General features: G+C 28.8%; 4 protein-coding genes across 4 annotated transcripts; 1 reads left to right on the forward strand and 3 right to left on the reverse strand.

The window, feature by feature from the left end:
- Nucleotides 1-4,170: 4,170 nt before the first annotated feature.
- Nucleotides 4,171-19,093, forward strand: LOC129989083 (uncharacterized). Its single transcript, XM_056097407.1, has 5 exons — nucleotides 4,171-4,253; nucleotides 12,165-12,549; nucleotides 12,965-13,074; nucleotides 13,549-14,333; nucleotides 18,890-19,093. The coding sequence occupies exons 2-5, from the start codon at nucleotides 12,186-12,188 to the stop codon at nucleotides 19,011-19,013; spliced, it is 1,383 nt and encodes a 460-aa protein (XP_055953382.1). The 5' UTR covers nucleotides 4,171-4,253; nucleotides 12,165-12,185; the 3' UTR covers nucleotides 19,014-19,093.
- A 6,525-nt stretch (nucleotides 19,094-25,618) lies between these two features.
- On the reverse strand, nucleotides 25,619-31,838 carry LOC129989158 (insulin-like). The gene is made up of 3 exons (XM_056097507.1): nucleotides 31,685-31,838; nucleotides 30,310-30,505; nucleotides 25,619-25,872 (listed from the first exon to the last, which is right to left on the reverse strand). Exons 1-3 carry the CDS (start codon nucleotides 31,691-31,693, stop codon nucleotides 25,688-25,690), a joined length of 390 nt encoding a protein of 129 aa, XP_055953482.1. The 5' UTR covers nucleotides 31,694-31,838; the 3' UTR covers nucleotides 25,619-25,687.
- Nucleotides 31,839-41,827: 9,989 nt separating this feature from the next.
- On the reverse strand, nucleotides 41,828-47,965 carry LOC129989475 (bombyxin F-1-like). Its single transcript, XM_056098038.1, has 3 exons — nucleotides 47,904-47,965; nucleotides 46,376-46,586; nucleotides 41,828-42,203 (listed from the first exon to the last, which is right to left on the reverse strand). The coding sequence occupies exons 1-3, from the start codon at nucleotides 47,910-47,912 to the stop codon at nucleotides 42,010-42,012; spliced, it is 414 nt and encodes a 137-aa protein (XP_055954013.1). The 5' UTR covers nucleotides 47,913-47,965; the 3' UTR covers nucleotides 41,828-42,009.
- Nucleotides 47,966-56,247: 8,282 nt separating this feature from the next.
- On the reverse strand, nucleotides 56,248-62,190 carry LOC129989469 (insulin-like). Its single transcript, XM_056098028.1, has 2 exons — nucleotides 61,993-62,190; nucleotides 56,248-56,610 (listed from the first exon to the last, which is right to left on the reverse strand). Exons 1-2 carry the CDS (start codon nucleotides 62,144-62,146, stop codon nucleotides 56,420-56,422), a joined length of 345 nt encoding a protein of 114 aa, XP_055954003.1. The 5' UTR covers nucleotides 62,147-62,190; the 3' UTR covers nucleotides 56,248-56,419.
- Nucleotides 62,191-72,089: the final 9,899 nt, after the last annotated feature.

Raw genomic sequence — 72,089 nt, forward strand, 5'->3', positions numbered from 1 at the left:
TGATTCAATAGGGGAACACCCGAAATAGCACTGAAATGATAACTTGGTACTCCTTTTTAATTCAAGTAACAACGTTATTTAAAAAAAAAACAGTATTGATTATCACTTTTTAAAATTTTTCATGCACTTGGGTAAACAGGAGATAAATTTAGCTGCATTTCATAATCTTAAACAATTTCTGATTACACATAAAGTAGTAGTCTAGTCCTATTAGTGACTGATTCATCACTGACTGGTCACATGACTAGCTATTCCCATTGCTTGTAGATACTTGATTGACTGACTTCAAAGATGATATTGGATGTATGCATAATGTATACAAAAAATATCATTAAATTGATTTAGCTTTTTTCTTATAGGATACTTAACAAAACACAGTCTTAATTTGGGTATTTTATATTGCCAACATACTTTTTAATTAAAAATGCATTCTCAATTTATTTTATAGAATATTTTATCATATTAAGTTAATAAATGATTTTCAGAAATTTTAAACATAGGAAGGAAAGAAAAATCTTTTCACAACAGAAGCATTGAGATGAAGAATTTTTTAAAAATAAAAATATGGTTTCTTTTTAGAATTTACTAGACTTCTTTGAAATCATACAAAGCCATAGACTTCACACGCGTGTAATATATGCCATAAAATCAACTATGGAATAAAAGAACTCTCGGTCGTGGTTTTATGTGCATAACAACATTTCCAGCCAATATTTTAATGTCTTCTTGACTTCTGAGTTAATAAATAATTTGCATGCATACCGGAAGCAAACCGTATCTACGCCATCTTTGACCACTTGGAATAGCAAAATCTTGCTAAAAATGATAGTTATTTGATCACTGAGAAATATGATTTCTCAATTAAATTTTTAATGAAATTCTTTCGTAAAAAGATAAGATTTTTATCAAAACTAGCTCCTAATTTGAGGAAATGAATAACAGTTCACGAGTTGAACAAAAATAAGTACAAGAAAAAAAATGTTTACTTTTTTAAAGGAGGAATTTAGATTTTTCTTATTGAAAATGTTGGAAGAACTTTAATTTGAAAATTTTTAGGCAGAATATGATGTAACATAGGAAAAAATTTCTGCCTAAAATATAAATAACCATATTCAAAATATAAATCTCTAGTACAATTTTAAGTATTTATTGTTGGAAAAAGAGTTGAAATATAAGCAAAGATAAATAAATTCTACCTATCTTTTGGCATCCGAGTGTGAATTGAATGATACAACTATATAAAAGTAATTTCGGACTCTTATGTCCGGTACATAACAATTCCCATTACAAGTAACACAGGTAACGATCCGTCAGACAAGGGCTACCCACCAACGATGGTAAACAAGTTAATCAAGTAACACCCATATTTTCATAACTTTAAAAAAATGGAAATTTGGATCTTTTTTTTGAAAATATCGGTTATGTATCTGATACACTCTTTAAAAAAAATGGAAAGAATTCGTTTGTAAGTCTTCGGATATACACTCATGAAATCTCTAAGTTATAAGTACTTCTGCTTTTGAAAATAATTATTTATTAGAAATAGTTTGAATAAAAAGAAATAATGATTTTTTTCCCTTTCTAAATTTTATTTTCACAAATTTAAGAAAATACCTTACTTGATTCTCAGAAGAAATTTCGTTATAGTATTTTCAAGTACTCATCCATTAAATTTCGTGAAAGACGAGCATGACAAACATTATATGTTATTATTTTTTGAAAATATTTGGCAGAAGTAAGAAATCAGCAAAAATATATATAATTTTCCAAAAAGAAAAAAAAAACAATCTGAAGAAAGAATTGCTGTTTGAATATTAAATGTGATTAAAATAAGGTAACTGTGTACATCTTTTCATAAGATGCACTTTTCTTTTATTTTTAGAGAAAAATTTCTCTTTCTAACCTGTCACAACATTATGCCCTTTCTAAATAAAATAGCATTCCAAAATTCATTTCGATATGGTGATAGGGAAATTTCTTTATAAAAAAATTGTCATGCATTTCCTTAAAGAAATGCTTTAAAAACCATCTGTTTCTGGTTACATCTTTTATATTTCTGAGACCATTCGAAATCATCACAATTATGTAATATACAAGAAATAATAGGAATAAGCCGAATGAATTTTTTTGTATCTTAATTATATAATCTTAAACAGTCTAACTATAGTACAATGGCACTACATTATCTATATGCATTGAATTATCTAAGATAATTATTCTTCTAGTTGTAAAAGGTAATAAAAGATCCACACAATAAGCGTTTCAAATAAAACATAATTGCTACATCTGAGAACAAATTTTTGTTTTCGAAAATAATTATATTAAGTGTGTGTGTGTGTGTGTGTGTGTGTGTGTGTGTGTGTGTGTGTGTGTGTGTGTGTGTGTGTGTGTGTGTGTGTGTGTGTGTGTGTGTGTGTGTGTGTGTGTGTGTGTGTGTGTGTGTGTGTGTGTGTGTGTGTGTGTGTGTGTGTGTGTGTGTGTTATTTTTATTTTTTGGTGTGTTTGCTTTGTATCCATTACTTGTGTCCGAAGCATAAATTTTGGGATAGTTAAAAAATCATGTGGTAAAGATTACACTATGAAAAAAAATTTTTTCGTCATTTTTCAAAGCAAAATATATACCTAGATGAATATCGATAAACATAAAAAAAACGCTTTCTATTCAAAAATTGTTCTAGGTTCCAATGAAATAATGTTAATATATCTTGTTTTTCCAGGTACGGAATCATCATTTAGAACCATTTCTAAAAAATTATTATCATTGAATTACCTGCAAATTTATTAATTTGTACACTTCTATTAACTCAGTAGAGAACGATTCATGCCCTTAGGTCATATAACATTAGGTGAAGCTGGCGAATCGAAGACAGCTGAAGCAAAATTATTGTTTAATTTTTATTCAACTATTAATTTTATACCAACAAATCACTTAGAAGCAATGTAAGGATTTTGGGAGAAGGATTTCTGCTTTTTCTGTTACGATTAAATGAAAAGAACGGTTACCTCCCCTTCTCAGGCATCCATCTCATGTCAGGATAGCACCTTTTACTCACGACATTATGGATGGGCCAAACCAACACACATGCGGTTCTTTTGCGGAATTGTTTTAAATTTTGTCGTTAAAGCATTATTAACATTGAAATTTTCATTAAAAAATAATATTTTTAGTTGAGGGTCTTAACTTCAGATTTGGAGGATTAAAATCTGGTTCGTTGAATATCCATCTAATATCCTGGACATTTTTACGCTAAAACATTCTTTGTCAAATGTCTCTTTATTTGTGCCGATTGTTTAGAGCGATGAAGAATTACTATCTCAGAGTCATCATCTTCATCTGAACGAACGTAAAAACAATGAGATCATTCCCAGAATTCATTTTAAATCTTCAAAATAAGGTGTTTTCTAATTAAAAATAAATCCTAAAAGCTTTTATATACAATAATAATGCTGTACAGCATCCAATATTATTAGAAAAGCTTAATTTATATCTAATTAGCAGCCTTCTGACTGACAGTGTTAGTTTAATAGATTAACATCTGTTCTGATCTTTGCATATGTGAACCTTCTTAATAGAATCATCTATTAACATTGTAATTCTATTAATTATGTTTCTGGAAATATCTCAGAAAACAATCAAATTTTTGCTTAATTTTTAATTAATTAAAATTTGGATAAACATTTCAAAATATTCTTTCAGAGATACATATTTCAATCTTTTAAATTATATCTGTGTCAAATTTATTCCAAGTTTAAATTAATCTTATGGACTGTCTTAAACAGCGTCAACACACACTGAGAAACACATTTCCCTTTATTAACAATACAGATAAATATTATCCTAAAATTTTATTCACCATTTTTTTAGTAGTACGTCTGAAATTCTTCAGATTGGTGACCAAACATGGTACCTGCATGAAGTTCCCCAATTTTTTTTTTCACTTCCTTTTGGTTTCTTTTTTATTAAATGTTTTTATCCCTGAACTTGAGAATAATAGACACGATTCCTTTTTCTGTAAGTGTTAGTGAAGAAAAAGGCGCAGTGAATACGTTTCCTCGCTCTGGTGAACGTTCAGCTTTCAGGCAGTTTATATCTGCATGCGATCCCCGACCCTCCGTTTGGATGGGAAGCTGTGAAATTCCAGTCAGAATTTTCTGCAAGGCACACCACTAAGTGAATATTAGAAGTGTTAGTTTAACCAAGCTGAAATTGATTTTCCAAGAGACATTTTGAGTAGCTTTCTGTATTATTATAGGTAAGTGATGCATTTTAATGCTTATTTCAAATTTATTGATAGAAATATTCTAAAGCAGATACATGATAGTTAATAAAATGAAGTTAATTTGAGGAAAGATTCTCGCTCAAACCTATAGCAAATAAATTATCATGAATTAAAAGTATTATTTTATGATATGCACTAATTTTCTGAATGCACATAGGTTGCAACTGAGTGCCTTGGAAAGCTAATCATTATACAAGCAATTTTTAAAGTAAGATTTTTAAAGAATTAAAAAGGATTTAAGTGATTCACAAAAGTGATTTAAGTGATTAAGTGATTCACAAAATCAATACAGAATGAAGCATTTAATAATGAATTTTACTATATGGTTTTCTTGAAACGTAGTTCATTTAAGAATTTCCAACCCTATTGATAACAATGCATATAAATAACTACCAATTTGTCATTTGAAATGAAGAAAATAAATTGAAGTATAATACTCATACTTGGAAAAATTTTAAATATTTCGAAGATGAACAATTTTATTGATTTTAAAGAATTAATAATAGATTCAGAATTATAAATGCTTGATTAAAATGTGAAAATGTAGCCAATATACATATATGATATATCATTGGAATTCGATCATAATTAGGTAGATTCCTATAGAAAGACTACCTGCTGCAATGGTTCTCATGGTAAGACTTTGGGAAAATTTCTTCATTTATTCACCGATCATGGTCACTAGAACCGTAAACTCTCCTAAACCATCCTTCATTCAAAATTGTATATATGTATATATGCGTATAACGTTTTCCCCATATTATCTTGTGAATAGAGTAACTAGAGTAATTTTTTTTTTTTCGAATTTCAACTGGCTGGAATATGTTGTTAGAAAAGTTAAGAATCTCGAACGAGTTCGTAAATGGTCCATCTAGTTCAAAGGGGACGGAAATGATAGGTTGAAATTTTCATTTCGCTGTAACTTTCTTAATATTGTAGACAGAAATAAAAATATAAATAGCCAAATTAGTGCCTCATTAAGACGAACAACTATTGCATTTTAAAGGTTTTCTAAAACTTCAATGTCTGAGGAGTTAGGGGGTGAAAAATAATTTTCACACCCTAATTTGCCTGTTTCTAACATCAACAATTGATGTCACCAGATAGAAACTCAGATGTAAAGGAATAAAGGAATATCTATCTACCTTTGCCTACCAGCTTGCCGAGAGGAATTTTTTTCTTCATTCAATCAGTCAATTTGATTCTAATTTCTCTGCTCTGTTTTATACTTGAATAACTGTAAAATGAAATGCATTAGAATGCTTACTAAATCGATAAAATTAACACCAAGAATTTTTTATCATTCAAAAGAAATATAAACCAGCTTTTCTGTTTTTCATTTCTTTTTTCTTAGTTTAAAATACGAAAAAGCAGCTCTGAAATTATGATGAGCACCTTTAAGCTTATCTCAACCTGTCTCACACTCATTTTTGTGTTATTATATATATATATATATATATATATATATATATATATATATATATATATATATATAAATATATATATATATATATATATATAAATTTATTTCGTGTATCTCGGAAACGGCTCTAACGATTTGGATCAAATTTTATATTTAGATACGGTTTTTCATTTTAAGTTAATCTATATAGGTGTCTTTCCTAAAAAACGCGATTTTAAACAAAATAAAAATATTTTTTATATATAAACATCTTTTTTCTATCTGCTCTATGGTCATAGAACGCAATTCCGTAAATTTTTGTGATACTTGCATTGTTGCCATAGGATGATAACTTATTGGTACCTCAAAATTTTGCGAGATGGTACTATATGGAATTTCTGAATACGAATATGTTCGACTCACATCCAGTAGTGACAATGCAATTACTGTGTTAACCAATCAACTTGTCGAACAAGTAGCATTGCTGTATCTAAATATTTTCTCTGTAAAAACTGGATTTAAAAAAAAAAAAAACCTGCCGACATAAGCTTGGTTTCCCGGGTACTATGATTTATATTCATTTATACAAATTTTGGTTGAATTTCAATCATCGACATCAGTGTAAAATCATTCCTAAATGTTTAACTTAAATCAATGTAAAATCAATAAAAAAGTTTGAAAGTGTATTCTGGAATTCAGTAACAAAATTAGCATATTTCATTCTTTTTTATTTTAACTGTCAGAAAAGAAATTTACTTTGCTGCAAATATTTATACAATTGCTCTGCCCCCCCCCTCCCCATCGTTATCCGTAAATATGATTTTATTCAAATACTCGAATTTTGTGTACAATTTTGCAATCCCATAAGTCTCTATCATTAGGCAATTATGGAATTCCTTTCGTTTATCAATAAGCGAATTTCAGAAGAATGAACTTTCTCAGAAATATAATTACATACTTCTTTTATGAATATCTATTTAACTGTTTTAATACAGAATTAATTCTGGAATGTAATTACATAATAATGAATTCTAATATTATTATTCTAATATGCGATTATTCTCATTGTAGAATTAATTCTGGAATAAACCAAACTTAATTCTGTGTTAGTAAAACGCGATTTGTATATAGATGATCTTTAGGTTTAATTATTTTTTTAGTTAAAATCCTTTTTTTTTGTGGCAACATAGTAAATGTTTTAGTGTTTGAGGTTGCGTTTTGGAATCGCAATTTTTCCGTACAATACTCTTTCCTCGTTGTCAATTTGTATATATCTTAATCAATGGGTTTAAAATTGAGATTGCATACGGATACTAAACTGTTAGAGAAAACGAATTCCAAAATGGACATCTTAAAAGTAGCTTTTATAGAAAACTGAAATATTTTAAAGTTTCAATTCTATTGATTGAGTGACACGTTTTTTCAATTATATTCAGACAATATTTTCATTCATTCTGAGGATGTATATCTACAAACAATAAAGAAAATGCATAGTTGAATTTCATTTTTTTAGAGAGCCAGTGTTCCTTAGAAAAAGAGTAGATGGATGATTGGCAGACTTTCTTCGAGGCGCCCTTTGAAGCTATCTAAAATAGTAATACTGAAAGTTTCATAAATTAGTTAGCTTTAGTTGCTGAAAGGTGGATAGTTATTTAACTTTTTCTTATACGTAGCACAGAGAAAGCATAGTTATCGTCAAAAGATTTGAACTCGAGATTTTGACATATCTCAACGTTTCAGACTTCCCGGAGTTCCAAAAACACATTTTTGGAAAATGTAGATGGTTCAAATTTGATAAACTGTCTTTAAATCAAATTTGCATATTTCTTTCAAATTTTGTGTAAACTCTGTTCAGAAGAAGTCTGTTTGTCCAGCTGTTTGAATATAAGTTAATGCGATAACTACAAAAACGAAAAGAGGTAGATAGATAAAATTCGGTACTAATATCTATATTATGGACACCTGTCAAATTTGGAACCAGATCTAACTATTTTTTGACTATCTGTCGGTCTGAGGTTTTAGAAACATGTAAATGAGATAATTCAAAAACACAATGACTCAAATATGTCAAATTTGTTATGATATTTTGGAACTACAAATGCAGTTTTTTTACAATCGGTTGAGGAAGAACGTGTCTAAAACTCAAATTCGATTTTATTATACGATTAATACATTTCGGGAATTTATCGCCAAATACTCGCCAAAGATGACAAGATAGATTCAGTAAAAATCTTGAATTCACGCCAAAAGTTCATATTTCGTAATTATTGTACACCTATGCTATGTAAGGCGTTCCTTGGCATGACAAGTATATTAGAGATTATGCGAGAAAGTGTTAGGGAAATTCACACCTTCTGGTTTATTTGTATCGTCAGAGAGTCAGGAATATTTTATATATAAATTACATATTAGTCATATTTTACTAAATATGACTTAATCCTTGCAAAGAATAAAAACTGAAAAACTGTTTATAAAGCTAAGAAATACATACATACATACATATACATATATATATATATATATATATATATATATATATATATATATATATATATATATATATATATATATATATATATATATATATTGATTTTAAGCAAATATGGCCATATTCGTAGCCAGTTAATTCAGCAGCTATAGTCATTTAAAAAGTAAGTCATTTTATTTGTATTTAAAATCTCTATTATAATCAGTATCATTCCATTACTATTCAGTTCCATTATTATTCCATTTTCATTCCATTATTGTCAACATCGTTCCCATATTATGTCACAGAAATTAAGTCAAATTCCGTCCCCATATTATTCCGTTCCATTTTTATTTCATTATTATAATCAGTATCAGTATTCGATGAATGTGATATATATATATATATATATATATACCATGATAATGGGATCATTTATGACTTCAAATCTCTTGTTTAAATTTAATTAAATAAACTCTACAGTAGTAATAAATAATGATAAAAATATTTTGTGATGGTCTTTGATTAAAGCATCCTTTGAAGAAAAAAAAATCCTTTTTAAGTCTTAATCATTATAAACAGTTTATAACCTTTAGCAATAATTGCTTTAATCAAATTTTCTAATGTTTTGCAATATGGAAACTATGTTATTAGATATTAGAAATAATAACATATCATATCATGTTCTACCATCGTCTTTTTCATTCTTTTCCACATTAATACTATAATTTCCTAAACTATTTTTAGTATGTCACTGTGAAAGTTTGTAATTAAAATTAATTTTACGTATTTGTCATGCAGCTCAGACACTCGAATAGAGCAAAAAAAAAAAAAAAAAAAAAAAAAACAATAAAATTATTGAAAATTACTGCAATTACTAATAATTTGTGAATTTGTAATCAGTTATCAGAAAATAACAAAAATATCTATACTAGTTTGATTGTTTGTTTTTATGTCTATATATTTTTAAACAATTTATGATTAATCCTTGCCAAGGAAACTTACTTGAAAATAAATGTATTCATTATTATCTCGGGACTCTTAAGCACTTCAGGTTATATCATCATGCCTTGGTGCGAGGCCTTCAATACGTATATATATGACCGGCTACCTAGAATAATAATGCATAATGGCAAATTCATTTCCAAAATAGTCATTATTGTACCGTGCACAAATCCTTCCAGTAAGAGATATGATGCATCATCAAATATGATCAATGCAATCGCATCACTATTGCTGTGTCAAGGAACCGAGAACCTGCTTGCTTAACTGGTGACTTTTCGGTCAATAATTAACGGCGATTCCACAATTAATGTATCCCCTTATGGAGTGGTTAAGAGCATGTATACAAACATGGCAATCACAGTATATGAATATCTATATAATATTTTCAACACACGAGAATTCAAACGTTTATGTAAGATCCTGCAATAATTAAAATTATCTAAAATGCTCTCTTTTGATGTGAATAATAAAACGTGTTCTGAAATGAACTTTGTAAATATGATGTTTATTTTGCCCCGTTTCAAAGTATAGAAAAAAAAAATACTTCATGAGCTTTAGAAAAAGTATCGATTGCTTTGTGCGGATGTATACAGAGATTCAAAATTTGGGAATAAAGGTTATTTTTTAAAATTTCTTTTATTTAAACTATAGATTTTAGTAAATTTCTTTAAAATTATGTTAGAACCACGAAGATTAAAATAATTTTGAATTATAATCAATTCTGAAAATAATCTGTTATTTTAATTTTTATATGTTTTTTTAGAAAAAGATTCTTTAAAAAATGAATAAATAGTCTTTAAAAAATCTCTTTTTCACATATGTATTAAAATATAGTAAAATATTGTATAATAAAGATTACTTTTGATGCTCGCGCATTGTCTAAAAATTAAATCTTGCAAAATCTCAAAATTAGTTATACTTTGACTTCAAAATCTGACTAATCGGTATTATATGTCGGTAGAAGCTTGATTAGGAGTATATATCAACTTCTTAGATAAGAAAAAATACAATAAAATGTGCTCGGTTTAGCAAGGGAAATAAAAATGGAACTATCCTATAAATAGGTCGCTGGGTGCTATCGGTTTATCTGATGGAATTTGAGTGATAGATCACGTTCATATCCACGCAGGAAGACAGATGGATATGCGGATGTAATGCCAAAAAATATCTCTTTTTTCTGACCAATATATTAGCTTGGATCAAAGGTTTATCAATATACTAAAGTAGTGTTTTAAATTAAAAGCTAGTCTCCCTTCCCAAATATAAATAGTTGCAAAGCAAAAAGCAAAAGTTGAAACGATGCAGCTTCTCAACATTGCATTTTCATTCACTCTATTGTGATTGAAATCATTCATTTCTGTCACATGAATAAAATGAGATCTGTCACCTTCATGTGTTCTGATACAATGCTCGAAGATGCATGAAACTAGCGATTAGCAATTTTACGAAGCGTTTCTTCCCTTCCTTCCCTCATTCAGATTGTTAACTGACCTTTGACGTCCGGACATCGGATATGATGCACGGGGAGAGATTTGCATTTTGAGACAGCTTTCAACCAAAGGGCCAGAAACTGTCTTTTTTTCTTTTTTTTTCGTTCGTTCTCCTTATTAAAGCGTTTTTGTTTTTTTGTTTTTTTTGTATAGTTTTCGTTTTATTATCTTACCTTCTTACATATTTATGCATTAAATTTATCGAATCACTTTACGAATACTTTTCTTACGATTATTTCATTATATTTTTATTAACATAAAGATATATATGTTTGCAAATATGACTTTTTATATTTTTTATCAAATTAACAGTTTTTCATCCGATCTTGATGAAGTTCAGCACATGTGCTCCTCAAAAGAGAAAATCACTGCCAATTTTTTTGAAGTCAAAAGTTAATTAAAGAATATAATTAATTAAAAAATGAAACTTTTTTTGCTACTATTATGAATTACTATTTTAGTTACTCTTATGAACTGTAAGATATAATCTCACGAAAATAATTTTACATACTCTTAAACTTTTATAAATGATATTTTTAACTTTATTTTTGCAATTTTTTTCTAATTTTACTAAATTATTTTGATTAAATTTAATACATAATCTACAGCGATGCTTTTCTTGTTGTGGTGAAATTCAGAAAAATTTAATTGTTCCATCAAAAAATTCAATAACAAGATTTATAGTTATAACACAGATAAGGAATAAGGATATTTTGACACATCTCTACATTTTAAGCTCCTCGAGTTCACCCCCGCCCCTATTTTTTTTAAATCAACTGTTAGTTTGTGAGCATAATAATACAAATATACGTCAAGCTAGCCTGATAGATTTCTGACAGAAATCTTAATCACACCATAATTGTAGATTACGAGGCGATTATGGTGTGGTAAGGTTATTTACACCATAGTTGTAGATTTATGAATCAATGATTGATGATGGTTTAAATTCAGGTGATTAAGTAAATCTATATTTTGTCTGTTCTTCCAAGTGAACATATATACAATTACTGAAAAAAGAAACAAGCCATATTACTGAAATGTTACGTATGATTTCATCAACCGAATCATAGTGGTGTATCAGTTTTGCATTAAATCCGTCATTGAATTGCTTATCCATCAATTGGTGTGAATAAATTTAGAAAGCTCTTAAAAGTAATAAGTTAAGTGAATGAATTTCAATATGGATTTTTACAACAAATTGTTGATAAATGTTAAATTTTATACCAAATCAGAAAAAGTAAGATATACTATTCTAAAATACATAATCAATTCTTTATTTTGTACGATAAAGCTAAAAGCCGAACACGCGCTATACTGTGGATGTATAAAGAACTCGCCTGATAGCACAAGTGATCTCATATAACAAAACTTCCTTCAAAAATTCAGTCTTGAATTATTAGAACAGAACTCTAAGAATCGGTCAAATTAAAAATATGTCTTCTCAATGATGGTAAAATCTATATACGTAATCTTAAAGCGGCACGATTGATTAATGGAATGTGTAATATTTCCATTTTCAGGTTTCCAATCCACATTCTGCAATGTTCAAAATCACCATCAGCACTCTTTTCATCATTATCATCGCAATTTCCTTTTCTCATTCTGCGGAGTACTCTAAATTAATTTCAGAGACTAAGGATTCATCCTTCAAACCCATGAAGCCAACACAAGAAAGTGAGCCCCAGGTCATCACAGAAAAGATGTCAGGATCGATTGAAACTTTAGACAGAGGAATCTATGCCCCAGTAAGTGATGAAAAGGGTGTTTCAATGCAAGAAGTGACAGTCGGTTCATTTGACAAGAATCCAACTAATCTGAGACTTCTGAACGATGATGTTTCTATGCCGAAACCACCTCGCGCAAGGATACTCAGAGGAAGAAAAGTTTATCCTGGACAGTTTGCTGGTAAGTGCAAACGGCTGGCTTGTTTGGATCTTTCCCACATAAATCATAAGGCTGCATTAGTTAATAGTGTTTTAATTAAAATAGCTTATTCTAATTTCTAAATTAAAAACAGGTATATAATTATAATGTTTAAAGGTACATTTTTTTAACATTAAATACACACATACATTTTATTTCATATTTTAACAATAAAGCAAACTTTACTACATGATGTTTCTTGTCATTTTTGTTTATCTTGATGTCTAATAAACAAAAATGACAAGAGACATATTCAGACAGTATAAGTGTCTGAATTTGCAAATGCGTTAACTGAATAATCTGTATATGTAAAGAATAATATTTAGGCAACATTCTTTTCGGCAGTGTGATGAATTATTCAGTACATAAGAAAAGTAAAATATTTTTCTATTTACAGATAAGAGAAAAAACAAGAATTGGAAATACTGGCCAGAATACGTGAAAAGTGGCGTCTCTCCTAGCGATTCAAAGGTAGCTTGGAGTTACTGGGAGGCAGATGATAGCGAGGTACAAGAGGCTTCACATTATTTAAAAATAAAGTTAGACGAAGAACTTGAATACTTTAATGAAAAGATTAAAAAAAGAATAGGTTAAAAAAGGTTAGGTTAAAAAAAGAATACAATAATTCTTCTATCAGAACATGATGGAGTTAGATTACCTTTAAAGTTTATATTTTTATGTCTGGTTACAAATATTTGTTCAGTATAAAATAAAATTACTTTTAGTGATGTTATTTTGCAAAATATTGTTATACATTAAATATTATTTATTTTAAAGATACCTAAGCATTTGAAGCTCTTACAAGATAATAAACTAATACAAATTTCCAAAACTTCAGATCACTCAGATTATAAATGTTGTATTCAGCCATTAAAAGTATTTATGGGAAAAATGTATTATTTACTAAAAGAGATAATAAATTTGTACTAATTATGTTTGAATGATTTAACACAGAACTCATACCTCCAATTTATGATATAGTATTTTCCGGGATGGGAAGAGGATGAAGCAGATGACAGCAAACCTATGACTAAAGCACCCACTACAACAACCCCAACAACTACTACGACCACTACAACGACGACTACCACAACACCAGCACCTACAACCACCACGACCACAACCACGAAGAAACCCAAAGAGAAAGGTCCTGTTTCAATCCATAAGCATTTCCACTATTTCAAGAAGGCCGCTCCATGGAAAGGCGACAAAGGCATGCCTACAACCAGTATGCCCATGCCTATGCCCATGCCCATGCCAATGCCAATGCCAATGCCTATGCCTATGCCAATGCCCATGGAAGAGATGAAGGTGCCGGACGAAATGATGATGGAAATGATGAAAGCCATGATGATGATGCCTCCCGAACCAGAAAAGAAAGGTGGACTTTCCAGTATCTTCTCAAAACTGGCTCATGTCGATCCCATCACAGTCTTAGTAGCTGGCATAGTGCCTGCTAGCCTTATTCTGGCTGCTGCCCTTCCATCGGTCATGCACAAGATGATGGCTATGAAAGGAGATCCAGCAACCAGTGCCATGGTTCCTATGATTTCAACTACAGCAGTTGGATCACCGGATGCACCAGGGGCGCGTTCCGAAAGGGCTTCAGATTCGATGTCCTCGTTCATCGAGGCCATTGGAGAGTTTGGTATGAAGGCCTTGGAGAAGCCACAATGTGCAAGGAAGATGTTTTGCGAATTAGCTGTGGACAACATAGTTGGCGATTCTCCAGTTATACAAAAAGCTGTACATTTGGCTGCATTGGCGTAAGTATAGTTTGTTCTATTTGTATGAATACTTTATTGGTATATATTACACATAAAATTCTTATCCAAGTTTTTTTTTCAAATAACTAAAATAGATTTTGATTATAATTTCGAGACTATAAATTTTGATTAACTGTCAAGGAAACTGGTGCATTATCTCAAAATAATTTTATAAATAAAAAATATATATATTTTAATCAATATGGTTTTGAGAGTGACTGGCAATTTTATACCGCATTTGTTGAAAGATATCATTTTAAAAAAATTTAATCTTTGTTTTTTGAATATTGAGAATTGGCAAGCAATGATAGCATATACTTCCCTTATTAGATACATCTATCAATCTTCTAATGTAGCAATTCTCAACCTATGGGGCGCGCCCCCCTAGGGGGGCACGAGCACACTAGAGGGGACCGCGAGAATATCCAAGAAAATATTATTAAAAAAAAATTGATTAACTGACTGAAAGGAAAGCACACATACACATAGAAAACAAAATACATTTCGACATATTTAATAACTTATTAAAGTAAAACAACTTACTAAATCAAAACTTACTTATTCAAAACATACTAAATTAAAACAAATTTAATAATTATTAGTGACTTCTTGGGGCCTGTCTTGCAGAGCAAAGTTTTCCGAAGGAAGGCTTAATATTACAAATAGCTACTCTCAGTTCTGCTGAGATCTATATTTTGTCTTCAAAGTTGCCACAGCAGAAAATCCAGTTTCACAAAGGTAGGATGTTGAAAATGGTAATATAATGCGAAATACCCTTGCTTTTAGTGCAATTAAAATCATCCTCTACTCCTGCCCAAAATTCAAATAGTGATTTATTACTTAATTGTCTTCTAGTTTCGCCACTTGTAGTGAAGTCTATGAATTTTTCTTCCTCATCAATTGAGAGTCCTTCAGGAGTCTTATGAAATCGATCGCTAACTCACTCGTAACTTGCTATTAGTTTGTCGTCAGCAAGAAAATTCTTTTTAAAATTCTTTGGCAGCATGGCTAAGTGATTTTCAGTGGTTACAAAAACAACTTTTACATGTTCTTCTTCAGCCTTGTAAGTTTTAGTAAAATCATCTACATTTGCAAACATTGTTAGATTTCTTTGCTTTAAATTTCTGCTCCACAATTCCAATTTTCCACAAAAGGCAATTTTATCACTCATATCCAACATATGTGTATTTGCTCCTTGGAGTTGAAAATTCAAGTTATTTAATTTCTCGAATATGTCGATCAAGTAGCACAATTTCATAACAAATAAACCATTGCGAAAATTCTTGGCCTCCGGTCTGTTTTCTTCTTCTAGGAACATGGCGATTTCTTCTCTTAATTCATAAACACTTTGCAAAAATTTCCCACGTGATAATCATCTTGCCTCGCAATAAAATAGTAAAGCTGAATGTACTGAACCCATGCCTTTACAAAGTGCGGAAAAGATTCTCGATTTCAGGGGGTCTCATTTTTATATTATTTACTACGGTTACAACCGTAGTTAACACAATATTCAGACCAGGACTTATTTCTTTCGAAGCCAAAGCTTCTCTGTGGATCATGCAATGTGTCCAGACGCACTGAGGCGATTTTTGTTTTACAAGTGCTTGTATACATACCTTGGAATCTTTCGGACATTGAACGAGCACCATCGGTGCATATTCCGATGCAATTTTTCCATTCTATGTTTGCCTAGTTCATAAAATCACTTAAAATAGCAAATAATGAGAGGACGGTGTTTGGTTTGCAGAAAAGTAGTTCTTCTACTACTGACATATTATCACAAAATCAAACATAGGCAATTAAATGAGCATCTTTATGACTACCTGTTGCTTCATCAAGCTGTATTGAAAACAATTTGTCACGCAACTTCGAGAAAAGCTGACACTGTACATCTTCAGCTATATCACCAATTCGACGAGCAACAGTATCATTTGAAACTGGTACGGACTGCAATTGTTTTGAAAAATTATCTCCAAACATAGTTTCTACAATCTCAATTGCTGCTGGCAAAAAAAAAAAGCTCTTCACCAGTGGTGGGAGGTTTTTTTACATCAGGCTATTTTATATGAAACTTTGTAAGATGTAATTAAAACTTTTTTATTCACAGACAAAATTTCTTTAAAAAAATATTTTTGCTTTTTATATGATTTTAATTTTAATTCGAAGAATTCTCTGGGTTTGTTGACGTACTCACTATGAAGCGTTTCCAAATGTCGTTTAAATTTATTAGGTTTCATGCTGCCTGCGGCCAACATTTTTGAGCAAATGATACACAAGGGCCTTTCTTCTTCATTTACTTCAATACTGGTAAACCTAAAATTTAAGCATTCTTCAGAATATTTTCTTGATTTTATTTTTGGAATCACGCTCGTCTGTGTACTTGTTGATGTTTGACAGTCCTCTAATGCTTGCTTACTTTCTCTCAAAAATTTGTCCATGAGTCTGCATAAATCTGCTGCCGTAAATATTTAATATGGTGAATTGCAATCAACACGAAAACATATATAACATACACATTCACAATATATTCGATAGCGATAGAAGGATCGACTCTAATGAGACTGGCTGGAATTGAAACTTGCGTTATCAAACATTTTCCTTCTTCCTATGAGAAAACATCTGCGTATACTCGAGAGGGCATCGGTCGTGTGGATTCCCTTCCACAAACATAACTTTTTTTTCTCTCCTTTGTTTAGTCATGCTTCTGTTTTATTTCTTTTATTATTCAAAAAAATGTATTCCCAATTTCTAAATTTAGCTCACCCGGTCTAAGTTAACTTTCATTAACGAATTTTTCTACTTTCATATTCTTTTAACGTTATCTGTTCGACTTTCATTTCAAATATAATATTTAAATTTTCCCTGCTTTCCTTCGCTTCATCTGTTCAATGCCCGCTTCGCAAAATGCCAGATGTCGTTTCTCGCCAATGTTGGCTCGCTTTTATTCTTTTTTTTTTTTGGCAGTTAGTTAAAAATAATTTAAAAACAGAATACAAAATATTCAATATACATTATTGTTGTATACTTTTTATTGTAACAGGGAGGGGGGCGAGATGAAAATTATGATTGAAAACTGGGCTGCGAATACTGAAAGGTTGAGAAACGCTGTTCTAATGAGACAAATATAGTATAATTTACGAAGAAGAACTGAAAGAACAATGTGGAATAGCATTATTCACAACTAGTATATTCCGTATAAACTGTAGCACTGAAATGTTCTTTAGTGGGACTGGCTGTTATGTAGTTCATGGTATTTTTCAACGGTATTTTCCAATTTTCTTTAAAAGTTTTCTAAGAAAGAATTTGCTTTTATAGATTAAAATCTAAAATAGACTTTTATCTCATTTTTTTCTAAAAGTCTCAAGGTCGCTTTGATCAATAGAAACTATCACACTTCTCCTTTATTCGGAATTAGATTATTTTGTGTTAGACAAAAATGTTAAACCAAGTGGAATTAGAAACATCCACTCATTAGTTAAAAGAAGTGGGAGAAATTCATTGATCACAAAGAATTTATATCCATACTATTAGAGAAAAATGATATGTATACGATCATATAAAAAAAGGTTAAATTACCGATTTGGAAGGATTATGCCGTTGTAAGCATATCTGTTACCTCTGATTTCGAATAAATACTCTAAAGGAGCTTTGATGAAGAGAAACTGTCAGGCCGTTCCTTTAACAGGAATCATAGACTCGTGACTTCATAAATATGTTAAACTAAGTAGAAATAATCATCTACTCATTAGTAATGAGAAGGAATTGAAATTGGAATGGTTTGTCCACACAGTACTGCATCAAATTATAATAAAAAAGTAAAATATCCCAATATGTGTTTCAGCATTCGTATTGCTCATTTAGCGGTATGGGATGCGCGAGGATAGAACCTGGGACCTTGTGGTTCGCAGTCCAGTAACATAACCATTATGCAAAAGCAATTGCTCGTGCAGCGTAGTTGTTAACTGGCTTATATGCTATTCACCACAGACTCTCCCTCCAGTGAGTCGGAGGTGAGATGAACGATATGGCTATTGAGTGGTGATGTATTTTTAGCTGTTGTCTAATGGGCCTGTACCCAGTTAAGTAGCGCCAAACGTTATGGCGAGCGTTTTGCTGTTGCTGATGCACCAAGTGAGTCTGACGGCTTTTGGGTTGCTGCGGCCATTTTGTATTGCTGCGTCACGTGAGTCTGACGACTTTGTTTTGCTGTGGGTAGATTGCGCTGTACGAAGGTTCATCGTCCGAGGTCACCAATTTTAACGAATTGAGGTGAGTGAGGATAGAACCTTTGACCCTGTGGTTTGCAGTCCAGTAACATAACCATTATGCAAAAGCAATTGCTCGTGCAGGGGTTTGTTAACTGGCTTATATACTATTCACCACACTCATATGAAAAAGGCTCATGTCTGTTCCTAAGAGACAATTATCAGTAAAGATTGATTTCCAATCTCAAATAATGCAAAGTTTGAAACCAAAAATATATATATACATATATATTCGTTCAACGTGCAATGCTTAGTGAGTTTTTTTTTACACTTTTCTACTTTCTTTTTCAGGATGGAAGACTCCTGGCTTGAACATTTGGGGGTGCGCGGAATAATCAATTCTCTCAATGATGGAACATGTCAACAGGTAGATTGCGATCAAGATACCGATGAGAACAATTTCATTCCTACCTGAGAAGTTAGTTATCCCTGCTTCAAAAATCTAGCCAAAGCTTGCAGAAACATCTCATTATTATTTAAGATAACCCTTTTTTCACGTCGTGCATCAGTTTGTTCTTATGTTACCATAGATTGTAACGCTTGATTAAAGAATGAAGCAAAACAAGGATTTGATTTTCATTTAAATTAACAGACACACAATAGTTTAACTCTTTCTTTTAAGACTATTTCTTTCACACTTGTAAAAATACTCTTTTTTTATTAATAGATTTTTTTCATTCATTTCTCGACGTGTTAAGGTTCTTAAATTTGTAAAATTATGTGTTCCCAATGGCAATGTAATATTTGAAATTTTGTATAATTTAATGATCAGTTAATCAACATTTCAATTAAATTTTGTTTCCATATAATCATTATCTGGTTGTAATTTTGAAATATGTTTTTATTTGATTATTCGTATTGTTTCATAGATATTTTAATTTCATTGTCGAATTAATGAAATAGCATAGGAAGTACAAATAATGTTCGTAAAATGAAGCGGACATATTTCAAGTTCTATTCTGTAACTGAAGTAATGCTTATTTTCCTACTTTTATTATAAATAAAAAATTCCAAGATTATCATGCTTAAGCAAACAATCAAAAACTTTATTGAACAGTCCTCAATTTACAAAAAACTTCATTTTACCATTTTTTTATATATATGTTAAGACTTCATTTTTTATAAATTCAATCGAAGAAAAATAAGACAAATAGTTTCGGAATCCTAATAATTTTTTAATGTTCGTATTTTTAAAAACTATGAACCTAACTTCCATAATTCATTTGATAACAAATTGCAGATACGAGTGAAATCTTTCTTTCTTTCTTTCTTTTTTTTCTTAAAATTACTTTTTTAACTCGAAAGTTTTGAAAATTAAGAATAAAGTTATTAATTTAAAAATACAATTCCAAATTAAATTTAAAAATGCGAGATAAAGAGCACAACTCTGCGTGTGCATTAGAGAAAGAGCACATTTGCACAAAATAACAATGCCACAACAAAGATGATTGTTTGAACATCATCACATACATCTTTGCGATGGCGCCATCTAGTGTCGCAAAAATTATTTTTTGTAAAAAGATAAAATAATGAAAAATTTGTTATCATTATGCTTTTTTTTCAATGTATCTTTTTTCAATTGCTTTCAATTTCTATATTTTTTAAATTTTTTGCGGCAATGTTTCGTTAAAAGTTGATTATTTGAAAATTATCTTCTTTTTTTTTTTTTTATGTTGACATGAATTGATCCGGGAAAGTAACTGATTCACCAAACTTATTAGCAGTGACAATTCAGTTTAATTTTTTAAAATTTATCAGCTATTTGAAACAGTTATTATTATACTTCAGATTATTTCTTGTGAATAGATCCGTTGGCAATAAAAAATTCTAACTGCTTAACTCAATTAAGTGGTTAATTCTGAAACATTAATTGCATCAAAACAAAAACTATTATAAATCATGTAAAAATAAAAATATAAAAGTTGATTTTTAAATGGATCAATATACTGATGTACTTAGAAACAGATTAAATAAAATATAATTATAAGAATATATATTGAAATTAAAATGTACCCAAAGTCAATAAAAAAATAGTTTAATTTTTTTTGTAATTAAAGCTATTATATTAGGATCCAAATATATGAAACAGCTTCGTAGTTTATAACTGATAAATTCAATACATTGTAGTAATATATCAGTTGCCTTTGCTGAAGAATATTTAAACTTCTCTGGGGGTTACAAAAACTAATTTAGATGAGTTATCACTTATTAACGTAAAACGAACGTAACGAATAAAATTAACGTAAATAATTTAAGAAGTATCCTTTAAAATGAAGAAAAGTAGTGTAATCTTAACTCAACTTACATCAGGAAGACGGAATGAATGAAAACCATATCCTATCAAAAATATATTAGTAAGTTCTATACTTACAAAGAATCGAACCACTACTAAATCTTAAGAATAATATCTTAAATTTCCAAGACCAAATCCATCAAGACGTTTTCTCAATATTTTTAACTTTATGATCGGTCCATACCAACTGTTGTACGACAAATTTTAGCACCATTAAATGGAATTTGGAAAGATATTAATTAAAAAGAAAATTAAAACAAAAGAAAAAGGCAAATATATCCTTCAAGATGTACTGCAAAATATGGAAACTTTTGACTCCAAACAATGTCAAAAACGCTCTGGACTTAGCAATTCATTTTCGGGAACCGATAGCTGGAGCAAAATTAAGACCATGGGTTGACACCAGCGATGGCTCTGCTGTTGGCTCACGGACACAAAAGCCTTAGTTGGGAGGCTAATGCTTTTATACTTTTTCATCGTAAAAGTTCACAAAAATGTTTTTAACATCCAACAAAGAACTTTTAGCCATATATATTGCCACAAAAAAATTCATCGCTTGTCGAAGAAGGTCCAAATTTTACAAATTACATCGACCAAAGACCTCTAATTTATGAATTTAAAAGAAAATGAACATAAATGTACCCCTTATAATTGGCATAAACTAGATTTTATTTTCCAGTTTAGCACTGATATCAGCCATACAAGTGGAATCAATTATATAGTTGCTGATTCTTTTTCCTAGAATAGAAATAACTCAGATTTCTGACACAAACTTTCTCATTTTTAATCTCATAATCCTCAATAACTAATAGATAATAATTACATTTTTAAAAAAAATTCAAATCAATGCCTTATCTATTTATTACAACAGAATTTTTATGTGATGCATTAATTGATGCACTAAAACTATTTGTGTCAGAATCTTTTCAGAGAATCTTATTTTAATTATTTAATAATCCTGTGGGTTAATGCTCTTATCAACCAATTCGAGGAAAAAAAAAACCACCTATCGGAAGTTACATATTAACTTCCAAAGATATATCGTCATGACCCAAACTCCTTGAAATCTATTCTTTATGCTTAAATATCGTGGATAGGTTCGCCTAATGGTCCGCAGCTGAAGATTGCTGTTGCCATATATGAGGAAACCATCTATCGTGCCCGGTTTATAGTTGGATCTGTCACTAAAGATCAGAGTGGACAATTTGAATCTTTTCTCTTAAGACATTTGACACAATACTATATATATATATATATATATATATATATATATATATATATATATATATATATATATATATATATATATATATATATATATATATATATATATATATATATATATATATATATATATATATATATATATATATATATATATATACCTTTTAGAACCAACTATAAGTTATATTTTTTCTTGTCTACTTTAACTACTTTATGTGCATTTTTTTACATATATGTGAAATTAGATTTCCATGCATGAAATTCTTAATTTGTGCAACTGAATCGAGCTTACATATATCTGGTATTACCATATTTTGAGACCGTTCCTTATTATGGAAAGCAATCATATGAAAGAACAGAAATTTTGCCTTTGAATACCGTTTATTTATAAATATGTTGTGATAAATTTTAGTTTGGATAAAACCCATGGAATATCTTTTATAAAAAGCATTTGGCTATATATTTTTATTTAACATAAACATTTTTCACCATACACTTCTTTTACTTTTCATAAATATTTTCTTCATACTTAATTTAATGATTCATTTCTATTAAATTAAGTTTGGGTCAAAATCTTCTTTAATGAATATTTCTAAAATATTCCAATCTCCTTTGTTTTTTGGTCATAACTTCGATTAAAATTGGCCTATATCAGATTTTATTAAAAGTCGATTACATTATTTGAATTTGAATTTTCTTTTTCAAATAACATGAATGAATCCATTATAGTTTCTAAAAAAATTAATAATCATTTGAAATTGTTGATAACATTGAATTCTGCAATTCACTTCTAAACAGTAAGAAAATAATTTATTTAAAAAATATATTTGCTGGTTTCATGACGATCGTGTGGTATTTAATGTCTTTCAATGCCTATTTTAATTTTATTTTTTTTCATCTCAACACAGAAATGTTTCTGTTTCTGCAATGAGCGAAGCATCTTAATCCTGTAATGATGAATGGAGAAATTTCGTGTCATCAGTTACTTTCGTTTTATCATTTGAAATGTAATTTACTTTCTCAAATATGAAATCTAAAAAAAATATTGTCATCATCAAAAAAAAAAAAAAAAAACTCGAATGCATTATCTTGGCGTATTTCTATGTTTCAGACCTCATGAGTTCGAAAACATAGAGATTATATCATTCTTTCATCATCATTCGTTCATGAATTAGAATGGATTTTCGGCTTTATGTCTATCTGTCCGTGAATATGATAATTCAAAACCGCTTTTATCTAGATGGTATATGGACTCACGACCAAATCTGTAGTTTTTTTTTCAAATTTTGAATAAAATCTATTCTAAATAAGTCTGTCTATTCGAGTACAAGAGAACTCGATGAAAACAGAGCACAAAGAGCTATGTAGATATAATTTGGTACGAAGGTTTAGGATCTAAAATATTGACCCAATTCAAATTTTGAATCTAATTTGCCAAATGGTTTATTATGTGGACCTATACTTTCAATAATATGTGAACATAATAAATCATGAACGAAATGACTTAGATAAAAAAAAAAAAATTCGGTATGACTACAATTGCAATTTTGTGTCAAATTTTGATGTCAATAGATCGACAAAATTACACAAAATACATATTCTCACGATAGATTCAATAAAAAAAAAAAAATGCTACATTCGTACCAGAAATCTATATTTCATGACTATCGTTCAACAATATCGTGGATGGTATTCTTGGCTTTAAACAAATTTATGCTTTGGGTAGGAAGATAAAAAAAATGTATTGGAGAGTATGCGAGAAAGTTTTGGGGAGACCATACCAGCTGGTTAGTGGTTGAAATTATAAAAGTAGGAGTTAAATTTGTGAAAAAAAAAGGACAAAAATTAATTTAAAGTCTTCTAATATTTCTCGAAATGTCTCAAGAAACAATATTAGTACTTTGCCTGATCCAAGCGAAAGGTATTATTTTACAAGCTGAAAAGAGTTTATTCAATTTCTTTTCTAAGTAGGAGCCTGCTTTCAATTAAACAAAATTAATTAAAAAATTCTAGCTTCTGTATAGTAAAATAAATGAATAAATCTCTGTAAGCATATCTTTTAATTATAAAAGGATCATTAACACTTAAATTCTTTTTGTAATCTGAATGTTTGAATTTCAGTTTCCAAATACAGAATTGAAGATTTTAGTTATTTTCTCTAAAACTGAGTATAGAATTTGATAAAATGGAATTTAATTTGTTTGATACAACTAGGAATTTTGGAGTTTTCAAAAAATATTGTGAAATAATTATTGGTGCAATAAAATCTAATGTAATGATTAGCAATATTTCAAAATATTAAGCCTGTCCATGTTTTAAAGAAGGTTCCATGTTTTAAGAAGGTTTGTTCATTATTTATTTGTGAATAAATACTAAAACAAAATATTTTAACCCAAAAATGATTTAAACTTCATATTTTTGAATTCTGTTTCATCCAAGTAACATTTTTACTAAAAATCAATTATCATTTGAACATTTTTGGTTCAGTTGATGTAATTAGGATATTTAGTTTAACATAAATTAAGACGGAATTCCGCCATGGGGCACTAGAAGAAAAATGTCTGGTTATTACAAAATTTTTAGGAATAAAAAAATTCTCCGTATAGCCTCGTAACGTATTTAGAATACAATAATATTTTAAAACAAATTTCGCTTAAACTTTGCAAACTGAATTATTTGACACTTTGCACTTGCCATTTTTTTTTCTATTGTGACATTAGTTTCAAATTACTTCTGAATAAGTGAACTTCAATACATATCTAGTTGCAAAATGTCAAAAAAAGTGTTATTTTTACCTAATAAATATTGAGATAATATGTCTTAAAATATTATGCAAACTATCAGAATTACATGTAATGTAATGCTCTCTTAAAATATTCATTTTTAATAATAATATATAAATAAATTAGTCTGGTAAAATTCTTATAATTTTTAATCATACCCTCTGTTGGAAGCAACAAATCAAGTTACTTTCTCTGAGTCATTTGAAATATTAAAATTCTAAAGCAACATGAAAAATTTCTTGAGTATCAGCTCAACTTTGAATAACGTTTCAATGAGAAATTATTAAATTAATATTTTGTTTCAACTGTTTATATATATATTCATTTATTTAAAGTTATAACCAAAAATTCAAAATATGCAAAATCTTCCTTTTTGGAAAAAAAAATATTGGAAGCAAAAACATAATGAATACTGTGCTAGCAGATTAAAATGCCGTAATCTATAGCAAAACGCTATGCGACTCTGCAATGCACGTTCACAAATTATTGAAAGAACTTAAAGACAATTACACTTATCATAAAGAATATTTCATTAATAGAACAAATCAGTTCATCATCGCAGTAATTTTGGGTAGAAATATTTGTTATAATCTGTTAAATATTAAAATAAATTTAAGCTCTTTAGACTAAAATTTTTTATTATTAGCTAAAGTCAAAAAAATACATTTAAACCTCTCATCAAATATTAAAAAACAACAACAGAACATCTATTTCTTAGAATGTCTATTCTTGAAAGACACTCGAGTTTGGCCATGTATTAAGACGCTGAGCAGTATGAGCATATGACTTTTAGTAGCAGTATGAGATTAAAGTAGTTGCAGAACAGCGATTTCTGCAGCATTCATCGACAACCCCTCTGGACTCTGAACTACTACTGATTAGTGAGAGGAGCAGATGTTCCGAGGCGGTGCCAGATCCACCTCCATCACGTTCTGTGGTAGAATAGGCAACGGGGTCTTTAACAGGGTAAGGATCTGCAAAGAAAAAAATTGCTCTCAGAAAAATTGACACATTTGTCGTTTTTCAAATAATACTATTATGAATCCTTGATGCGGCTTCTCAGCATAGTGGGTTCCATAGGAGGTCCCAGAGCTTGGCGACAAAATTGGCGAAAATCTGGCGCCTTGGCGACGAATTTGGCGACTTTGGCGCCAAAATAGATTATACCCGAAACATCGAGAATTTTCCCGATCCGTCGAGTAGGAACGGAGATACGCCTCGAACGTTCCTGATTGGTTGAGAGGCTTCTAGCCCCGCCTCCTGAGACCTATAAAAGAAAGCACCCGCAGCTGCCGAGCAGCGGTGAATTGGGTTGCGAACCAGTGGAGTCGAAGAGTAGTTGTGAACCGACGGTGAGTCGAGTCGTGGACCAGTGGAGTCGAAGAGTAGTCGGAACCGACCTTCCAGAGATAAGCGGAGCAGCGACGGAGGGAAGCTAGTGCTGAACTGAGCTGTGTGCTGTAGTAGAGTATGTTGTATGTTGCACGTCTCGGCTGAAGATAATCGTCTTCTGTGCTGTATATAGTTGTCGTCTTTGTGCTGTCCTGTGTGTCTTTGTGTAAATAAACGTCGTTGTTTTATTTTCTACTGCCGCCTGGTCATTGAGTGTTCTTCACACCATATAAACCCCACTATCCAAACGAACCCGGGAAATTTCGTAACAAAACTTTTATATAATAATCGTATCTGAATGCACATGGTAATAATTAGATAGAATTAACCTCCAAGGATATATTTTACGAAGGACCACGATTTAGTTTTGCAGTTTGGCATTAGTATCTAAATGACATTGGCGTAATTTGACAAAAAAGGATTCCAAGTAAATGTTTGTGATGGCCACCATTTTTAATCTTTAAAAAATAGGTTAGTAATAATAGAATCATTAGGTTTGTGTTCCTACACAAATATAATATTCATTTCGAATTCTCCCTAAAACATTAGGCTTTTAAAGTGCAGTCGGTTCTATCATTTAATAATTACCCCATTTCTGGCTGTGGTAATTAGTTAAATGATCGACCCAAACACTAATAATAAAATAGGACAGACCTAGCGGTTTGAGCCTTCATAAGAGGGCAATGAATATACTTGAACCAGTACTGTATCTTCAATACTTCCGCAACAATTGAATGATATTTGACAAACGATTAGCTACAACGTGAGCGCAGGTGTCAACCTGCGCTCACGTTGTAGCGAATTAAATATACAAAAATATATTGGATAAATTGAATTGATATCAGTACTATTTACAATGATAACTTCTTCAAATAATTTATCAATTTAATTAAAATGCTCCTAGAAATAAGCGTCAAAAACACAAATTCAAAATCTTGAAGGATCTCAAATTTTAAATTTCTCAGAATTTAAAAATTCCTTTATTCAAGATATTTTTTTGATTTCTTACAAATTTATAAATAGCAAGAAGTACTTTTCCAAAATAAATACTTCATAAGTTTCAGTTTGCTATAAAGTTAAATAAATTCAGACATTCTCAATAATATTGAGTAACTTGTTGCCAGCCCCATGCAAGGTTGCGATTGTGTGGTGCTAAGGACTCAGCTTCATAGACGGTGAACTTTCGATTCAAAGCCTGAGTGTGCCAACAAGGTCAAAGGGCGAAAACTGGTCTAGTGCCTGCTAATTCCAATAAGGTCAAATGTCCTTCTTTGAAATGGTTTGGAGACTTCTAGGGAGGGTGTCAGTAGAGGTGCCATTAACGCTATCTGACCATGGCCCTGTTTTAAAAGATCCGTTCCAAATACAAAATACTAATGTGCATTTCGAAAATTTTTGTAAACGTAACTAAATTAAATGATTTATTGACAAAAAATATTTTGTTTGGATGCATAAATCTTGGGTATAATCGTCTTTTACAATTCACTTTAATTTTCTCTCCTTAATGTATCAATAACCGAGAAACGCAACTGTATTAAATTCTTGAATGTTTTGGTCCTTTGACTTAAGCCTGAAATTGATAGTGCATTGCTTACATAGTACAATATTCGTTTTAAATAAAACACCTGTTTTACATTTTAAACTGGAAAAGTAAAGGGAAAAACCACTCTTCAGTATAACACTCTATTTTTTCCAGTTATCGATGACCCTCTTAGAATTGATGAGTTGACAAAATTTGCAACGTATTCTGCCATTCTACAGAATAAATACTATATGGAATGTTGATATTTTAAAAAAATTCGTATCTTTCATAGCTTTATCTAAAATTTCAACTTTCTGAACAATAATTCTTGCATGCTATTTTAGATAAATTATCACTTTAAAATATTTCTAATCTCAAGCAATTCTAAGAAATCTAGATATCTAGATATTATTTTTAATCTTTTTCTTCTATCAAGAATAAACTATAGGATCTCGGCACGTTAAAACTATAATTAATTGTGCACTAGAGCTTTGTAGGGATAATGAATTAAATTTTCAGAGATATTATTTTTAAATAGAAAAATATTAATTCATTATACATGTGTATGTGTGTGTGTACTGATATCTCTAAATCTAAATTAAATCCTAATTAATTTCCTACTTTTTATCTTAATTTAGCCTATATTAACGTCATTCTAAAATATTATCTTATTTTCTGATCCAGTTCCACCTTTTTTAAAAAATTTAATTAATGCTACAAAAGCTCTGCAGAAATGCTTAAATCAGGGGTTCTCACGCTCTGAGTGAAGGGATAAAAATCTGCGAGTCTAAACAAATTCCTCTTGCCTAAATCGACATATGTAAAGAAATCCTTTTCAGAATCTCGTAGTATATAATCATCGGAAAAAATATATCTGTTGCTCTTTTTGCTCTTGTATTTTCACGTAGATAGACGTACCTCGTCGTTTCTTGCTTCTACATAAATCATGCCTACCGGGATGGAATAAAGCAAAGTTTAAAATTCAAAAATCTCTCTCTCTCTCTCTCTCTCTCTCTCTCTCTCTATATATATATATATATATATATATATATATATATATATATATATATATATATATATATATATATATATATATATATATATATATATATATATCAGTATTCTGAAAAAAAATTGGTGAATTACTTTTCTACCTAATCATGATAAAACTCAGAAAAATGTATATGCCGCATATTTTATGAAGACTTATAAGCAATGTCTAATTGACGCACTTAACTGATTATGGCTTATTTGCAAGGTGCTTGGATTGGTTTGGTTTGGCCTAAAAATAAAATTTGTGTGGATTTACCATAAACTGTTATAGTTATTTTTATTGAAGTAAAAATGCATAAAATTATTTGAAATTGTTACAAAGACCTTATAAAATCTATTTTTTTTAAAAAAATTTCCTATATAAATAATAATAATCTGATATAAATAATAAATACTTTTTTATGGTAATTAATGATAATTCTGATATATATAATAGTACAACATTAATAATTTATATTCATCCTAGCATTTTCTCCGCACAAATGCAGACCTTCTTGTTTCGAACTGATGACTTTCGATTAAAACTGATGACTAAAAAAATACATCTGCTAAAATTGAAAGTTATTTAAAATTTCGCCTGAATGAATCCCGAAACTCAGAGCTAGATCGGAATTTAATTCAAAAAATAAAACAGACAGTTTATTTTTTTAATGATTTAAAGCCTAAGCAAGTAACTAGAGCAATTTTCTTACCGGATACTGAAAAAGAAAACTTGCTGAAGTCGTTATTATCTTTTTTTAACGAAATGCACTTGTCTTTTGACAAGTTAGAGATCATTATATCTTGGTGGTATGCATATCAAAACGTGAAGACAGGAAAAAGGCATGAATAATAATAAATAAAAAGAAGAAAAAAAGGTTATTTAAAAATTATTTTTTCATCTTAAAACACTTTATGTTAATTCACTTCATGTGCATTGATTAAATAGACGACTGGATTTTTATTATAATTATAAGTTTTTTTTTGTTTGCTTATTTTAACGATAATTTGTAATCACTATGCATTACAACAATGCACAATTATATTTACGGTACAAATTTTTCAGTAATCCTTATCCTAAAGATCTTTTTTCTTAATTAATTATTTCGTCTTATTCATTCCCTTATATAATAAAATTTATATCACGAATTTTTGAAGTCATTCTGACCAGTAAGTTTTTCTTTATAGTGTTTCCTGAATAAGTGTGAATAAGTGTTTCCTTTTTTGTTCCAATCTGTTCAGCTTTAAAGATTAGCACTTTCTGATCTACCATATTTGGAAGTAGATAGAGGTATACAGTTAGAGTTACATTTTTAACACATTTAAAAAAAATTATTTCTAGAAAAATTTAGGCAAAATACTAATTAGTATCTCAAACAGACTTTGAATGTTTAAATGTTGATTATCTATTGAAAATGGAGTGGAAAAATTAATGAGTAAAAATTTATTCAAACAGGACACTGACCAGCAGTTCTCTTTCTAACTCTGTTATCGTCGCTGAGAAATATACTTCTGCCGTTACAAAGCAAGTCGAGTGTCGCCATTAGGTTCCTTCCACATAACTGGATTGTGACTTCTCGTTTTACTAGACGCTTTGGATCCATAATGGTAGATCCGTCTGTCACTACGGCCAAAGTCCAAACGGTGAAGAGCAATACAAACTGAAAAAAAAAATGAATATTTTAAGCATAAGTGAAACAATGTTGGGCTTTTAGCATTCAAAATCCTCAAGTTAAAGATCGCAGAAATATATTTATAATTTATTCATTTTCTTTCCAGTGTAAAAAATACAATAAAGCATTAAAGTTAATAATTATGAAGCATTTTTAGTAAGATTTCATTTGTTTGCGGTGGTTATTGAATAGAAGCTGAAAATTTTTGATAAAAGGTTTACTCTAAAAATAATTAAAGTCCCAAGGAAATTAAATATATTTTGTTACCAGATATAACAAAAGGTGATTAGGGTACAGCTAGACCACATAGGTATTGTCATTTGTTAATTAGAGTGGTATTTCATAAATATGCATATTCTGAAGTACTAGCAAAATTGCTTAAAAAATTAAAATGTATTTTAACGAATGAATGTATATGGGAATCTTTTCTAAAAATTCCACTCGTTTCTTCTTGTTTTTTTTTTTAAATTATGGTTTTCAGTTTTTATAAATAATTTAATTTTTGAAAAAGATAATACTTAATTAATCTTGTATGGGATTGTTTTTTGGATATTTTAGTTAACATGTTTAATTTTCTCTGTTACCAAAAATGGATTATAGTTTTTGTTCTGAGAATGGCCTGGTATTTTTATTCAACTAACAGTCTACAGAAATCTTCAGTTATATTTTAGATTCCATGAAAATTTTTATCGCTTTTTTATGAGCATATATGACACTATATTAATCTATAAGTTTAAAAATACTATGCATGGTCAATAAGATTAATATAAATTAATGCTCTTTAAATTTTTCAAATTCTTATATCAAATAAATAAAACTATTCATTAAAATCGGATATATGAATTTAAAATGAATAAATAGTAATTAAAATAAGTAATAATAATAGTAAGACATTATATTGATCTATAAGTTTAAAAATACCTTACATGGTCAGTAAGATTAATATTAATTAATGCTTTTTAAATCATTCAAATCTATATATTAAATTTATAAAACTATTAATTAAAATCGTATATATGAATTTAAAATGAGAAAATAGGATTTTTATAATTGACATAAAGGAATTTAAATTATAACTAATATTTAGTTTTGAAAAATCAGTGAAAATTAATCAAATTCCACACACATTTTTACCGAAAGAGCAGATAAGCTCAATGATAGACTTACCTTCAGCATTTTTAATAAACGAATCTTTAAAGTTGAAATCTTCACGGAATTCCTAGTCACTTCACTGTTGCATCTCAAATGATGAGTGTCGCTCTTTAAATACTCCTCTTTCAAGTGTTGCAATGTACTATTGAATTTCCAAACTAACTTCACATTATCATGATATCTTTGTTTTGTTTATGAATTCTGTTTTTCACACATTTTTTCAGACCGAAAGATGAGTATGCAACGGACTTCAGAAGAAGATAATTATTTCTGATTTCCCAGATAAACTTCATGGAACTTCTTTCATTTTACTAGAAATGTTTTTTAATGACGAGCTCTGATGATTAAAGCCTCAAAAAATCCATGCCGCAAAATGCGATAAATAAAATTATCATATTTAACCTTTAGATTATGGAAGGACAAAATCTAAAATATTATTTTAAGAGGTGTATTTTTGTTTAGAAACACCAAAACACTTTCTTGCAGGTTACTGACTGTGACCTTTTTTTAAATTTAAATTGTTCGACAATTAGTTTATTAATGTGTTTATCAATTTTTATTTTTCCTAATAAGCCTTTTGTCATAAGTCAAATATAAGAAAATCAGTGGCAGAGTTAAGTATTTTGCGGCCAAGGGTAGTGAACATAACGAAGCTTTTCCTTTAATAACTTTTTCAACAAATTTTTATCTTATTTAACATGTAAAAAATTCATTTTAGTTTTATTTTTTATTTCAACAATGTAATAAAAATATTTTTTTTATTTATTTTTTCATTTTTGTATCAAGATAAAAAATACCATAATAATAAAATTCTTGGAAATTTATCCATCATTATTATTAAGTAATATTTCCTTATCTACATATAAGAACATTTAATTATTATGACAATAATAAGAATTTCAAAATAAATATTTTTAAAGATTATTATTTCGTAATATCAATTAAGTTGAAGAAAACGTATCTAGTGACGATGTACTGGCCTAGGGGTAGAAAGTCTTCCCCGTCCTGGGTTCGAGTCCCGGTCAGGTGTGGTTGTTCTTTTCTCCGTGTTCTATCTGTGAAAGTACCCACATGTAAAAAGGGGCTGTGCAAGCGATTGTGGGAGTGTCATCTTCATATGAGCAAGAAGTCAGACTTCTGTCAGGTGCTCAGGGGCCTTTACTCGCAAACGTTATTGCACTAACTTGGTTTAAATCGCTGACTTCGTGAGCGGGCTTGCCTATGACAAGTGCATAAGTAACAACAATAATAAAAAAAAGATATCCAGTCAAAGGAAAACTAATATTCCCATGTATTACATATAAATGATTGATTAATGTACATAAATGTACATATAAATGATTAATTATGCTTTAATTGGTTTGTATGGAAATAAAATTCAATTAAATTAACTCATTAAGCACTAATTAATTTTTGGGTATATTAAAATAATGTATTGTTATTAAGAATATGCGAGTGGTGAAATTTTAAACACTAATTCTAAAATTAAAATATCGAAAAGAGAGTGAAAACAGATTATAAAATAATATGTCTACAAATATGATCCAAAGCAAGTTAAAGCTGTATAAAAATGATTGTTGTTTCTGCTTATAATTTTTGATAACGTAACAGTGTTACACTGTTGTTTGATAAAAAAAAATCATCTAAACATTTTAATTACAAATAAGTTTTTTTCTGTCTCTTTAATAAAATAAAATTAAATTAACTGATTAAGCACTAATTAAGTATTGAATATATTGTTATTGAGAATATCCGAGTGAGGAAATTTTAAACTTTAACTCCAAAAATTAACTATAAAACAACACAAAGGGAGTGAAATTAGATTATACAATAATATGTCTACAAATATGATTCAAAAGCAACTTAAAACTGTATAAAAATGACTGCTGTTCCTGCTTATAATTTTGAATAGCATAAAAGTGTTACGCTGATGTTTGATACAAAAAAATCAACTAATATTTTAGTTACAAATAAGTTTTTTCTCGATGCCTTCCTCCTTTTTTTCCCCTTACTATATTGATAATTTCTCTCTAAGTAGAAACTAAAGTTTTTGGAGAAATATTTACATATACCATAATGAATAATTATTTTAATAATTAGGATCAATAAATTTTCAGCATACTTCTATTTAAATCTATTTGTTAACGCAGAAAATCTGATCTGACTGTTCCATAATTGATAAAAATACTAACTCTTTTTAGTTTTTGGTGGCATGAATCATCCATCGGAGATCAAGCATATGGACCAAAATACTGTATTAAAAAAAGCTTCTTTTTTCCCGCCTTCTCTCTCTCGTATGGAGATAGAATAAATTTGATTCACTAACTATTTGTCCGGCGGGATTTTGATGAATCGCCATATTTCCATGAACAGGATTGTGGCAGAAATTTATAAATCTAGTGGAAAAACTACATACTAAATTTCATAGCTCCGTAAATTTATTGACTGATGGAAAGAGAAATATCAATTCCAAAACGAATGTTTTGGATATAGGGAAGTTTGAAATAAGAAGATCAACAAATTCTATAACAACATACCAATTTATACATATAATTGAGTCATTACTGAAGGTGCAACAAAATTAATTTCATAAAATATTTCGAAGGTCAGAAAAAGGAATCAAGAATTCAAATTAACTGATCAGAAATTTGGTCGATAGCTAATCATAACAATCAAAAAGTTTTTTAGAAATAACCACCAACAAATCATTTGACTTAGAACTCATTCGGCACCTTTATATGTGCAAATCCTTCCAGAATATGTCGGTCCGTTTCCGTTTACGGCATAACATAGAATAGTTGATCAGATTGACCAGTTCACTATTTTGTGACATTGCTGAGGATGTAACAAAACTAACAAGAAAAAATTATCCGAAGGTCAGAAAAATTAATCGTTGATTCAGATAAATTAATTGTAAATTCGAAGCTTTTCTAATCATGAAAATAATTATAATATTTCTCCTAAATAGAAAATTTGAAATAAAACTGAACAAATTCTTTTTGAAATCGACGTAGATACATTGCATACTTTTAGATGAGTTATTTGTTTTAAATTATATTGGCCTATTGAGAAAAATAATTTCCGTTTAGGCATAACATAGAAACTTTGGCTAGATTTACTAGTTCATTGAGCGTATCAAACGAAAATCTTCTTTTGTAGCAGAGCTAAGGGTGTAACAAAACTAACAGGTCAAAATTATCTGAAACTCAGAAAATTTAATCGATTATTCAGATCAATAAATTGTAAATTTAAAACATATCTTATCATAATCATCATAATAATAATTCGGAAAGTAAAACATTCTAAATAAAGATCCAACAAATTATTTTCGACACTGACGTAGACACGCTGGGCTCTCGTGATCAGATTCCGATCACAGATGCACAATGATTCTGTGTCTGATACTATCAAAACAAGAACTTTGTGTGGAAGATTTCTTAATTCATTGGTCTATAATCACTACTTCGATCCGCCCAGAGGCATTCAGAAAAATTGAACTACCAGACGCCGCGACAGCATTAGCGGCAACTAAGGTTGAGTTGTGCATTGGCCGCTCCCATAGCAGCCGACCCCACACCATTTGTGTAACCCCACGATGGTGAGAATCAACCACAATATCGAAAACGTCTCAGCCCAATGTCTGATATATCCTCCTAATGGGAAAATATTGATGGGTAAAAATAAATATAAATTAAGGTAAAAAAATAAATATAAGTCAAGGTCGACTCGGCTTTTCATTCCTTCAGTGGGTCGATAAACTGAGGACCAAGCATGCCTGGGAACTAAACACTGAGGGTTCCGCGTAAGGTTGACCACCTAACGTGGATATATGCCCTGCACCCCAGAGCCCTCGGTCAAGAAAGCAGATAGGGACACTGTAGACCTTGGCCCACATGGGCTGCTGTGTAACTGAGTTAGTTTTGAAAATAAATATATTTGTAAAGTGCTAATGTTTGGATTAGATATATTGTGAATAATAATTTAGAGTACAAAATCTGTATTTCTTTAAACAAAGACAATTATATTAACAATGTGGATATTTATGCTGTGAAGTTTTTCCCATAATTCCTTTGGTTTTTTTAGAGTGAAATAAAGGGAAAGTAAAAATATTTGTTGGACCAAAATAAACTCCAAAAGCAATTTAAACATGCTATAAAATAAGTGGGTTATTTATGCATTAATCATTCTTTTGGCCGGCGTCCTGGCATAGGGGTAGCGCGTCTTCCCCGTGATCTGGGCGTCCCGGGTTCGAGTCCCGGTTTGGGAATGGTTGTTCTTCTGTTGTTCTATCTGTGAGATGTGTGAATGTGCCCTCCTGTAAAAAGGGGTTGTGCAAGCGAATGAGTGATGCGTGAGTGGCAAAGTCGTACTCTTGGCCCTAGTTGGCGCTGCTATAAAAAATAAGAGACGTTCCCCTCAGGCTTAAATCGCTGTCTTCGTAACAGCGGGCTTGTCAGTGGCAAGTGCCATAAGAAACAAACAAACAATTCTTTTGACTTTTACGAATTACAAAATCCGTTTTAAAAATGAATATTTAGTCTAAAGTGTATGTTTGTTACAGTCTTTTATTCCTTAAGTTGTAATTTGGAAAAAGTTTTAAAATTTATTTTTTATTATTTTTCCCACATTAGATGGAAATCCGGCATTCTACCGAATGTTTCGGTATCTTTAAGCAAAATATAAAATAAGAAAATTATTTGAATTTGTCATATGAATTCTCTGGGCATTGTATATAGCATCTACACCTTATATAGAATGGTAAATGATTTTTAGAAGTAGTAATAAAAGAAACATATTAAGGCTTTTATTTCGAAGATTTGCATTCTATAGAAATACCAATTTTGTTCTGAAAAAAATAGCTTTATTTTGACTAGCACTTAATTTAATTTCTTTCAAAAAATTATCTCAATTATATCTTATTCATATTTAACCGATTTGCCATTTAGCATAGTATATAATTCAAAGGAAACATTACTCGCATCATACTTCACTAAAAATATACAAGCAATATACAGGCACAAATATACAGGCACTATTGAATGCTAATTTCAGACTTAGTTGGTAGCATATGAATTAAAAATCGTTCTTAAATTTGCCGTTATTTTTTCTTTATGTATAAAAATAAATAATTTTAATGTGATATTATTTTAATCTTATATCAAACCTTTCCTACTTAGAAATGCATTCTTTTTAAAACACTTTAATTGTTGATCATTTTAATTTGGAAAATAAGAAGCAATAACGATACTTTCATCAGTAAAGTAAGAACGGTTAGAATTGCTGTGTTTGTAAACAGCATTCCCTAATGCTTAATTTTTGTATAAAAATAGAAATAAAACTATATAGTGTATTTATAAAAATATTTATATTTGATTTTATTTATCAAAATAAATTAAAATCACTTTTTAATTTATTTTATTTCAAATTTTTAGGAAGGCCTTTATTTTTAGACGAAAAGTATTATTCTTGTGACATTTTTTTCTGGAAGAACATGTGAGAAAGAATTTTCTATCCTAATTATTACACAAAATTCGCAAAAAAAAAAAAAAAAAAAATGATAACCTGTTTTTTTGTATGATAATTCAAATAAGAGAGACATGTTTAGATTAATGAAATATTTATTAATTCATTTTAAGCGATTATTTTGCAACCAAGGATAAAAATACAATAATGCTTCTGAACTCATTTGCCCCAGAGTTTACCAATTCTCACGCTCAGTTTGTTATCATTCAAAAAAGAATACAATTTAAATAGTTATAATAAGAGTTTTATTTGTATCAACAATTTTTTCTACAATATTTCATGTCTCAGATTATTCATTTTGTTTTTATGATATACTAATTTGAATGTCAGAATTATGAAATAGCAAAATGTGTTAATGCAATTAAGCTGATGTATTTCATGTTCTTTATTCTGCAAGTTGATGAAAATATAAAAATCAACAAACATTTGATTTATATTGATTTAATTTACAATACTTTTTTTTATCTTAATGATTATAAATATTTAATATAACTTTATTTGAAGTTATAGCAACTCTTTTTGAATATCAAAAACTGGCAAAAATTTATACAATTTAGTTGCAGCATTGTTACTAATTTTTACTGAATCATTCCATTCGTCAATACATGTACGATTTACACACAGAACAGATAATTTTGATGCTTAGTTATTTATTATGTTTTTATTACATTATAAACATGCTATGTAATAAATGAATGCATGTCTCTTGTTAAGAAATACTAATACATAATAACCAATTGGAAATCGCCATTTTATGTTGTGAACTGTGGTAAGCAAATCTTACCAACTGTTACTAGCAGACGCATAGATTTGAATCATGTGACGAAATCCCACGAAAATAAGTTTTTGTTGGTTAAATGGTAATTTAAATATATTTCTTTTCCTTGACTGTAATAAATCAAACAAATTTTAATTTTCAATTCAGCGTTAATTTCGGCATTTAATGTAATAAATCACGCAATTTTGAAAGAATTAAAGGCTACCATAGTAATAAAAATTATAATGATTACATTTGGAAAATTATCTAATAATTTTTTTTTAAATGCTACTTTTTTTTTAAATATATGTATTGGTTGAATGTAAGATTCAAAAAGAAACATTGGCTGTTAGGATAAAGATACCTAGGGAAGGGGATGGAATTAATTTTTAATTAAGATGGTAATGACAATAAGATTCTAGAAAGTCAAAGCTAGAGGATGCCATGGAGTCAAATAGAGAATGGTTATTGCCTTTTCTTAATGTCCTATTTATTAGAAGGTTTGATATAGGCTGATGATCAATATTATATCCCCGGACCATTTACACTTGCTAAGCTAATGATGAATAATAGTACTAAAATTTACATGTTGTCCCAGACACCATTACATCAGTTAAATACACTAGCTGTCTAATTATTATCAGTTATGCATCTTGCCAAGCACAGCGTCGACAAAATCATACCATGCCCCTGACGACTGTTAGCCTCTTTATTAACTAAGCGGGCTTGTCGCTTGAATGCTCTTAGCCATGAATATTGTCCACAGTTTTTCTTGTCGATAAGATGCTGAATTAGTCTATATAATTTTGGCAACAAGGCATTATGGCATTGGTCTGCTAAATGGACTGATTGATTAAGCTCTCTGACCTAATATCATATTTTTTATCCCTGCTTTATTTAGTAATTTACGAACATATCGAGAGTAAAGATTATATTATCTCTATAGAACAAGAATCTTTGATAAGGGTTAGCTACCAGATAAACTACCACAGTTCATATAGAGACATCATCGCTACATATTCAATACAGACATCATGCTACCACAATTCATAATTTTCGAGAAAAAATATGGTTAAAAATAGTATGTGATATCCGGTCTATGGCTTATATGCTTTTTGAAGTATGATTATTGTATTTGCATTGCACGTAATATTTGGAAGGAGAAGAAATTGTGCGCTGCTAAATTGATCCCTTACAAAATTGAAAGGTGTCCTGTGCTTGATCTGGAAATGAACTGTATATAAAAATCCAAGCTTTATGCAGATGATTCAAATACTTTGGGAATTTATTTTGAAGTAATATTTGATACATTCGATTACCTCTAAAAGAGAAAAATCACAATATCGGATCAAGCGGATATATGTTGTTTACAATGTGATTATAATGCTTTAGCAATGCCCATAGTGCTTTTTTTATGTTTGCTTTTAAAGATTATTTTTTGTACCTTAAAAATTTATGCAAGTCCAGTTTAATATAAATTATTTAAAATCCATTACGTTCATTAGTGTGTTTTATTTGACTCGAAATTGGCAGGGATATTGCAATTATATCTAAGAATTTTAGTTTTCTGTATGTAAATGTTGAGTGCTTCAGATATCGAAAATTTTCGTTCCGTTATAAGATTTTAAATTTAAAAAAGAAAACTTAAGTTCGAAAAAATATCACTTGAGAACAATCATTTAAACTTTAGCCTTTATTTTGTTTTGAACGATGAAAACTATAGTGTAAAATTATACAAATATTGCAAGACTAAATGTGTTTTACAATTTTCACAACTTATAATAGGTCTAGAAAGGAGCACATTTAAGGATTCAGTTTTTAATGTTATGGTTCTTAGTTTTACTGTGATTATAATTTTCAATTAATCTAAAATTTGCATAAACTTTTAGCCAATAATTTGATCATATAAACAATACATGTAGATGTCTTCGATTAATTTAGAAATTTTATTCAATTAATTTTTCTAGTAAATCTTCTTAATCTTCGCATAGTTATAAAGAATAAGGAATTTGATTATTGCCGCATGCCCTTCATCTTCATCAAATGGAATCACAATGTTTACTTACACTGTAGATATATGCTTATACTTTCAATTTTATGTTTCCAGAATGTATGCTTCCATTTTCATCCTCTGCAATTATGGGAAAGGCCAAGATAGAGATAATAACTTTGTTATGATTGGTCAATAATGCTGATTTTGAAACTCAGTATGTTTCTTAGGATTTCCTTAACATCACATTATTGAATTTGGCAGTTCATAACAAAACTAAAATAGGCCTCTAAATTATTGTGAAGTTCATACTGGTCAATTATTGTCATTCTACTCGAAAATAACTTCATTGCATGCTTTAACTTATTCAAGTTGCATCATTTGATTAATTCCTAAAAATCGGCGCTTTTGAGAGGAATTGTATGCCCTCGATTTGCTTGTAGAGTGATTGCTGATTAATTTGTCTTTCCTAAACATTCTTTGAAAATCTACTTTTAAGTTGATTCGAAATAGAGTTCAAGTTAAATTTTTGGACAAACAGGTGGTTTCGATTTATTCAGTTAATTCCTTTCCTTTCATAGTTCATCATTCAATAAGTCGTTAATTCTATTCCGATGCTTTGGCAGTGCGGATTTTCCTTCTAGGTACCACTATAGTTTCTCTGAATATTCCTTCTGATTTTTCACCATTGTCCATTTGGATTATAATCTTCAAGGATATAAACTTCGATAGCCCCTTCTGCCTTATATATCTTAATGTATATATACCTTTGTAATTCTTATAAATTGCATATCTTTTGTAATAAGTACCTTCTGATTGCTCTTTCATCTACTGCTGAATATTTTTTCTTGTGGATATTTTCATAGCTTTTTGCAGCATTGTAACAACAATGCGCATGCTTATAAAGTAGGTATTTCCTCTCTGAATTGCGATCTCATACATTTAATTCATTTTTTTCGAAAAACTATGTCTTTAATTTGTGTTTTGACCTTAATTTTTTTATTTATTTTGTTTTTATTAATTTTTATTTATTTATTATTATAAAATTGTAGAAATTCAGCAATAGAGGTTATTATATAATTCCATTAAGTTAATGCTTTGTGAACCCTTTCATAAACTAAATAGTATTTACTGTGAACTTCGTGAACCTCACGGAAATAATTCTAACTTTTATTCATAGATTTAAGTACATGTACTGTTATGCAGTGTGTCCACAATAATCGAATAGTTAATTTTCAGAAATATTTTAAATCAAAATATTTATGTAATCATACTATTCGCTAGTGAAATATTTTTGACTCATTAGCATTTCAGAGAAAATGGATTCCCTCTTCTGCCACCAAAGCTGAGAAAAGTTTTGAATTACTTTATTATAATAGGCTAATCGACATCCAATACTTCCTCGAGATGTCAGTTTCTTGACGAATTTTCTTTTATATGGCAGCTAAAAGTCCTGAGATCGTAACACTCGGTCAAAATTTAATCTCAAATATGTGGAATGTTTTTCTTAAATGCTATTGTGTCAAAAATATTTAACTAAATAGGACTGGTGGATGATGTTATGATTTAGACAAATTAAATTTTGCAAATGTGCATTTATTAATATAAACAAAAAATATTAACCAATCGTGTCATTTTGAACATTTTTTTCAAATGGAAGTATACATTTCAATCTAATAATTTGTAAATTGACTAGCCTTTGTCCTTCTTACAGAATGTTAATGGAGTAGTCCAAAATTTGAATGGATATTCTGAATAAAATATTTTAATTAAATATTACTCAAATGTCTTTAGACTTACTGTCATAAACTGCTACAATTCTCTTTAAAGTGGCAAAACTCTTGAGATATATGGAACATTGTTTTATAAGAATAAATAGTAATAATTTTCTAAAATGAAAAAATGAAAGCAAATTAAAGTATGTTTCAACCCCCTTTTTTCTTCTAATGAAATGTTGAGTGAAAATCATTGAAGAGAATCTCTTTGAGAAACAGCAGCTTGTAGATAATAAAAGAGAAATGAAATTACAAACGTTAATATGCCATTAGTAAGTATTATCTTTCAAATCATCTAATTAGGATGTCTACAGTAAGAAAGGAGAACAGAGGGAGTACAAGCTTTTCTGCAGCATTCGTCGACAATCCCTCCCTGTCCATATCGTTTGAAGAGGTGGGAAGTAGGAATGTGTTCCGGAACAGTCTTAGAACCAGCTTCGTCCCGATATATGGAAGAGAGAGTAGTAGCTATCCAAATCTGGATAGGATCTGGAAGGTTAAAAGAAAAAAAATATGAATATATAAAAAGGTTTCAATAATTTACTACTAATGAACGTTAAGGCCACATTTTTATTTATGTATTATGAAAAATTTAAAATGGCATTATTATATCTTAGATATATATTTTCTAGAATATAAGCTTCTGTAAGCTACTGGCGTCTAGAAAATGAACTCGCAGAAATTGAAACTACTCGTAGAATGAACTCGCAGAATATTTAGGAAACTTTGAGGGTCTCTTAACCTTTCCTTGCAGTAAGAAATTAAATACAGGGTTTTTATATAGAAAAATCTTTCTGGCTACTTGTATACATAGTATACATGTAACAAGGAATATAGTATAAAGAAAGTGCAGTAATCGTCAAAAGATTTGAACTCGAGATTTTGACGAATCTCCGTCTTTTAGACCTCCCCAGTTTGAAAAACCCGTTTTTGGAAAATGTTCGTCTGTCTGTCTGTGGTAAAGACAACTGAAAAGCGCTTTGAGCTAAACGATTGAAATTGATATACGGTCTTCAGAGCAAATTTGCAGATTTCTGTCAAATTTTAAGTAAAATATTAGAGGAAGTCCGTCTGTCTCACTGTTCTAAAATAAATTAACATGATATAAAACGAAGAGAGATAAATAAATAAAATTCAGTACATAGATTTAACATCTAAAGAGAAGATACTTGTCAAATTTCGAGCTAAATCCAAGAAAGGATTGACTGTCTGTCGGCCTGTACTTTCAGAAACAAGAAAATAAGATAATTCAACGACGCAATGATTTTAATAAATCAAATTTGGTATGTGATTTTGTGACTACAAATGCAGTTTTGTGTCAAATTTTTATTTCAATCGGTCGAGGAAAACATATTTAAAACACAAATTCAATTTTTGAATATTATTAACATATACCAAGGATTAATCGCCAAAAACCTCGCCAAGGATTAATCGACTTCATTAGCATTTTTACTGAATCTATCGCGATAAATTCTGTAAAAATGCTAAATTCTCGTCAAAAAATATTTAGTGATTGTTGTCGTGTAAGGCATTCTCTGTCAAGACAAATTTATTAGATACGATAAAGTTTTTGGGGCCGGCGTCCTGGCATAGGGGAAGCGCGTCTTCCCCGCGATCTAGGCGTCCTAGATTCGATTCCCGGTTCGGGCTTGGTTGTTCTTCATCTGTTCTATCTGTGAGATGTGTAATTGTGCCCCCCTGTAAAAAGGGGTTGTGCAAGCGAATGTGTTGCGTGAGTAGCTTGGCCCTAGTTGGCGCTACTAAAACAAGAGACACTTCCTTGGCTTAATATCGCTGACTTCGTCAGCGAGCTTGTCCATGGCAAGTGCCATTATAAACAACAACAACAAAAAGTTTTGGGAAGAATACTCCTGCTGGTGTTATTATCGAATACCATATACAGTAGTTGCTCCTGCTGTAATTTGTTGCAAATAATATGGCGTGTTCATTGTCTCATTAATGGTATATCAAAAGCAAAGTATAACACAAGTTGCTTGTCAATGTTATTGGGAATTAATCAGTACACAACATCTTTCAAATGTCTCTAAAAAAACATTATATAGCTTGAAGTTTCGGCAAACACGGCTTCTAATATTTTTGCAGGTGTTGTCTACTAATGCAAATACTCACCTAGCATTGATTTTCTGTTCCGTGTAAATCGTTCGAAGGCCTCAAAAATATTTACTAAAGATGTACCACTCTTTTAAGATTCGGAAATTCAGCAGTAGCTATAGTTGTTTTTCTGAAATCTGCTTCTAGTTGATTTAATTGTAAATTTTAGTTTTCACTATAAATATTAACACCCATAATGTGAAACTTTGCTTTTAGAAATTCATTGTTACTACTAATAAAGAAGAAAGTGCATTTTGGGGTTTGTTCACTATAGAATAAACTGTTTAAACCCAATGTACCAAACATAAATATACTTTGGACCTGAGGATTTACCCCTCAGAGAAAAAATTTTGAAATTATATTTTATGAGAATTTGGGCAAGATTTTTGGCAGTTTTCCCAAGAACGGTTATTGAAAATATAATAGCAAAAGATTTAATTTTACCAGATTTTAAGATAAAAAAAATGTCTTTTATTGATGACGTTTTAATTGTTGTGCAGTTTTTTTTATGCCTAAAATTTCGATGTTTTTTTTTTAAAAAATTTTACACAATTTTCAACATTATGTTTTATTGTTACGATGGAATTGAAATTGATAACATCATTTAGTCACATATTTAATGGCATGATTTTTTTTATATTCTTGAAAGTTGAGGAAGTTACAGGAAATGAAGTTAAAGGTAAGGAAGTTATATTCTTGAAAGCTAAGGAAACTTATCTGCATGATTAAAGAAGGAATGAATCCACAAATCACAATGGGCAATTAAAAGAGACATTGTCATGAAATTTATATTTTTAATGTCATTATAATGCCGTGAATTCAATTTTATTATGGCTGTTTCATGTATGCAATAAAAAGAACCCTTTTAAAGTTATTAAAATAACTTGGATGTAAGATTTTTATCATAATTTAATGCTTAAAAATGCTTCGTTGGAGAAATGATAAACAATAATTTATGGTAAGAAATTCAACTGAGGTTGAACAAAACTATTTCCGGGGAACCGGTTGATAACCAGTAATGGCTCATTTTAAATAAATGTTCATTAGAAAGAAATTAAATTTTTTAATCCAATGCATTACGTGTAAAAAAGGAATCTTGTAGAAATGTTTTTCGTTGCATAGATTTCTCAGATAAAAGTACAGAAATATAGTTTTCTTTGTATTTCCAGAAATTTAAAATCAGATGCACTATTAACTTTTCTGAAATTTAATTTGCCATTTTTTTTTCATTGATCAGCTATAATTGTATTAAAATATTCCAAATTTTTGAGAGCGCGATGAAATTTTGAAAAATATGCTTACAAATGTGCTAGCTTCGCAACTTACCATTGGTATGAGCAAGGAACACAACTGTGCGTGTACATACAGAAAGAACGCATTTGCACAAAACAGTAATGCCACAAACAGAATCTTTGTGGTGATGCCATCTAGTGTCACAAAAAATTATATTTTAGCTGGGAAACAGAAGACAAATTCATTTATTATTGTTTTATTTTTTCGATGTAACCATTTACGATTGCTTCAAATTTTCAGTTTTCTTTTGACTTTTATTTTTCATTAGCAATGCTACGTTAAATGTTAATGAATTGAAAATTATAATTTTTTGTCCTCAAAGTGGAAAAATGTTTGCACGTGGAAAAGTAACTGATTTACCCAGTTGATTGTCCGTTATTATTACAGAGCGAGAATTCAGTTAAATATGTAAAATTTCAACTTTGTTCCTTATTTCTAAAATAACATTTCATATTATTTATGGCTAATTAAATCCACTTAAAGTAATAACTTCAAATTTAAATAACGTAATCAATAAGTTGGTTATCTTTGAAAGATAAAATTGAAGATTCAAAGCAATGATTACTATAAAATTTGTAAAAATAAATAAAAATATAAGAATAAATTTTTAAATAAATAAATGTATTTTAAAAAAGAATAAAAAGACTCAACTAGAATAATCGAGAATAAAATTAAAATTTGTCCAAATCCATCAAAAAATATATAAAATCTTCTGTAATTAAAAATGTTATATAAGCTTTGTATATTAGCTCAAACTTTGAGACTTTATGCATTCAATTTATAGCAGCATACCACTTCTACTTCTGAAGCATAGCAGCATACCACTTCTACATACCACTTCATACCACTTATACTTAAATATAACTTTTAAACTTCTAATCACTTCACAGAAATTACTTTTGATAATTCTAATTTCAAATAAAATTCACACATGAAATTTACGAAGTATCTTTTAAGACGAAATAAAAGTGAGGAGTATTCCAATGCTACTTCCATGTGCTAAACAAAACTTGATACTTGTTAATACATATCAACTTCTTAAACATTTTCAAATGCGTTTGATATAGTCACAGAAGAAAACTGAAGACTATTCTCGAATAAGAACGTTATCAGTTAAAGATTTTAAATCCACTTATTAGCATATATGGTTAATTCAGTTATTGAAACTTCATAAACTTTTGTGATAGTCCACATATGAAATACGAAGAGGAAATGTCACAGCATTAAATATAAAAATTAGAAAAATAAATATTTACCCTCCAATGAGTATCGTGCATCCCTTGTCTGCACGTTGCTATTTTCATTGGGATCATAATATTCTCCGTTACAAAAGAGGCTGAGGGTCTGAACAAGATTTTTTCCACACATACGAATCGTACTGCCTCGTTTCACTCTGCGATTGTTTTCCATGGTAGACGATCCCTGGGAAAATTGAATCACAGCCAAGGCCAAGAGCAACAAGGCTATCTGCAATAAATAAATAAATAACAAAAGAGGAAGAAAAATATTACAAAGTTAGAAAAAAAAACTATTTCAATTTGTTAAAAATTTAATAATGAATTAGATGTTAGAACAAAATACAAAGCTTCAGTGCAAAAATGGATTGGGATTGATTAAGTTTAATAATTTAAAACTTAAACCAGTTTAAATAAGAAAATTGAAATCCAAGACTATAGCAATAAAACTGTAAGACTTTTGTAAAAGATCTAAATTATTATTGATTTGCATTTATATTTCACTCAAAAATGCTATGAAACATACGAATGATTTCAATAAAGATTTGCTGATAGTCAATTAAATAATTAATTTTTATGAATTAAAAACTATGTTTTCATTTTAAATGCGCAGTATTAAGCAAGCAAACAAAATGGTGCTAATGTATAGATTAGCAAACTTAATATCAGATAATCAGCACACGGAAAAAGATATTTAAATATAATTTTATTTGATATTCAAACGATTTTATTTAACTTGAAATTAATTTATAGATATGCTGTTATTAAAAACTGGTTCAAACTTTGATTATTAGTTGCAGATGGAAATTCGTTTTTAAAAATACTGCTTTCTTATCCCGGCTATAAAATCGTATTTAAATAGTCCCTTTAACGTTGTTACATTTTGAAACACTTCTTAAAAGTTATTAATAAATTTTGCACGAAACTAACCCACTGTGGTTTTTCTAGATTTTTTCAAATAGTTTGCAATTTTTCGAAAAGATATAAGATACTAAAATGCTTTAAAAACATTTACCTCATTTTGATTAAAAATAAAATTCAATAAATACCCTGTAGAAAAAGTTCGTTTATTATTATAAATTATGTAAAGGACGTTTTATAGTAAAAATATTTTATTGGTAAGTATTTGGTAACTATTAATAAATATTGAATATGAATATTGCAATAAATATTGTATATATATATAAATATATATATAATTGGCAAAACTCAAGAAAACCATTACTGCTATTAAATTGATGTCATCAAAAAGACAATTACTTTTACATTTTGAAATGTCGTAAAAAAAATGCGATTTACTTCATTTGAGTAGATCAATTACAGTTCAAAGAGAGAAAGTTTTGTTTTAAGGCATCTTCAATCATGAATTTGAAATCTCAGAAAATACGGAAAATGTCAAAACTGTAAAAGGTGTGTTTTAACAATTTCATACAATTTTGAAACATGAATCAATGCAATAAAATTTTTTAAACATTTTTTATTATATCTACTACAAAAAAGGAAGAACTGATTAACCCTATTTGCATCAAACAATGAGAGACAAACTTACCTTAAGCATTTTCAATGTTAGATGCCAAAAGATGCAGAGATCTCACTTTCAGATAGCCTTTCAGCTGCTTCTCATAAAAAGACCACGGTGTGATCGCTTATATAGTCCCAAAAGAACTGCAATGCGACAATCATATCCCAGAGAGACTGAAAAACATGCCAGTATCAGATGGTGGGTATTATTTTAGGGGCTGTTACGCTCTTGGGGTGAGAGATTCCAATTTGTTCAATGGTGGATTAGTCCCCGATTTGTGGAAGGGAGGAATCCTGACCAAAGAATGGAAAAAAACATGACGTGTTTTTGAAGGGAAAAATACTTGCTAAGCTTGTTGGAAGATCATTTGCTGTGCTAGAAAAAGCACCAATTATGACAGCGCTAGCATATTTCATGCAGTTATTCAAATGACAAAACTAGCTCAAGAAAATTTGATAATTATAGTACTCAGATTATTTTGTAACATTCACCATTTATAGAAATAAAAAATTGTTGAAATTAAACATTAGTAGCTCAGAAGGTTGTGGTACATGCTTTGTTATATAATTCATTTTGAATTTGAACAAAGAATGTTTTATATGATACGTTCTACACTTATAAAGTAAATGAAAAATAACACAAAAACTTAAGAAAGTATTTTAAAAAAACGAAAAAAATGGCTTAACACTGTGCGAGTTTATGCTCATACGATTAAGAGTTTCAATAGATAAAGAAGGACAGGAAGATTTGTAAAAGTTTCAAAAAATATTATGGTCTTATTATTGTGACTTAAAGGTGATGTTTCAGGAGAATTCACGATTGTTTCATTATGAGTCAACGTCATTACAATAACGATTTACAAGTTTCATCTTTCTGGAATTTCAGCAACATGAATGGATTCAGGATACAAACTCATGCAAATGTTGAATGAATCAAACTCTTCGAGATTTTTAAAAACAAATTTCACAGATGAATGAGTGCTGTATCGTTATTTAGCGCTTTCTTTAACCTGATTCACCCCATGGGACTTCTGATTATAGATTTTCTAAAAACATTAGGTTTATCGTGGAAAATCCTCCTCTCAGACGGACATGCCTTTTCCTTTTTATTTCTTGTATTTATTTATTTAATCTATTTTTTCGCCTCATATTTTTCTGTTAATAAATAATTAACAAATCATCTGAAATACATGTGCAAACATTGTATTACTCTTTGCTATTGTAATGTTTTACATAGCGCTCTAAATTGGCGAAGTTTAATTTAAACAAGAAATAAAATAAGTTGGTTAGTATAGAACAAATTTTATTGCTGTTGTATTTATTTTCAATTTATAATGACAGTATGACATGGTGAAGATATATATATATCTTTTATGAGGACATAATCAAAACTTTTTAAAAACTTATATATATATATATATATATATATAAATTTTGGCTTATGTTCTCATTACTGAATTGATTTGACTAGAATATGTTTGAAATAACGAGAAACTATTTATTCCGTAACAATATATATATATATATATATATATATATATATATATATATATATATATATATATATATATATATATATATATATATATATATATATATATATCCTTTATAAATAGAATAGTAAAATCCCAAATAATATTTTTATATTTAAAAATAAAATTTATATTTAAAATGTTAATTTTTCTGAACGGAGTTTTGGATGATATAAAAATAGTATGCAGGCAATTCATTATAATCTTTAATTCAAAAGCAGTGAAGCTTAGTTCATTAGAGGAATAAATGTATTTAAAAATTAGTAAAATAGAATAAATCATAATGTACAAAAAATGCTTAACATTTGGTTAAAATATTATCATAACCTGATATTTCTATAAAATTTTTGTTTTGACATAAATTGTTTTCAGTGGTGTAAACAATTAAAGTAAAGAGAAGATGATTGTGATTATTATGATAATTTATTCACGATTCGAAGGAACTTTCATACGTAGATAGGAAGTGGACGAACATTTAATGTGTCCCAATCAATTTTTTAAAAAATGCGTTGCTAAAACAACATGAACATTATCCTGGAAAGTAAAAGTTTTCAAATACTCATCAAATTAAAATATATTTGAAAACGATTAAGGTCAACAATTACTAAATTTCCTTGTATCCGATACTATACTTTTGTGGACTTCAACACTCTATTTGAATTAATAGCTAAAATACTGTTTACTTAAAACATCTGACCAGATATGAAATCTATGAGATCCATCTGTAATAGTATCTTATAGCCTGAAATATAATTCTAGTGAAGCAACTATATTTTATTACTTCAATCTCAAAACTTTTTTCTCCTAAAAATGTTACAAAAATAAAAACCTTGTCTACAGTACAGAAATTAATCACTGCATGCTATTTAAGTGATACAGTGATGTAATTTATTTTATTTTTTTATCTAAACCGTGTACATTGAGTAAAATTTAAAAAATTCAATATACGTATATTATTTTCAATTTCTTAATATTGTATAGTTTAAATATGGGGACATTAATTCCGCGTAGTTTTTGAATTTGCTTTGGAAGAATGTACAATATGGATACCAAATATTCTGGTAATTTCTGTTTTTTTCCATGCCTTCAAGATTAGAAATATTTATTTTAAATAAATGTTACAACTAAAACGCAAATTTTAAGCTTTATATTGTATATGATAAATAAATATACTCTGCATTTCTCTCTACTAAATATAGAGTTGAATGTGTCTGTGGCTATCTATTCTGGCCATCTGTTGTACAGAGTGTTACAGCCATCAAATCTGACATAGATATTTTTTTAAAAGATTATAATGTCTCCCCGGGGCTATTTTTGGAATTTTAAGTAATTACAATTTAAACGCAATTTCGAAGTTTTTCCGCTGTAATTCTCGAAAATATTATTTCACGAAAATAATTTTTACACCATTCTAAAATTATAAAAATTGTCTTTTTAATGATACTAATTTAATTACCGTACAAATATTTCTTGCATTTTTAAAATTTGTTGAAAAATATTTTTCTGCATAACTTTTGAATGTAGATATAAATGCTCAATTAAAATCCAAGCCGTTTTCCTTGTTCTGCCAGATATTTAATTGTGTGATTTTCTTCCTTTGTTGGAAGCCGCATAAGGAGGATTCTGTTTAATATCTATACAGTTTGCGTGTGAAATAAGAAACTTAAGTTAGAGCATCGCGAAAGTTAAATTATCGAGTAATAATAATTCTAACAGCAGAATGATGTCTTAGAACATGATTTGATTAAGATGGTTCGCATACATAATGAAAAGTGCAAATTAAAGGTATTAAAGTAACTCAGGTTTGACATCTGTCGCAATTTCACATTTAAAAATAATTTCATGGGAGAATTCGTCAATATTATGTTAGGAATAAAAGATTTAAATGAATGTATACGCAGCCAGTATTCCGAATGAACTAGCTGTAATAACTAGCAAAAACTGTTGTACTAAAAAACCTAAGCCTACTCACGTACTCTCCAATAAAGGCCTTAACCTTTCTGAACTCGCATAAAAATTATGAATTTTGAGTAAGGCCACGAATACCTTATATGATATTAAAAATTTTTTTACAATATATAGATCTTCGGAATGAATCTAGCATTGTATCAGAATTTGTCGTGAAAATATGTATTTTAAATTTCTTTTTTTCCGAAATATTGAACATTAACCTTAACCGGCTAGTCGGACCCGCCATTAAGTCACACCTTTTAATCTGATTGAGCCAACTATTGCGACAGCCTTCCGGTGAAAGGCATGTCCCGACATTGATAGGAGGTAGCCGACCTCCACCACTTTTGTTCCCTCCCGGGTGAGAACCAACCACCGTACCGTAAGCTTCTCATCCTTATCTCTGAGGTGCCCACTATTGGAAGTTCCGACTACTGAAACCGAAATTTGACAAGGAAATACAATTTTATGCATAAGATCTCACAGCAAATTTCATTGATTTAAGTCAATGCATTTATACACATGCAAAAGTTTAGACGGGTAGGCAATTAACCCTTTGTATGATTTAGTTTTATAGATAAGCCCTTAGTTGCTAAACCTGTATACCAGATTTTATCTATTTAGCTTTTTACGTTATTATTATTAAGTTTACTTGCACTTAAATAAACCATATAACAGATTTCCTCTGAATGGATTCCTATCAAAATTTGACAGAAATTTATAAATTTGATTTGAAGTTCATGCAACAAATTTCATACATATATGCAAAGCGTTCATGAGTCATTGCGATCACAAGACAGACAAACATAATGGCATTTTTTTTTTTTTTTTTTTGAACTCATGAGGTCTGAAACGAGGAGATTTGTCAAATACCTTATTCTAATTTTCGAGGATTAGAACATTTACTTTATCTATACTCTGCGTATGAGAAAATAAAAAATTGAACTTTATAGCAATTGATATAAGATCATTTATTAGATTTATGTTGTGTAGGGAATGAATATGTTTTGCACACAAATAATGAAACTTCAAATTGTGCGGTGTAGCAGCGTCAAATCTTTATTTGGTTTCAAGTCAGAAAGGAGCAGCATTATACTATTACAAGATGATCAACAATACAAATAACATAGGCTTAAAAGTAACAAGAATATGAAATAAAAAACACTTTGAATAAATTTTTAACTCGATTGTGATACAAACATTTTGTTTTAACAATAATCTTTATAATACTTTAAAGACTGAGAAACATTTTCTTAAAAAAGGAACATATATTTCGTATTGATAATGTACTTTTAGCTATTTATTTAATTTTTGTTGTACTCAGTTTAACGTTTTTCAGAATTCTTCGAAGAAAAATTTATTGTAAAAATTATTTACGAATACGATTTTAGATGATTATTTTGGTGAAACCGATTATTTCATGGTAGGGGAAACAGTATATTTAGTAATAAACAATCTAGATGTTGAACCACATATGCAAGGTTATTAAATGATGCATACACTGAGATTTCTGCAATAGAAAAATCTTAGATATAATTAAACATAAATAATAATTATCAAAAATTGTTTAAATTGCAATTATTTTATATTATATCGTTTAAACAATTATTGAATATTAACTGAGTATAAAAGATATTATAATAATATATCACCTTCATTATATAATACCTTCTTACTTTTACGAACTCTAAAATTTCACAAAATATTGAAAAAGATATTCGGAACACAAATGCCTCATTTCTGCATTTCGTGAATACCAAAGTGGGATGTATACCACCAAACAACAAAAAGAATTATGAAACTTTAAAGAACATGACAGCTATCATTATTTATCTTTAAAAATTACATCATTCTTTTACGCAAATACATAGAGATAGATAAACATACGTTTTTAAAGCAGTATGTACAACTACATCAAGAATTCAATTCATTATATTAAACATCATATATACATAGACTAGATAACATCTTTGAGAAATAGCATACGTTGTAGAGATAAATAGAAGTCAAATAGATAGAGATAAATAGAAATTTGATATTTGAAAAATAAATCTATAAAATTGTAGAGCGAAAAAGAAAATTGGAAAAATTCGACAACTGGAAAGCCAAAGATGAAGAGTACATCTATTATGGAGCTAATTGGCTCGGTTTGTACGTGTGGGCTCTCTGTATTGTCAGTGCTGACAGTAATAGTTGAAATTATCACTTTTTAACTGGCAGCAAAGAATTTGCTACAGATAACTATTGAGATATTTATCGCATCTGCATCAAAAAATGTGAAAGAATAAATAAGAATTCATTATAAGCACCTACTATATTTTAAATATATTGAAGTCTACGATTCTAGATTATAAATATTTTACAGGGTAGGAACTAATGCTGGATGTCAATATGGAAATATGTACAATAATATATTACACTTTTAGCACCAAGTATCAGCTTTATTTCTGACTTATCTACTCTATCTATAAGAAATCAACACAAATATATAAAAATATGCTGTATCTTTTAAGATACACGGTAAAGCAGATTTCGATGTATAAAACCCTTACTTTCAGTTTTGAATAGATCTAGCATCACCATACTTTACGTCCTTTTTTTAAATATAGGAAGTGAAAATGTGAAATATTCACGAATCTTTGCTTTTGTAAATCATTTTTGAAATTTGTGTACATTTATATATAAGCATGTTGCGATGTGTTTTACTGAAGTTCAAACTCATAGAACATCCTTTATAACAAATATTTGCCAATATATTTTTATTTCGTGCAAAATGTTTTGCACCATATGTGTCCTCTACTTTTAAAAACTCTCCTTTATTTCAGTTCTTCTGAATTACAATTTTACAACTTCGGGATCAAAACTTTTTCTAAAATTGGCTAATGTCTGGTCTGTCATCTGATTTTATTCGAAGTTGGCTACATTTCTTATTTCAACTTTCTTTTCCAAAAGACAATAATTCCCTTATCGTTCTTTCCAAATTCTGATGACGTTAAATTTTATCATTTTCTTCAGAGTAAATTAAAGAATTACATCAATGAGAAATATTCTTTTCGATTTTGCCAAATCTGATAACTAGATAAATTGAAATGTTTTGTCATAATTTTAGTTATTTTTTGAGTTATTTTTACTATATAATTTTAATTTATTTCCTCCCAATACAGAAATTTTGCAGTTTTTCTGCAAAATAACTGAAACATCATAATCGGTTGCTTTCCTTTACTTCTTAGCATTACCTTTTCATTGTTAGAGAGTTCAAAGAGTAGCTAAATGCAAGGATAAAAGAGACAAAAGTTGTTGCAAAATCGTATAGTAATTTGTCGAAATATGTTAAGAAGTAACTATAATAGGTTATTTATTAAAAGATCGAGAAAGATAATAATTTTAAAGCGAAGAAAAATTTATGCAATTTGCTCTTAAATTAGAAACCTGCTTTGAATTAAGAACTTTAATGTACAATTGGATAAAAGCTGGTAAGCATATCTTTTGATTATAAAAGGATGATTAACACTTGAATATTTTTGATAATTTGAATTTGTTTTATAGTCCCTATTTCAGAACAATTGAAAATTTCGCATTGTTTTCTCTAAAATAGAATATAGATATTCTTGATAAAATTTAGCCTGATACAATGACGATTTAAGAAATACCTAAAAAATATTATGAAATAATCATTGATTCAATAAAATTTGGAACACTGATTTAAGTTGATAGAAAGTAATAAGTTTTTTATGGCTTAATAAAGAGATTTTTTGATGGTTTGTTTTTTATTTAGTTGTGAATAAATATTAAATCAATTAGTCTTTTTCTAAAAATTATTTAAACATTAAATTACATATCCTGTTTTATCTTGAAACATTTTCCCTAAAAGCTAACTTTCATTTCACCATTTTTGGTTCATTTGATCTCATTAAAAAATTTATTTTATCATTAGCAATGAGGGAATGTCACCATCTGACAGTATAAGAAAAAAAGTTTTTTTTTATTTAAATTTTTTTCCATACTGCCTTATTTATATATATAAAGCCATCTTTAAATGATAGGATAGGATATTTATAAGTGCTCTGTAATTAAATAATTTCATAATTTGGAATATATTGGTTTTATATTAGGTTCTGAACACATATAGTGATATTATTTTTAAATGATAGTTAATTTCCAATTAGCTTTCAAAGCAGATAATAATTTTACTTTGAACTGATAATTAATTTAAAATTAATATTGAACACAGATCGATAGAGTTCTGCATAAAAAGAGAGACAAATTAAAAAAATACCATCAGTTGTTATTTACAGCTTGTAAATATTGAAAACCTGTTTTAAATTCCTATCAGAGCTTAAACTAGTTGTAAAGATACCCTCACATCAATGGCTCGTATTTCAATAATAGTAAAAAAAAAAAAAAAAAAAAAAAAAAAACCTTTTACTGATGTAATTTTCATAATTCCGAAGCATACATCATACTGGAATGCACAAATCAATGAGTACCTGGTAATATTTTATAAAATCTTAAGTTGTAAGAAAATTATATCAAAATTATTTTACTGTTAAAATAATATTTCGATCAAAAATTATTAAATTAATATTCTGATTCAGTAGTTTTTAAAGTGTTCATTAAGTTAAAAAAAAATAGCCCAAAAATTCAAAAGTTACGAATTTTTTCCTTTTTGGAAAATGCAAAGCTTTATTGTTCATTTTGTTTCACCAAATAATCACCAACAGAAGGAACATTTTGAATTTTGTACCAACAGATTAAAATGTCATAAATCATAGTAAAACACTATGAGACTCAATGCTCTTAAGTTACTGAAAGAATTTAAAAACATTTAATGCATATCACAAAAAACATATGAGTGATCAAATAGATCAATGCATCATTAGATAATTCGAATTGAAAATATATGTTTGACCAGATAAAAAATTACAAGAAATTTAAGTCAATTTCAATTAAAGCTTTCATTATTTAATGTTAAAAAATAGAAGCTGCTCATCAATGACTAAAAACAAACAAAGTGTCCTTTTCCAGTCGTATCCGGTTGTCCTCGAAGATGGTGAGCAGTCATTTAGTCGGTCCTGCAGTATGAGAGCAGGGTGGATGGGGAGCAAGGTTTTCTGCAACATTCGTCGACAACTCCTCCTGGTTGAAATCGTTTGTAAAGTGGGGAAGTGGGCAGCTGGTCTGAGCTGGTGTGAGATTCAACTTCATCTCGATTTCTGGGTGAAAGGGCGACAGCGACCCAGTTCTGGTAAGGATCTGAGGGAAAAAAAGGGTTGTCAGAATAATTGCTAATATTCAATACATTTTATTGTTTGATAGAATGGCTTTGCATGTTATCCATTTCTGTAGTATATGGTATCCATTTCTGTAGGTCAATGACATTATTAGATAGTTGTTGTTATTTATAATGGCACTTGCCATGGACAAGCTCGCTGACGAAGTCAGCGCTTTTAAGCCAAGGGAGCGTCTCTTGTTTTAGTAGCACCAACTAAGGCCAAGAGTACGGCTTAACTACTCACGCATCACATTCGCTTGCACAACCCCTTTTTACAAGGTTGGCACATTCACACATCTCACAGATAGAACAGATGAAGAACCATACCTGAACCGGGACTCGAACTCAGGACGCCCCAGTCAGGGGGAAGACGCGCTACCCCTATGCCAGGAAGCCGGATGCTTACAGAGTAAGTAGCTCTAATCAAATTTTTGTAGTAGGGCCATTTTTAGAATTATTTAGCTTAAATCAGTTGCAAAATCTGAGTGTCAGCTGCGCAGCTAGGCATACAGATCTCTAAGTAAATGTTTGTGGTGAGAGCTATTTTTAAGTTATTTAGGGTAAGTGAGTTGAAATAGAATCAATAGATATATGTTCCTTATAAGATCCCTTTTGGATCTTTTTGAAACAGTTCTGTAACCCAAAAATTACGTCATTTCTGTCTGTAACAGCTAAGTTCGTTAAACTTCCCGAGCCCTAGGGGTATATTGAAATGGAAATGGGAATTTTGAACTTCAATTGAATGACAAGGACTATACCAGTGTCGACACTCTCCTCTCCAACTTTCAAAGCAGCGGGAAGTTTATTCCGCGTAGACTTGTTGGTAACTTGTGATATGAAGCAAACTCACATTTTCTAATTAAAGCACACTGAAAAAAAAATTCTGCGTTTAGTGACAAACTTCTAAAAAATTTTCAAATTAATAGAAACTTTTTTGGAATTAACTTCAAGAAATTCAATTTCAAAATTTTGAAAAATTGACAATGTAAAACTTTTCTGAGGCAGAAAGAAAAATTTTTATGTGGAATAATTATTTTTCTTACATCTTTTTGTCCATGTTTTTTTAATGTAAAGGTTGACTTGAAAAAGCACAGAGAATTTGAGTGGTGAAATTTTATATTTAGTTTTATATGTATAAATCTGTGTAAATTTTCCTCAAAGACAACAAAGGGAAGATGTACCTTTCTAAATGGAATTTTCACTATGTTTCTCTTGAAAATGAAACTAAACTAAATCACATATTTCCTAAATATTATATCATTCCTATTATTAACACCAATCTCGCAACACATATCAGAGATCATGATGGTTTGGCAAAGAAGTTTCGGATACCGAAGGGGTTCCCATTTAAATAAAACGATTCTGTCGTCAGAAAACAGCATTAACTAATGGTGTGAACTGAATCCATTTTGATGAAATGCTCTCTCACTGAGGAGGCGCGAAAGTTTTTAGAGCAGATACCATTTGAAACGTCTTACTCAGTATCTGACCACGTTACAAAATTATGAGAACTGTAAAAAAATATTTCATATTGTTTCAAAATATTGCATAAATATAACTAAAGAAAACGCTAATACCCCAGAAAATATAGTATATATTTTCAATTATGTTCATTTTTCGTATCTATTTGATGCGTAGTCCTTAATGCTTTAGAATGTATAAAGCGTGATTATTTTTTCTATAGTACATAATTCTTGCATGTTAGGAAACGGGAATATTTTACCATGGATTAAGCAGAGCAGTGAAAGCTGATAATGCATTTTTACTTGGCTTGCATAATGATTACTTAACTGGCTGTTTAAACTACATAGCAGGCAGTTATTTTACATTTTTGCATTGGAAAGAAAAAAAATCCTTCCAAATCCATAAATTCGTACCTCATTCAAAAATAAGAAATATCAATATTCCTCTTATTATTGATTAGTTAGTAAAAATTAAAAAAAAATGTTCGCCATTTAGCGAATAAATATTATTTGAAGTGTTCGTATTAAAAGTAACTGATTTTATTTATATGGTTTAACCTAAAATTTCCCCTTTCTGAATACCAGTTCCGGCTTGTTACTTGATAAATGATCATTTTAGAACCTTTCTTGATGCAAATAATTACCAGAAAATTGAATTTAGTGAACTTCTGAGCAATATACTATAACAAAATTAAGCTATAATTATTTTTAATCTTTTTTTTTTCGCTATCAGAAAGAAAAATAAATTATAGGATAAAAATTATTTCTTCAAAAATTACAGAATGGTTCGATATTTCACAGCTTATTAATAATCTTAAATATGAATTGTTAATTAGTTTTTTTATCGTTTCAGAATATCAATTCAGTTTGAAAAATAGAAACATTTGATCGTATTAAAATGTTCAGTTTATGAAAAGAAATCAAAAGCAATTTTTTATTTCAGAATCTTTTAATACCAAATAAAGAAAAGTAAGTACTCTTTAAAATAATGTTTTAATTTTTTTTCAAAAGAATACAAAATTAAATGTTTTGAAATATTGTTAAAAAAAATAAGTGTAATTTTAACTAGTTTTTGAATAATTACAAAAACGATATCAAAAAAAATACAATTTTCTTGCAAGATTTTTCAAAATTATGCATCGAATTTCATGTTATTTAAAATTTGAACTTACATTTTTTTCTCCTAAGTAACAAATATAAAGTGATGTGAAGTTCATTTCAGTTGTAGAATAGTTAATGAAAACAAATTCATAAAATAAATCAAATAAAGCACACAGTTATAAGAAAAAAGACATTCATCGAAGAAATAATTTAAGGCAACATTCAATAATTAACACACATTTCAAATAAAACCAAATACATATCTTCAAAAAAATATAAATCATTTAAAACTTAATTCTATTTTTTAAATTTCATTTTTGTATCTTAAACCTCAAAATTCGTAATTTCTTTCTGTATACCATTACCTTAAATGTTGCAATAGTATGAAATAGGATAAATTTTTAAAATTATAAAAAATATTCTTTAACTGTACATTTTTAATTTAAATCTATTTAATTGCCTTACGTATGAATGATTTTAACTTCTAATATATCTTCTCACAAACGTCATTTAATCATATAACTGCGAATTATACGTAAACTTTATTCACATTAAAGGATGGAAATGCTTTTGTAAAAGGGGTAATTAAATGCAATTGGAGTTTAGTATAATATAATCAAAAGCCGGGGAAACTCGATATAATTTATTATAAGCGGACAATCATATCGTAGTCTGAGAAATTGTGCGAAATAAGTCGGTCTCAGTTTCTATTTGATAGAGTAATCTAAATACAATCTAATACAAAGATTGTTTGTATCTAAATACAACATTTCTTTGCACAAACCTTTTCTTATATATTAGTCATGTCAATCTTTTTCAATTTGCATCTGTCTTGCAATTATTATTACAGTTTATTAATTTACCGAAACTACGACCTTTCAGTGTTAATGTCTTTCTACCTAAAATTTTCAAGAAATTTATGATATATCAGTATAAATTCCTTACAAACTCGTTTATTTGGAAATTTAATTTGAAACAAACTTAATGTTACTTCATAATTTTTGAAATGAAATATATAATAGATTTATCTTCTTAAACAAGAAAATTTAAAATAAAAAATAGTTCGAAAATTTATTTATTTTGTAATAAAAATTTCATGTCTCTATAAATTAAAGAAGGTTTTCCGTAACTTTAGCAGCAATTTGTTATTCAAATTTCCCAAAAATATCAGCGATTTTGATAAATAATTAAATCATAAAAAATTAATAAAAAATATTGAATTAAAGGTGTTGTATTCTGTGATTGAATGTTGTTAATTTCTTTTCTCTTGTATCATGTTAAATCAGAGAAAAATATTAAATCTTGTATAGCAGAGAAAAGTCTTTTTTTTTACTTACGTTTATGAGAAGAGACTAACTGATGCTTTTAATTTACAATGTATTATTTATAAGTGTTTAGCATACGGCATGCAAGTATTCTATAATTAAGTGTTTCTAATATCTTTAACCTCTCGTTCAAGGAAAGCATAGATATAATTTATTTTTTTACGTAGGCTCAGGAACAATGTCTAACTGATACATTTAACTGATTATGCCTTATTTGCATGCACCTGGGTTTGTTCCGTGTGGAAACAAAATTTCTCAGGCCTGTATCGACTGAAAAATATGTTAAAGAAGATATAAGATAAAAGTAGAAGATAAAGATAAAAAAAATTCTTATTACAAATTCATATAAAAACCATGTAATCCTTGCAAAATCCATTTTAAAAAATAATTTCAAATATAAATTGTGTATAATTTTCTGTAATAAGTAATATGAATTCTGATATGATTAATAATAAATAAATATATGCTTTCTTGCATTCAGTTTAGCATTTTCGTAAATAATAATAATAATAATAATAAATTAGATAAATTAAAGATAAAAAGAAATTTCCCCTTGCTCGACTCGGATTGATGGTTAAATAAAATAATTTGAGTTATGGTTAAACTAAAAGATAGCTAAATTTTTTGACTCATTTGTCGTTGAAAATCAAGTCCCTATCGGAATTTATCTTATACTGGCAGAACAGATAAACGATCTTTAATCAGATAAAGCCTAAAATGCTTATTATATAAATGACGTTACAAGATATTGACAAACAACTTTCTAAATAATTATTTTTGTTTCAGTGACAAATGGGTTATTATTACATTTATGTCGTGAAAACTGAGAACTCTATATTTTCTTAGTGTACATACTAAAACTTGGGGAACTAATGACACGGAGAAAAAAATAATAAAAAGAAACAGAATTTAATCAAAATTTTCCTTTGATTCTAATCTTCGAGCTCTTTGCTTTACTTTGCCTTATATGCATTAATGATTGGGTTTTTATTATAGTTATAAGTGTCTGTTGTTTATATCATTTAGAATTCCTAATCAATATGCATCTTAACAAGAATTGAATTGCATTTACAGTGTGATACAATTCATAAATTCATAGAGTTTTCATTTCATTCATTCCCATGTATAATAAAATTCATGTCATAGAAATTTTAAGTCATTTGACACCTATTTTCTCCTTTGCAATTTCCTGGCAAAAGATTATCTTTCATTCTAATTCGCCCTATACTTCATTCAAAAAATCAGTTCATTACCAGTTTGCCGTTTAGGATTAAAGAAAATTATAAAATTAGCCTTCCACATTGGGAGGTCTAGATTGTTACTTGAATCAAATGTGGACTTACAAAGTATTTATCTAAAGAAAGAGTTAAACAAAATGCTAGCCTCTCAAGCAGAATTAGAATGCTTAAGGGACTGACTGACTGTAGTGTCACAATATGGATGTGGAAAAGGATGATTCAAATGGGACACTTACCAATCATGGGAGGAGCCAAGTTCCTTCTTCCAACGTTGTTGGTTTCACTGGGGTCGTAGTATTCGCCGTTGCAGAGGAGGCTGAGAGTCTCTACAAGCATTCTTCCACAAACACGGATTGTGTCTCCTCTCTTCACTAACCGTTTAGGGTCCATGATGGTAGATCCTTCGGCCACTATGGTCAAAGCCCAAGCGGTGAACAGCAATACTAACTGGGAAAAAAGAAAAATTTTAAGCACGTATAAAACAATGCTGGGATTAAATTATCTGAAATTTTCAAGTTAAAATAAAAATTATATAAATGTGCATTTAATTATTTATTGTTTTTCCAAGCAATTTGATCAAAGTAGAACTTCATTACTATTTCAATACATCAAAGTAAAATTACGAATTTTTTTTCTCACTAAAATTTTATTTTATTGTAGTAGATTTTAAATGAGACTAAAATTTTTTGATGGAATAGTTTATTCCATACATAATTCAAATCATTGTAGAAATTAAGTTTCTTTTTTTTAATAAATTGGATTCAAAATGATTAAGAAATAGTTAAACTATATTGAATTTCATGTTTATTAATTACACTTAATATTTCTTAAATATATATTCGGAAGTATTCACAATACTGATTTCTCAGAATAGAAATAAAATGAATGAATATATGTGGTAACATTCTATATAGTGTAGTAATATAGGGTATGAATATGGTTTCGTAACATTCTATAAACTTTAACCATTTCAATTGATATAAATAATTTTATTTTATAAAATTTCTATCATATATATTACTTGTTTTAGAATGTTTTAGATTAATCGTTTCATTTACTTTACAACCAATCTAGATTACAACTTCTGACTTAAGATTGGACTTTCTTTTTGATTCATCTAAGATAACATGGAAATTTTGAATTATTTTGTAAATTACGTGGAATTTTTCAAACCCATTTTAAAGCATACGAATGACTTAATATTAGCTTAAGAAACTATCAATCAAAAAAGTCTTCAGGCCGGATTCCTCATTTTTTTCTTTATGGTTACATTTTTGCATTCAACATAATATTTATTTCTAATTTGGTTAATATTAGCTTGTAAGTTTAAAAATTCAAAAGTTTTTAAAGTACGACAAAATTAATATATATTTATGTTTCTAATCGCCAAAATCCAAATATTAAATTCAAGATTTAGTGACTCAAAATTTTTTAGCAAATCCAACGCATAGTTTAAAATGAGATTAGGAGTAATTATCATTACTAAAAATTATAAAATCTTTGATTTTTATTGATGACATTTTGAAGTTTAAAATAAAATGGAAGTTAATATTCAGTTTTGATGTCATCATTTCAATTCATTTAAAATTTCAATCATATTTTTTATCAAAATAGTAGATACGCTCTAAAGTAAGAGACTTACCTTGAGCATTTTTGGTAAATGAAGCATAGAAGCTGAAGTCTTCACTGAATTCTTGGTCACTTCGCTGTTGTCCCTCAACTGGTGAGTGTAGCGCTTTAAATACTCTTTCAAATGCTGCAATGCGTCAATGTATTTCCAAACATCAAAAATAAAATCGCCTTCGCATCAGCATCAGATGTTGAGTGTTATTCTTGGGGATTATTATTCCTGAAATATGAGATGTCTTCTTATTGGTCAGTGGATTAGTGCCTTTCCAACTGGGTGGAGCTTAGAGGATATCTGTATTTCAACGGGGACAAACAAATCCGAAGTGTTTTGAAATGCAATCATCTAATAGATCGGATAAGTATTAATTATAATAATGATTGTTTAGATATTTACGCAGCATCATAAATGTGGGCGGAGTTTTTGTTTCTCAAGAATTTGTTGTGAGTTCGAATTTAGAAGTTTTTTGGTAAGTTAATAACTGAAAGAACATTTCTGCTAAATGAAATCTAAATAAAGAATATAACGTAAAACATTTTCTGAATTAAAACTGCATATTACTTACCCTTTTAAATATTGCGTCAACTTATTATAAAAAGTCGTCAATTATTACCTTGATTAAAGGAAAATATGCAAATAAAAATATTTAATTAGGTATTGTATGTTTTAAGCTTTATATTTGTATTGACACGTTGGTTTTAACTTTTGTATTTTGCTCCATTCACATAATGAAGTTGTAATTAAAGGCATTGAGAATTACTGCATGTTGGTATATATTTATATTGCTACGTTTTAAAATACTAAAAAATAATTCAAATTTATATATTGGAGAATTTTATTACTTATTTTATTTATCATAAAAAGAGGATAAACATTTTGATTTGAACCTGCAATTAAAGCATGGGAAATTCTCGTGCACTTTTCAATATTTTTTCTAATTCAAATTTTGCTTCCGGATTTCCCTACTATAATGGCTAATAAAATTATAGAATTATGTCACTAATAATCACTCTTTTCTGATTTACATAATAATCCATCTGAATATTAAATTATGCAAACGTTTAAAAATGTCTCTTTAAAATATTTGATTCATTTAAAACATTTAGTAAAATTCACCATTCTATTCAAAAGCAATTTCATCATACATACATTTTTAAATAAAATTCCGAATGAAATATATCAATTATATAATATATTTGTCAGGTTTAACATGATTATTTTATCCGAAAAATTATGTTCAAATACTTTTTAAAGAACAGATACCGATTTTGTTTATCTTTGTAATGAAAACTATTTTGAGCATAACGAACATTATTAATTTAATAACAGTCGTACAATTGTAGTCTGAGAATTGTCACAAAAAAATTTGAAGCACCTTATGACTATTTATAAATTGATTCTTTTGTCACAGTACAATTTTACCTATTCAAGAAAACTAAATTTTAAAGAATTTGATCTACATTTAGACTAATTTCTTAACCGTGAACAATGAATTTTAGCTTTCAGCTTAGCGGGATGGTATTCCTTTTATATTAAAAAGAAACGACGTTTTGTGAATATGGTACTCGGATTGCACTGAAAAAAAATTTCATTGTGAATAGTTATAACGTTTATAAAAATTTGCTTCGGATATGTTTGTATACAATTGTGACTTTTCCTACAAGAGAAATCTTAGAAAAGCTACTCGTATTTTGATAAAGACTGAAAAAAAATGCGAAAAAGAAATTTTTGTTTTTCAAAATTTCTTAGAAATGAATATAGTTATAAGTGTTATTCCTTTCAAATATATGAAAGAGTGTACTTGTACGTCACATATTAGCAGGTAACTTGATTAGTATGCGTCTTACAATTGCCTTTGATCTGATCATGAATTTGTATTGTTAATATATAATGTTGATTCGATAATAACAAAGTATCTGCTTTTACCGCTAATGAAATAAAAATGGCCTTTAAAAAAAACTTGGCACAATGCCTATGCTTTAAACCTAGACTTGTTTCTTAGAACATACACGTATTTGAAAAGGAATGGTTTGAGAATGTGCTATTGCATAATTATAGATGTTCTATTCACGAAAAAAAAAAATAGAGAATAGTAATATTCCAGTTGCTTCATTCTGCTATCGCTTAAGAATCTTATTAAAATTGATTTAAATAAGAAAAATAAAATTTTATTTTCTAATTTTAAATACAATAATTTTATTCTAGAAATTATTATTATTATTTTATTTTATTAGTTGCCAGATAATTATCCGGCTGACTGAAAAAGTAAATCTTTTTTGTCAAAAATTCATTTTCTGGCAGAAAAAAAAAATATATCGTTTGTAAAAGAATCTGATAATTTATTTAAGTTATATTATATCTTAATTGTTGGCAACGTTTAAAGTTATTAATTTTATGGAATTTTTAAAAATATCGTTTGTTATTTCATGTGTTAATTTGTTTGGAATTCTAATCGTGGTGCGGTATATTGAAAAATATCACATATTTATTTCAAATTTTAAATGGAAATTTTGGAATATATATTAACACTGTAGCAAATTTAAAAGGTAAATGAACACAGATTTTTGTTCGATTAACTCATCAATTAGTTATCCTTCTGAGTTAGCCAAATGGAAAGTTCCAAAGCGTCGCAGGATAAAAGGAAAGGTAAGGTTTTTAATAATATTAATATAGTGTTATGAAATGTCTCAATAAATATAGAATGCCATTACAAATAGATATAAAATTTAATGTAATAATTAAGAACCTTAATTAATGCTGAAGAATTCAGATTGCTATTCTTGCCTTTAATTAAATCATCAGTTAATGACAAGTATTTAGTTAAACTAGATACTAGATAAATATGCATTTGTATATACAAAGCTTGCACAACTTTACAGGAAGCTTAAAAGAAAATCTGCACAGAATAATACGGATATGTAAATTTATTCATAATTTCTTGCAGTGAATTAATTAGTAATAGAATAAATCAGCATGGTTCTGATTTTTTTTTCAGTTTTCTACATTTTATAACGATAAATTATTCATAATGTTTCAAAAAATGTGTTTACTAAAAATATTTTTTATAGATAAGTCATTTTTAAAGTATTTTAAAACTTGTTTAAATATCTTAAATGATAATATTGTCAGTAATGACATATTTTTGAAAAATAAAAACGAAGTTAATGTTATTCGGTGTTTTGTTTTCAATCGTAATTTGTAACTTTTTATACTGCGAAAAATGTCAATTTCAAAAGAAAAATTTATTCTTGTTTTCCCTCATTTTCCTACTAATTTTTGAATTTTAAAATATATGAGATGAACTTAACAAATTACATTTCATAAATATATGAAGAAACGTGGATATCTTTTAATATTGCAATTTTTTAGAAAAATTGAATTGAATAATTTTAATAGTTAAAAGTTATTATTATGCTAAAGTTATTAAAAATTAAATTAATAAATATTAATTAAAGTTATTATTAAAAGTTATTATAAAAAAGTTATTATTAGTTTTTTCCGTGTACATCAGAATCTACTAAATACTAATAAAGTGTAAATTATTCAACGTTAATATGTATATTTTGTTAGATAATGCATACCATGATGCTTGCAAAGGTTTATTTCTGCTAAATAAAAAGCCTAAAATTCTATTTAAGTACTTATCAAAATACTATGTAGCAGTAATAACTATTGTATTTTATTTTCTGCTTATTTAGAAAATCCAAATTATTTCTTGTGGCTCTTTCTTAATTATGTAATGATATTTAAACAGTTCTTCAGTATTAATCAACTTTTTCATTACCACAATTATATTCTTAAAAGAAAGAATTTCTGAGATGGAAACAAGAATGTAAATATTTTCTTTGGGGCATTTTTTATTTTTTGTAAATGTATAATGCACTTAATTATTAATGTAATGTAAATGTATATTGCACTTAATGCCCCAATCAAATCATGAAAAGTATGAAATGGGGGGGGGACTCTTTTATTATTTTAAGTTCTCTTGTTAATTATCTGACAAGCCTCAATATAATAGCTAAGAGAAGGGGAAGGATAATAAAGTTGAGAATTTTTTTGTGTTCAAATAGAGAGCTGTTAATCTCAGAGCAAAAGCTTGGTAAAAATGCTATGGGTATTAAAGAGACCTATAAAATGAGCTGATGAACATTAAAATAACTTAATTAAATCAAGATTAACTTTAAAAAATCTTAATTTAAAAAACCATATATTTTTTTTAAACAATTGAGTTTTGAGAGAATTATACTCAAGCACGTATAACATAGTAAGAAATGTCTCATAAAAATATATGAATTGTGACAATTTGTACCCCAATGGAGTATTCTGTTAGTCTAGATGGATTATTTGTTACATTAAAAATCTCAAGCAATGAAAACAAATAGAGTATCTTTATTGGAATTGATGTAATTTATAGTGAATAACAATATGTACATTTCCAAAGAATAACAATACTTGCAATATGTTCACTATTATAAGGTATTCTGATAAACTATCAACAATATCATCATATGAATTACAGTAGAATTAGAAAAATACAATTTGGTGATCATGAGAGCATTCGAAACAACTGTGACACTGAAGCCTATGAGAAAAGCTCAGCGCACTCTATGCCGGAGTAGCCGTTGTCCTCTTCATCCAAAAATACCTGTTATGTTTAAAATTCTACTTCCTTCGTTTCTTTGGTTTATTTTTCTTGGTTGATGTTAGTTTTCTTTCTCCTCTGAGAAGTTTTTTTTCTTTCTCTTTTTAATTTGTTATTTACGCTCCAAAAGCCTTTTAAAAAAAAAAAAAAAAAATAAGGGAATAGGTTAAAATGATATTGACTATCGGCTTTCGCTTTCAGATTAATTTCGTTTCATCAACATTAATAAATAATCTAATTTTGTGTGGGTTGACATGAATATCGAACCCATTATCTTGATCTGATGGAAACAAGAACAAGCAAGTACAATGAACTTCTTTCAAAAGAAAAGGACCTATTTCTAAAAAAAGTACTTTCGTAATGTTAAAGGTTCTCCTTCGAATATAAAAGCACTCATTTTCTTTTCGTATAAAGGCTTCGAGAATCTTTTCTGCAATGCTTCGCCCCTCAAGTGAATCTATTAACTGTGGGCGATTAGCTTTGAACAATGGCAAAAAAGCTTTATCTTCAAAAATGTTCTTATTAAATGGCTAGTTACCTGCCTTAACTTTCTTCGGCATTATGCAACTGTTAAGATCTGTTTACTATAGAAAGGATGTAGTGATTGGTTTTAGTCTTTCCAGGTTGTTCTACATGCTATTGCATTATTCTCACTATTAATTATTTTCTGAAGGACCCAAACGATGACTAATGGTTGCAAATTTTGAAGTGAAAAAAATAGCAGAATCATTCTATATTCTTTGGACAAGTCCAATAGTCCAATTTTGATAATAAAGTCGATATAAGACTGATGATTGTGTAGAAGTAGGGCAAATATTTCTTTGGCGAGTCTGGTATATTTTATTAACTGTCTAATGAAGCTTTCAAATTCCTGCCAATCATATACCCATTCTTATTTCTTGAGCTTGTACCTTTTTAAAATGTGTTTAAAAGGAAGCAATATTTAAAATTCTTGTTATAAAAATTAGAAAAAAGAGGAAATGAGTAGCCATTAGTAACAACAGAACCATCGTGATGAAAGTTGTTATCTTTACAATTATTTACACTAATTTGTTTGCTGCTTTTTATGGCAATAATCTTTCTTGGCTTCTGAACCGCTGTTATTCCAGTGTCGCCAACCCTGCATATATTTTGACACTATAATTTCAATTTTCATAGACAGTAGCAAGATTGATTTATGAAGATCTTTACACAGTGTTTATTGAGGCTCATGTTTCTACTGAAGCTACTTATCTGCAGAGTGGAAAAGGCATACATTTTTTTACTCTTAGAAAAGTCGGCCACCAGTCACTTGAAGCATTTTCACATTGATTCCAGCTCAGTGGAATTTTTATTTGATTTTTAACTGCAGAATAATGTGAACTTCGAAGCCATGTCTATGTACTGATGAATTTCTGTCTCTTATTCATCTGTGGGGATATTTTAAATTAATATATAGTCAATTACAGGCAAAAATTTTGAAATGAAAAGGAATGTAACTTAATTTATGCGCAAAATTAATATAATTTTATTTATGTATGCATTAATGTAATTTATTCACAACATTCCCAAGAAATATCTTTAAACAATAAAATTTATTTATACTATTTAATTATGTAATTAATAACATTTAATTTTCCTTATATCAACTCAACTATAAAGTGAAAATGGAGAGAATAACAATTAATCATTACCAGCAGTTTTCATTTCTTTGTAAAATAGCTAGGGTGTCACGAAATTATTTCCACATTTACTAGCCACTTTTTGCTATAAACAACCATTCATCACTTTTTCCATTGCCCCCAAAAATGCCTCTTGTGGCATTGTCCTCCTTTCTTTCTTTTATAGAATACAATGACGATCTTAAGATAAAACCATATTCTATAAAATTACTCATATATATATTATAACAATTAGCCTCCAACGAATTATAACAAGACATCTCTTTTTGTACCACTTCATACGTGTGATACGTGATAGATACGTATTTTAGATACATGTGATACGTGGTATAATAAAGTTGTATATAGCTTTTAAATCTTTTAAATCTGATGATATTTACCTAAAAAGTCTAACTTTTTATATCAAGACTTTCATAAACTATCTTAGTTTAAAAATGTATGAAGAGGATTACTCATTTCACAACGTTATTTCATAGATTTTCAGATTTCCTATTTATTCTATATTTATAGTTACAATTTAATTTGTAAAAAATTTTTTGGAATATCTACATCTGGAATAAAAGTGTATTCTTTAAATTGTTGAATAGTTGTTTTGCAATACACTTTCCCTTAATCGTCCTTTGTGAACGAAATCCTCATTCATTTAACTAAAGAGCCAAAGAGAATATATATGTGTGTGTGTGTTTGTGTGTATAAGCATAATTTTTTAAAGCAGAGGCCGTGGCAGAAGAGAGAGACATTTACAAATTTTAAACTTGCTTTATTCCATCCCAGGAAGCATCATTTATGTACAAGCAGAAGCGGCGAAATAGAACGACACAAGAGCGAAGAAAGGAAAAGCTAATGAAATATTAATCCCAGTGATACTGTATACTGTGAGATTTTGATAGGAATTTCTTTACACGTGTCGATTTAGACAAGGGAATTATAGAGATCTTTTAAAGGAATGTCTTAGATCGGCAAATTTGTATCCCTTCACTTTGAGTGTGGGAGCTTGTCGATTTCAGCAATTTTACAGAGCCTCTGTTGCATTAAATAAATAAAAAAGGGGAAATTGGATCAGAAAATAAGAGAACATTTTAGAATGAAGTTATAATAAAACTTCTGAAATTCATTAGGGTTTAGTTTACATTTTAAAATATCATTACACATACATATGCTCCAGAGGAAATCTCAGTATTAGCAGCACCAGCTTATTAATCCTTAAATCCTTCGGAATTCCAGACAGAATAACTAATAGTGGATAGTAAAAAAAAAATTATTCAAAGATAAAAATTCACAAAATTGATTTAGAAGTTTTGATAATATTCCTAGAAAATAATACTTAAAAAATTACCGAAAAAAAAAGTTGCAGAAATAAGAAATTCTTGTTTTGTAATTGTTGTAATAATTTTTGCTACATTCACACATCTACAATTTTGTTCGAAAGTGAAACTGAGAGACTGAATTTCAAATACTAAGTTTTATTACTTTTAATAATTCTCTGCTCTTTATTTCTGCATACAAATAACAAGCAATACCTCGTATTCTTGAAAGCTTTATTAATTAGTTTTATTAATCAATTTTGAAGATTCCCGAAATGTAAATCCTAATGCGTTTTATCTAGATTTCAATTAAATATACATTGCCACACTTGTGAATGAAATGCTTTTATTTTTCTCAAGAGTTTTCATAAATTTTCAAATTGTCTCAACTATATATTTCTATTTAAGGTATAGTTTGTGCTGTTTGAAATATTATGTTCTCTGTTAGATAATTAAGTTACATTTCAAAATCATATTAGTTTTGAGGCAAACACATTTACTATAAACGATGTGCATAAGACAAATAATTTACAAATTATTTAAAAATAGCATGGCATTTTATAACCCAATTGAATCCCATTTTTTATAGGAATCTTGATACTCAAACTCAAAAGAATATCTAATATTTCATTATAAATTGTTTTTAAATAGATTTGAATATCGATGCTTGAAGATGAAATACGAAAAATACATAAGAAAATTTATCATAGGGTGTTCTTATTAGTCTTTGTGTTCTGAAAAGTTATTTTCTTCTGGACGAAATGCCAGTGAAATCATTTCATATTCATATGATACTTGCCAATTAGGGATGAATCTGGCTCGTATATTTTAGATTGCAATGGATTTATACTTTACATTTTAAATAACACTGCACTTATTCTTGTCATGTCGGATTCTTATTCTATTTGGACAAATTTTGATATTTTTTCCCTATTAACTTGGTTTTTATTACAATTGTCTTGATTCATCTGTGTTTTAGAAGTAGATGCGTTTGCGTTCTCTAAATACAATGGGTCTTTTTCTGTTCTTTTTTTAGTTTTAGTTTGAATCAGAAATAATTTTTAGTTGCGATTCCGAAATAATTTAGTTTCGTTTCCAA

The sequence above is a fragment of the Argiope bruennichi genome, chromosome 10, assembly GCF_947563725.1.
Source record: "Argiope bruennichi chromosome 10, qqArgBrue1.1, whole genome shotgun sequence".
Lineage (NCBI taxonomy): Eukaryota > Metazoa > Arthropoda > Arachnida > Araneae > Araneidae > Argiope > Argiope bruennichi.

Coding starts and splice junctions, on each gene's coding strand:
- LOC129989083 (XM_056097407.1), top strand. CDS start 12,186: ATGTTCAAAATCACCATCAGCACTCTTTTCATCATTATCATCGCAATT. Junction 12,550..12,964: donor TTATCCTGGACAGTTTGCTG/GTAAGTGCAAAC, acceptor TTCTATTTACAG/ATAAGAGAAAAAACAAGAAT. Junction 13,075..13,548: donor GGGAGGCAGATGATAGCGAG/GTACAAGAGGCT, acceptor TTTATGATATAG/TATTTTCCGGGATGGGAAGA.
- LOC129989158 (XM_056097507.1), bottom strand. Junction 25,873..30,309: donor AGTTAGAAAGAGAACTGCTG/GTCAGTGTCCTG, acceptor TTTTCTTTGCAG/ATCCTTACCCTGTTAAAGAC.
- LOC129989475 (XM_056098038.1), bottom strand. Junction 42,204..46,375: donor TGCACGATACTCATTGGAGG/GTAAATATTTAT, acceptor TTAACCTTCCAG/ATCCTATCCAGATTTGGATA.
- LOC129989469 (XM_056098028.1), bottom strand. CDS start 62,146: ATGGACCCTAAACGGTTAGTGAAGAGAGGAGACACAATCCGTGTTTGT. Junction 56,611..61,992: donor CTTGGCTCCTCCCATGATTG/GTAAGTGTCCCA, acceptor TTTTTCCCTCAG/ATCCTTACCAGAACTGGGTC.